This window comes from Zeus faber (genome assembly GCF_960531495.2).
Source record: "Zeus faber genome assembly, chromosome: 14".
In the NCBI taxonomy this organism is placed as follows: domain Eukaryota; kingdom Metazoa; phylum Chordata; class Actinopteri; order Zeiformes; family Zeidae; genus Zeus; species Zeus faber.
Genome location: NC_137200.1, coordinates 29,008,443 through 29,080,286, shown reverse-complemented (window position 1 = coordinate 29,080,286; position 71,844 = coordinate 29,008,443). Strand labels below are relative to the sequence as shown.

Below are 71,844 nucleotides of genomic sequence, written 5' to 3'. Positions count from 1 at the left end.
ACTTTGACACAAATCTGGACTAACTGAAATGGCCTTTCTCGGTCTTGGCTGACAGAGTCTCAGACTTGCCGTCATCTTGATTTGAAAAATCTGATTTCAAGAAGGAAGATTAGAGCTAATCTAGGTCCAAGCGAAGGCTTAAATTAAACCTGGCCAGAGGCAGGTTTACCTTTGGACTCATGGATGTGGCCTCCAGCAGCATTGCCAGGTGTATGACACCTGTCGTACAGTATTTGTACGATAATCTGGCCTTTCGTAGGATGTACGGTCAATAATTCTGATTCCTCAGCAGATTCATATGTCGCAAATGTCTGGTGATATGGACCTGTAATTAATATTTCCAGTTTAGTTTGGGCGCCAACTCGGCTTTAATAACTTGTTAATTCATTATTAGTTGATGGCTCCACGGGCTGCCTCAAAGGTCCATAGCGCTCAGGTGAGTGAGTTATTTTACATTCAGAAATTCTCACACGGTCTATCAGATAAATACTCGGCTACTTCTTCATCAAACAATGAATGCTTGTTTTTAATAACAGAGTTTAATGATATAAGAAAAAGGTTGAGGGGTGGATACAGCACGTTAACACGGAAACACACACCTGAGAAATGAAATGGTAGCTGCTATGGCAAGAAGAAGATATCGAGTGAGAGGGGTTGTATTTTATTGTTCTTTACTGTGCAACCAAACTATGCACAAATCTAGGCACAAATCGAATGCGCACCTGAGGGTCTCTTCGACTTGACTTAGTGGCAGTGCTAAAACGTGGAAAGGTGCCTTCAGGTAAAAGTCATGGTCACAAGAGAGAGTTTTACCTTGATTTTGATGCAATTTGATTTAAACTTTTACCCCAAATCTGGTTTTCAATCCGCCTTTCAAAACTTTAATACCGGAATCATATTCGTATTCATAGAGGAATCTTGTCAGATATATCAAGGTAAAAGACGCAGGTAACTAGATCATTGAAATGCAAGAAGAAAACATTGCACATGTAGGTAAATCTTTGAAATGCAGGAAGATGAACCCACACACCTGAACATTCAGTCTTGAAATAAGGAAGATAAACCCACACACCTGAACAATAAGTCTTGAAATAAGGAAGATAAACCCACACACCTGAACAATAAGTCTTGAAATAAGGAAGATAAACCCACACACCTGAACAATAAGTCTTGAAATAAGGAAGATAAACCCACACACCTGAACAATAAGTCTTGATATAAGGAAGATAAACCCACACACCTGAACAATAAGTCTTGAAATAAGGAAGATAAACCCACACACCTGAACAATAAGTCTTGAAATAAGGAAGATAAACCCACACACCTGAACAATAAGTCTTGAAATAAGGAAGATAAACCCACACACCTGAACAATAAGTCTTGAAATAAGGAAGATAAACCCACACACCTGAACAATAAGTCTTGATATAAGGAAGATAAACCCACACACCTGAACAATAAGTCTTGAAATAAGGAAGATAAACCCACACTCTAACATAGATCTTGAAAAAAGTGAGAGGAACAGTTATTGTATTCGGGATCAATGTTCACGGCAACCCCATCGGTGGCCACAAGGGGACGTCCAAGTTCAGAAAATGGAACATAACTTTGTTATGATACCAATATTAGGATTTGAATTTAAATAATTTCACATCCTGTCCACTATTAAAAAATAATGATAATAATAAATGTCCTATGTTTTAATTCCTTGTGACAGTTTCAGTTGAAACTCAATGTTTTTGCAGCTTCTTTCTCATTTGATCCGAATCTGCTTGCATTTTAAAGTCACTTTACATGTACATTTACATTTAGTCATTTATCAGACGCTTTTATCCAAAGCGACTTACAAGGGAGAATAACATTCAGCTACATTGCGACAGAGATTAGTGTAATAACAACATTGGTATAACAATAAATACTGCAAGGTGGTGCTAAGTAATTGTAGATTAGGACAGGAGGTACTCACTGAAGAGCTGGGTCTTCAGGTGCTTCTTAAAGACAGAGAGGGAGGTCCCCGCTCTGGTCATTTTTGGCAGCTCGTTCCACCAACGTGGAACTACAAATGAGAATAGCCTGGATTGCCGTGGCTGTATGGCCGGCAGAGCCAGGCGACGCTCATTTGACGAGCGCAGCATCCGGGGGGCAACATGTGCTCTTACAAGAGCACTTAAGTAGGTGGGAGCATTCCCAGCAATCACTCTGTAGGCCAGCATAAGAGACTTGAACTTGATGCGGGCGGCTACAGGTAACCAGTGGAGCTCGATGAGCAGCGGAGTGACATGTGCCCTCTTTGGCTGGTTGAACACCAGTCGCGCCGCCGCATTCTGTATCATCTGAAGTGGCTTCACCGCACAGGCCTCAAGCCTGTTAAGAGGGCGTTGCAGTAGTCGAGACGGGACATCACCAAGGTTTGTACCAGCAGTTGAGTGGCATATTGGGTCAGGTACGGCCTGACTTTTCGGATGTTGAGTAGTGCGAAGCGGCAGGACCGGGAGACGGCGGCAACATGGTCCGAGAATGTCAGTTGGTCATCAATAATGACACCAAGATTCCTTGCAGCCTTGGTAGGAACAAGAGATAGAGAGTCGATTTTAATATCAATGTTGTGATAAATACCTTGTTTGGCCGGGAAGACCAGCAGTTCCGTTTTCGCCAGATTTAGTTGAAGATGATAATCCTTCATCCATGTGGATATGTCAGCGAGACAATCCGAGATCCGCGTCGAGACAGTAGGGTCGTCGGGCGGAAGGACAGATAGAGTTGAGTATCATCCGCATAGCAGTGATATGAAAAGCCATGTGAGCGGATGATCGGGCCCAGTGAGGTGGTGTATATGGCAAAGAGGAGGGGTCCTAGCACCGAGCCTTGGGGCACCCCTGTGGTGAGGTTGTGAGGCACAGACAGCTGGCCTCGCCATGTCACACTGAACGAGCGCCCAGTGAGGTAAGATTCGAACCAGGAAAGTGCACTGCCCGTTATGCCCATGCTTGAGAGTATGGACAGGAGTATGCAATGATTGACAGTCTCAAAAGCAGCTGATAAGTCTAGCAGAATGAGAACCGAGGATTTGGCAGCAGCTCTAGCAGTTTTTAAGGCCTCTGTCACAGACAACAGGGCTGTTTCGGTGGAGTGACCACTTTTGAAGCCAGATTGAAGTGTATCAAGAAGGTTGTTTCTTGACAGGTACTCTGTAACCTGTCTAGAGACCGCCCTCTCTAAGGTTTTGGAAAGGAATGGGAGGAGAGAGACCGGCCGATAGTTTCCTACTTGATTGGGATCGAGTGAGGGTTTTTTGAGCAGGGGTGCGACCCGAGCCGCTTTGAAAGCGGAAGGGAAAGTGCCGGAAGTTAGGGAAGAATTAATCACATGTGTGATTGCCGGGGTGATAGTCGGTGATATGGCTTGAAGGAGGTTGGATGGGATCGGATCTAGCGGACAGGTAGTAGGACGGCTATGTAGGACATGTAGTCATGTCCAAGTGGTTAAGGCGATGGCCTAGGAATACATTGCAGTGTCTTAATGCAGGTTAACATCCTGCTGACTCTGGTTGGCAATGATGTATCTGGTTCCAGGATGTTTGAAGTAATTATGCAAGGATCTACAAAATTCAAGTGTGTCTGTACGGCTTCTTACTCGTTTGATTGGAATTTGCTTTCATTTGAAATTAGCAACATAAGTGGCTGTAGCTGAGGGGTTAAGGCGATGGTCTGGAAATCCAATGGTGTTTCTCCAAGCAGGTTCATATTCTGCCGACTATGATCGGTGAAGATGCCCCTGCTTTTGTGATGTTGGAGCTTCTTGCGCTTGTATCTCCTCAAAATATCTCCAAAAGGCAATTGAGTCTTTGCAGTGTCTCCCGCCACTGATAGGAATTTCCTTGCATTTTCAAATCACAAAATATGTAGTTGTGGCCGAGGGGTTGAGGGGACGGACTAGAAATCCATTGTGATTTCCCTGTTCAGGTTCAAATCCTGCCAACTACAATGCTCAGCGATGTCCCTGCTTTCATTGTGTTTGAATTTCTGGCGCTAGTGTCTCCTGGAAATATCTCCAATTCAAGTACTTGTTTACAGCTTCTTCCTCATCTGAACGGAGTTTCTTGTTATTTTAAAATCACTACGTAGTTGTGGCTGTGTAAATGTCTTTATATTCTGTGCGTCAGCTTCCGCTGAAAATATCCCTGAAAGTCAAGTATGTTTTTGCAGCTCCTGCTGTTTTTGATGGTGTTTGAATTTTGAATGTAGTCCTGCCAACTACAATTGGCAAATAAGTCCCTTATTACGGGATCTTTCAAGCCATTGTGCCGGGGTCTCTAAAATTCAATGGTGTCTTTGAAGCCTCTTCATCATTTGGTCAGAATTTCTATCCTTGTAAAGTAGCAGCACATGCAGTGTGTCACTAGCGGTTTCCAGCGGTGATTGCTGTGTCAAAACATTAACAAACATAAACTTCTGTCTCTACATTTCTGGGAGAGACAAGTTTGAGACGTTAACTCTGCCCGAGGTCTACGCCTCTTCGGGCGAGGCAAAGTATCCCAGGCAACCGGCCCCAAAGTAGGTTGGTGCCGTTTGGATCCACCTACGTCTGCGAGCAAACCTCCTCAGGCGCGAAAATCAAAAAGTCCAAGCAGAGATCCAGGCTGAAGGACCAACATTTGCACGTCATACTGAGGATTTGTACAGCAAAAGTTCTACCAGACGTGAATCCGCTGACAAAGCAGGGAGAACAGCTACAGCATACTGGTACCACTCATATGCAGCATATACTGGTGACGAGCTCTGAACATGTATGAAATTGCAATAAATCAATGTTCTGTTAAGAAGAGGAGTATGAAAGGAAAAAGCATTGTGAATTTGTTTGAATGAAATGTACTTGTATAAAGACTTGACTGTGGAGAGAAAAACACTTGATAAAGGAAATAACGACGATACGCAGCGATAAGAAAGGGAATTCAGCCGAGCTGAATGAAGAAATATGGAAATGGCGCCGTTGATAAAACTAATCGGCTGCTTATGCATTACTGCAAAAAGAGGTCTGAGAAAATATATGTACATCATAAGGAATACTTGTTTTGCGGTTGCTTATTGAGCATGGAGGAACATAATCAATTGTAAACTTGAATGCGGCCCCTCGCATGGTCTTGGAAACTATCTGGCCCAGGAACCAAAAGTTCCTTCTGCTTTGCCGCAAAAAGCTACTTTTTGACTCTGCTCTGTGAATGAGCCGCTCGGGCGTCCTCGTTAGTAGCGTGGCCGCCGTCCCCGCCTGTCACGCAAGAGTCGGTGGTTCGATTGGAGAGGGTTCAATTCCCCCCGATGGGGAGGTAAAAACGCTGCCTTCGTGTGCTGGAATCACATTCTGCTGAACGGAGGCTTTTCAGGAAAAGGCGGAGCCGGCGCCAGCGGTAGACAAAAAAACAAAAACATCTCTGTGCGACGCCCTTTGAAGGGTCAGACTGGGTGTCGCTGATCAGAGGGGGGAGTGGAACGCCAGTAAAGCTGTGACCCGTCCTTTGCTCCGCAGCGAGCCAAAAAACGCTGCTTACTTTTACTCAAGCCTTCCACGAAGAGGAACGGCTTTTTTCGGCATAAAAAAAACAAAACGGAAGCAGGCTGGAGTTTCACAGTCGGTCGCACCGGGTCGGGCCGAGGGCGACGATCCGACACCTGGCGGGAAATGGCCCCGGATACATCCAGTGGACAGCAGCTGCTTCTGGTCGGGCAGGCGCCGGTTTGGGGTCCTCTCGGACGGGATGCAGCGGGGGGGGGGGGGGGCTGCCTCCTCTCCTCACGGCAGCCCCCTTTCAGCCGCAGGTGCCGCGGCCGCGGGCGATGATCAGCGATATCAATCAGGAAACAAGCAAAATAATACCTGATCATCCAAAAGCTTCTCAAGTCATTGTGCATGTGAGATTCTATGATATTCACAGAACTGCTAGAGAAGGATTTCACTACACTTTTAAACACACTGGACAAATTTAAAAATTGAGTCATTGGTCAGTGGATGGAACAGCTGGTGGGGGGGTTAGTCGCTTCAGCCGGCTACTTGGACTGAATATCAGGCTTTTCCAGAACTTGCCGCGTCACAGGACTGAACCTCATTGGCGGCTTCAGTCTGCTCTGGGGGCGCAAACACCTTTTCGGAGCAGATGGCCTCCACCCACACAGGTCCGGGGTTCATAAACGGCTTTCTCTTCGCCCCTCCACCAACCATCTGCCCCCCCCCCCCCCAGGTCAGACCGCAGGTGAGAGGCCCTGGAGGCTCTTGGGGAGGCTGTGATCCATCGCCTTCCCCCAGGCCTGCGTCCCCCCTCCGTGTCACTACGTCCGGGCCATCCGGATCCAGGTCACCCCCCCCCACCGTATTTCCAGATTGTCCTCCACCCTATCCCTCTCCTCCACCGCCGCCCCTCTTGAGTTTAACCGATAAAAATGAAGCAACTGGTAAATGCAGACACTAAACTCACCCTCCCATCTGTCCCAGCCCATGACCGTCACCACACCCAAGGCCCCCCTCTTCATCCACCCAGACCCATATATGCTGGCTCGCTATCCCAAGTAAAAAAGCCTACGTCAGTGCCTGGCACCTTCTCCATGCCTGTTGTGACTAGTGGGAGAGTCAACAAAGAGAAAATCACTCACACTGCTAACTTGTCAAGTTTGATAACTATTTCCTGTGCACCACAATCGGCCTTGGGGCCAGTCACTAGCACTGACGCCACTAACACCATCACGCTGCGTAAGCTCGTGTTGGATCTCTGGCTAACAAATAATTTTTAGTTAATAATCATATTGTTACTTCTAAAGTTGATGTTATGTTTTTAACTAAAACGTGATTAAAAAAAAGTAACAGTACAACCGTTCTTATTGAGACAGATCCTCCTAACTTCAACTTCAACCTAATGGCTGTTGGCTGATCTGGATGAGGAGGTGGAGGAGTCGCTGTTTTATTCAGTAATGTATTTCAGGGCAAACAGATTTAATTTGGTGATTTTCCATTATTTTAATACCCTTCTGCTGAATTGAAATGTTCCCATCGAGGTCTGCTATTAATTATTTACCGGCCGCCAAAATGTTCTCCCAACTTCTTTGATGACTTTACAGAACTATTGTCTAGTATTTGCACTGACTTTGAGGGTCTAGTACTAACTGGTGACTTTAATATTCATATTGATGATTCTCATGAAAATAGTGCTAAAGAAATCTTTGCTATTTTGGACACATTTCCACTGTCTCAGCATGTGGAGGGACCCACCCACAGTCGGGGGTGCACACCTTGGACTGGATTATCACAAAGGGTCCCAATATTTCTAATGTTTCTGTGATTGATCCTTCCCTATCCGCCCATTACTGTGTTTTCTTTATTATGTCCTTTATTCCTGACATCCACGTCAACTCAAATAGTGTAAAAAAATAAAAATAAACAGTATATCAATGGCATACCATGTCAAAGTATTGATGATATACCATCAATACTTCCATGTCAAACAAAAATGTTGGATCACCACCATCTTTATATAAAAGTAATGTGGCAAGGATGTGGCAGGAAGGTGTTTAACACCATAGACTACAAAACCCTTGAAGAAACGGTGAGACAGCTGAAGCCATCCGCCTGCGGCCTCGATGCTCTACCTACTGCTTTCTTTAAGAAGGTTTTGGACTGCCTCAGCTTTACCCAATCAAGCCGCTTTCCAAAGGCCTTGAAAACTGGAGTTATCAAAACTTTTTTTTTTTTTTTTTTTTTTTTTTTTTTAAAGCGGAGCCTAGATGCTTCTACCAATAACAACTACAGGCCAACATCAAATCTACCCTTCATAAGTAAAATCATCAAGAGAGTTGTCCCCCAGCAACTCTTTTTTTTATGTGAAGCACATTGAGTCTGCCTCCTGTATGAAATGTGCTATATAAATAAAGTTAGCTTGCCTTGCAAAAGGAGGGTGACTATTAAACACACACTAACATAACAAACCAAGAACAGGAACATACACATAGAATTAAGAGAGCACATCCACAGCCGGCAATGTTACCCGAATAAGAATAACAGTCATACAATGAGTACCGGGTGACTATCAGTGGATAGTAGGAGTAGAAGAGAGAAACAGACAGATGGCTGTACGTAAAGATACGGCGACCGGCAGAGAACAAAAATGTTGACAAATAATAATGAGTGTAACCTCACCTTGACAGAGGTTGCAAGACAGTGGAATAGGACCAATAGGCAAATGTCACGACTGACTCCAACCCCCTTAGTGAGAACCACCTGCAAAACACCTTGGACTGGAGCTTCAGTCATTTTAGCAGAACAGGTGACCACCCCCAAAATGGATGCAGACTTAAACATAGACATGGAGTCAATAACTAATAGAGAATGTTATCTGCTCAGCGTTCATACCATAGTCCCCTCCAGACTGGCTGCAAAGATGATGGATGTGGGACTGAACTCCTCCCTGTGTGCCTGGATCCTGGACTTTCTGACGACCAGGCCCCAGGAGGTTTGGGAGGGTGGACACACCCTCCAACTCGCTCACCCTGAGCACAGGATCCCCCCAGAGCTGCATCCTCAGCCCACTACTCTACTCTCTGTACACACATCACAGTGTGGGCAGGTCCAGCTCCAACTCCATCATTTAGTTTGCGGACGACACCGTCTTGGTGGGCCTGATCACTGACGACGATGAGAAAGCCTATCTGGACGAGGCGGCCGATCTGACACTCTGTCGTCGGGAGAACTGCCTCGTCACGAACCTCTCAAAGACTAAGGAGTTGGTTGTGGACTTTAGGAGGTGTGAGAGAAAAATGCATATCATCAACTATTTAAATGATGTTTTACATATTTTATAGAGGACAACAGCCTCTTGCATGTCACGTAGCTTTTAAAACACATTGCCTCAGGGTTTTAATGAGTCTCCCAGTGTTCATATGAATGGGCTGTTCTTTCTAAAAAATGTCAATTGTAGCATTGGAAAAACCAGACGGCATTCCATCCTCACTAAAGCTTGTGTGGAGATAAGGATAACCCCAGGGGGGGCTTAAAAGAGTATTGTGTGTTTGTTTTATAGCATAGTAGCATTGTGTCTGTGAGCAGAGTTTGACTGTTAAATCACTGTTTGAGGGCAACATCCGGGGAGATGGTTGAGGGGCACAGTGTTGTAAATGACACCTGAACAATGGCACACAACCTCTCTTTGGTACAAAGCCCTCTTCGTAAGTAGTTGGGGTAGACTGATCAGAACACTGCTCTGAAGCATGACCGTATCTTTTTCTTAATTCTGCAGAATAAGTATCTTTAATTCTCTCAGTTTTGTTTTCCTGTAGCGGGCAGATTAGCCTCACCGACCACGCAGGAGAATTTCTCCAACAGAGGGCACCACAACCGAGGACATATACACCACCATGGATAAATGGGATTAATGTGGACAGGGTGAGCAGTTTCAAATACCTGGGAGTTCACATTACGGAAGATCTGACATGGACTACTCACATTGACACTCTGGTGAGGAAGGCAAGACAGCGCCTTTATCATCTAAGGCATCTGAAGAAATTCAAAGTCTCCCTGAGGATACGTCGATCCTTCTACTCTGGAGCTGTAGAGAGCATCCTGACAGGCAACATCACCGCCTGGTTCAGAAGCATCACCGCTCAGGGCAAGAGAGCTCTGCAGAGGGTGGTGCGTCTGGCTGAACAGACCATCAGAGCCACTTCACCCCCCCTGCAGGACTTGTGTACCAGGAGGTGCAGAACCAGAGCCTGCAGCATCATGAAGGATCCTCACCACCCCGACAATGGACCGTGCCAGCTGCTGCGGTCGGGCAAACGCCTTCGCTGTCACGCGGCAAAAACGGAAAGACTGGGAAGCAATTTCTTTCCACAAGCCATCAAGACTGTGAATGCTGATCTCACCAGTGCCAAGACACTCACACACACACTGACGCTGTCATTATAATGGGCATACACATACAACACACTACGCAGTTTCTTTAGATGTACTGACTGGATTTTTGACTTGATTTTACCTATTTTTGCATGGAATATTTTATTTTTTGTTTGTACAGGCCACATATACAGTATATATACATACATACAATATATTTATATTTTTGTACTATTTACTTTATACATTATTGTATTGGGAATTTTTAATGCTGCTAAAAATGTGCGCAATGTCTGCGGGCACTGCCACTTGCATTACACTGCATTCCTGTATGCATGTGACAAATAGAAATGTTGAATCTTGATCTCACTCTGACTGAAGTTGAAGGACATTGGGATGTGATAATAGTAATAGGACAGAAACGGAAACAGGACACCTACGTAGAAACAAACAGGGTAGGGTTTCCAACAGGGTCCTTAAAAACTTTGATAAACTGGAGCTTTGTAATAAAAAAAAACACAGGTGACACACCAAACCCCAGTAGCAACAACTGCCAAAATAGATAGGAAAAATATCACCAATCCCTCAAAAACAGAAGAAAAAGGATGGTGGCGTCTACATGGGAATGGGTGAAGGGTCAGTCCCGACCCGCACCAAACAAGGCTCAACACAATGAAGGCCAGAACGAGGTTGACCTACTATATGGAAAGACGTTAAGGAATGAGTGGTATAAATGGTTCACGTACACAGAGCACCAACATATTGACAAATCTTGTTGGCCGTGTTCACAGGAGAACCAAAACTGAATATAGGTGGTCATTATTAAGAATAGTTGGAGCAAGTGCCAAAAGGGTCATGTAGCATGGTGCCAGAAGCTATAGGATCCAGATTTTATAGCCAATTTTACCTCCCCCGGATACACCCGAAGGCAGGGCAGGGCCTGTCTGAGTCATTCTGGGCCGAGGGCGGGTTGGGATTTCAAAACATATTTCTATAATTCTATGTATTTCTGCAGACCAGACCAGACGACAAGTTCTCAATTAAAAGTACATCAGTGTGTGCACACAGGAGAAACCTTACCCCTGTGAACATTGCGGAAAGCGATCACCCAATCTCAAAATCCATCAATGTACGGACACAGGAGAGAAACCTGACTCATGTGAATATTGTGGGAAAATATTTAGTCGCCTCAATGATCTCAGAACACATCAGCGATTTCACATTGGAATTGGGTCCATAAGATTGAAAAGTGTAGGACCTTTAGGAAAAGTCAGGGCAGTGATGAAGCAGGGTCCACTTCCTCATGTAAATGTTGTGTGAAAATGGTAAAGCTAAATGTTCAATCCACAGAACTTCTTTTACACACGACATTCAAATGTAAACACTGACAGGATTGGAAAAAGGAGCAACATCAGCTTACCCAGCAGTGTTATCAACTCTGAAGCCTGCGTCTGAAGCACACACACTAGTCTTCTGGACTCTAGATTGTTTTCCAAGCTTGTCATTTGGCCCCAAAAATTCACAGTGAAAACCAGTGCATCAAAAAAACAACCAAAAACAACAGCAAGCAAAGTGTATGGTATTTTACAATGTTTTGCATTTCATCATAAATAAATACACCGATATGCATTTGTTAATGTTTACTTGTTTGATTTGTATTTAATTTTGGCGTCGATCGGCTTCCATAGCAATCATCTATGCTTGAGAAAAAGTAATCACACAAAAAATAATAATAAAGAGGAACACTTTATTATTTATTTTAAGCTGGTTCGCTCTTAGAAACAATGTCCTCTAGCTCTGAGTCCAAATGTGAAGAATTGGAGTTCTGCTTCATGAAGGCTCGCTGGGGGTTGTGAGCTGGGATGGAAAGTTCAAGTCACAATGAGACAAAGTGTTGAGACACTTGAGCAGGATACATCATGGCACAATAATATCTTTTCACTTAGTGCTCATGATGGAATTGATTTCCATGGTGATGAGACTTCATCAGTGGGAGAGAAACCATACCACTGTGAACAGTGCTCAGAGCTTTTGTTCTTAAAGTCGTCTCAATACACATCATCTTAGTCACAAATGAGAGAGACTGCACCACAACAATGAAGGCGCTGCACGAGCGCCTTTTCACAAAATGGACCCATTAGAATCTGAGGTTCGACAATCGGCCAGAGCCTCTTTTCCAACTCCACGCTGGAGTAAACTTTCCCGGGGAGGCTGTCGTAAGGAGGGAGCTGAGCCGGAAGACAAAGCTCTCAATTTACCAGTCCATCTACCTCCCAACCCTCACCTATGGTCATGAGCTCTGGGTAGCGACCGGAAGAATGAGATCGCGAATACAAGCGGCCGAAATGAGTTTCCTCCGTAGGGTGGCTGGGCTCAGCCTTAGAGAGAGGGTGACCAGCTCGGACGTCCAGAGGGAGCTCGGAGTAGAGCAGCTGCTCCTTCGCGTCGAAAGGAGACAGTTGAGGTGGTTCGGGCATCTGATCAGGATGCCTCCTGGGCGCCTGCCCTTGGAGGGTTTCCGGGCAAGTCCAACTGGTAGGAGACCACAGGGGAGACCCAGAACGCACTGGAGGGATTACGTATCCCAGCTGGCCTGGGAACGCCTCGTGGTCCCCCATGAGAAATTGAAAAATGTTGCCAGGGAGAAGGGAGCCTGGAGCTCCTTGCTCAGCCTGCTGCCACCGTGACCCGGCCCCGGGTCACGGTGGAGGAAAATGGATGCAAGGATGGATGGATGGACCCATTAGAGAAACTTCCCAAAGAGTGTATGGAATGTTAAAATTGGATAACAGGATGGCATGACATCAGTTCTTCATCTCATTATAAAGGAAGGAATCTCTGTATACATGTGACTTGATTATCTCGACAACCGTTCATCCGATCTACTTCACACTTGGCAGGTGTATTGCTGGGGACCCAAGGATGTGCTGCGTCCAATGTGGTGCAAGCTGAACACGCGACATGTGTAATATTAATAAACTTTCAATAAACAGCGAGCCAGCATTTCCTGTGAAAGTATTGGCCCGTTCAGAACAGGCGTGTTTGGTGCGGACACGCGACATGAACAGTGGGGGAAATAATTATTTGATCCCTCACTGATTATGTAAGTTTGTACACTGACAAAGAAATGGTCTATATTTTAAGTGGTAATTTTTGGTAGGTTTATTATAACAGTGAGAGACAGAATATCAAAAAGAAAATCCTGAAAATCACATTTAAAAAAAAAAGATAGAAATTATTTTGCATTTCATTGAGTGAAATAAGTATTTGATCCCATACCAACCATAAAGAACTCTGGCTCCCACAGATAAGTCCTCTCACTTTAAGAAAGTACTCCTAATCTCAATTTGTTACCTGTATAAAAGACACCTGTCCACAGAATCAATCAATCAGACTCCAACCTCTCCATCATGGGCAAGACCAAAGAGCTGTCTAAGGACATCAGGGATAAGATTGTCGACCTGCACAAGGCCGGAATGGGCTACAAGACCATTGGCAAGAAGCTGGGTGAGAAGGAGACAACTGTTGGTACGATTATTCGAAAATGGAAGAAACACCAAATGACCGTCAATCTCCCTCGGTCTGGGGCTCCACGCAAGATCTCACCTCGTAGGGTATCAATGATCATGAGAAAGGTGAGGGATCAGCCCAGAACTACACAGGGGGAGCTTGTTAATGATCTCAAGGTAGCCTGGACCACAGTCACCAAGAAAACCGTTGGAAACGCACTACGCTGCAATGGATTAAAATCCTGCAGCGCCCGTGAGGTCCCCCTGCTCCAGAAGGGACATGTACAGGCCCGTCTGAAGTTTGCCAATGAACACCTGAATGATTCAGAGAATGCTTGGGAGAGGTGATGTGGTCAGATGAGACCAAAATCGAGCTCTTTGGTATCAATGCGACACGCCGTGTTTGGAGGAAGACGTATTCTGACTACGACCCCAAAAACACCATCCCCACCGTCAAGCATGGAGGTGGAAGCATTATGCTTTGGGGGTGTTTCTCTGCTAAGAGGACAAGTCGACTTTTCCGCATCGAGGGAAAGATGAATGGGGCCATCTACCTCCTTCTCTCAGCCAGGACACCAAAAATGGGTGGTGGATGGGTCTTCCAGCACGACAATGACCCAAAACATACAGCCAAGGCAACAAAGGAGTGGCTCAAGAAGAAGCACATTAAGGTCATGGAGTGGCCTGGCCACTCGCAAACTAGTTGTATTGTTTCCTGTGAGAAAAATGTATTTCCCTGGTGTTTTCCACGGCAAGTCCCTGTGACATTCACAAACAGGCCTGTTTTGAACGGGCACTGCACTAGTTTTTCGAAATGGAGTTGCATGATTTGCAGCACTCCAACCACTTTGCTTCAAAAAGACTGAACAAATCAAGACAGACACTTTTGTCTTTACTCTTGCATTGAAGTTCTTTTACAATGTAATCCTTCCCTAGAAGATAAACGCTGTTGTGTGTTGATATGATTGTGTCACAGAGAGCGGTCTGCAGAGAGGGTTCCATGTACATGGAAAAACATAGAACAAAACAACATGTACATGAAAAAACAAACATAGAAACAAACAACATGTATATGGAAAAACATAGAACAAAACAACGTGTACATGGAAAAACAAACATAGAAACAAACATGTAGATGGAAAAACATAAGCATAGAAACAACAGGTAAATGGAAAAAAATAAACAGAAACAAACAACATATAGATGGAAAAACAAATCACTTAAATCACTTCATTTAGATGCACATGTATAACATTAACGAGGACTATTCCAATAATGCATGTCTTGCAAGGAACATCTAACCATGAACTTCTCGGACTCAACATAATGGTTCAATACTGGCCAATAATTACTTTGTACGTTGGTAATTTTTAATTTATAGGTTGGTCCATTTCGTTCTCTTGGGAAAGCTTTATTTGAACTGGGAAGCAGTTAATGGTATCAGTCGCACATTTCTCTTGTCCATGGGAGGTTTATGTAGTATCCCATAATATAAACACTGCTGCATGTATCAAATTGGTTTGGGAAATATAGATTAGAGAATAAGAGATTAGATGTATAGAAGTCATGTATCAAATAATATTAAATAAACTTAAACTTTGATTACCCCTGCAAAAGTGACAATGGCAGGATGTGTCAATTTTTTTCCATTTGTCTGTATTCAATGAATAAATGTGAACTGCACCACTATTTACTGCATGTACCAATAACATATGCATTAAACACTACTTCCTTGGATATGTCTCATTACATTTTATTTAGTAAGGCAGCCCTCTATTGAGACAAGGCTTCCAAAGGCTTCACCTGACATGACAGGAACAAAATCTGTGAAAAAAATACAACAAGACTCCCCTTAAGCAGAACATGTATTCAACACATATTAGCAAAAATCAATGTTGAGAAATTGAGATTATAAATACAAATTCTGCCACATTTGTATAATTTACACTTAAAAAACATGTTGACAGTGACCAATTACACATTGAGCTAAGAAGTAACTTAAAAATGACGGTTAAAACAATTTCTGCAATGCACGTTATGTCTCCCCAGAAAGCAAAGACAAGGACAATTAACTTTCCAGGGCCATGGTCATTTCACTTTTTTTGGAATGAATGATATAAAGCTAAACATTTCAAGGAAATCGCAGGACAGGGGTGCTTAACTGGGGGGGGTCACGGGTCCATGTCGAATAGAGTACACATCCACCTTTTCTAAAAAAATGAAAAGCATAGCAGATTTTCAATGCTCTGCTTTAAATTATGAAACACGGTTGTTCTGTGAAATAAATGAGTGGTTGGAATATTGACCAAGGACAAAAGAGGATCCTGAGGTTAGAGCGGTTGAGAACCACTGCCGTAGGACATTTTTTCAAATCCTCACTGTTGGAGGCAAACGGAAGAAAAATCAACAAAAGACCCAATTTCTGAAGACTTTCTATCTACTGGACACAAGTCTTTTATGAATTACACCAAGTGTTCCAAACACTCGAGAATTAGATTCAGTATGTCTAATAGGGCTTGTACTGTTATAAGACATTCTATACTGGTCAACTTCAAGAAAATAATTTCTGTAACATTTTCTAGAATCTAGAAATTCAATAGCAGCCCCAGCTAGTGTGGGGGTGTAATATGTTTATTTTATGGATATATGTGATATCTTGTCAGGAAAAATATTTGAGAAAGACTACAGGTTTGAGCTTTTCTGGCGATATTTATTGATTACAGGGATTGTGTCTTGTAATTGAGAGAGTATCACGAAGCCCTGCAAAATTGATCTTAAACCCTATTGTCATGAAACGGTAAGAGGCCAGAAAAGACGGTTCTGAGCACAAAGACGGACAATATCCAAACGCTACAAGAGCCAGGGTGTGGCTGTGCGTAAGCAGCAAAAACTAACACTTATTGGCACTTACAGCTTTAAGCACAACAGCGGTAAATAGGCAATATTGTCACAGAAAGCAAGCTGTAGCCTTGCCCTGTTTTGACTGTGCAATGGAAGCCAGGCTAAAAAATGCCCATAATAAACAAATTACAAAAAATAAATGTGCAGCACTGCCATAACCATCTGGATATTTAGGCTACATGTGTGAATAAAACGCATACAATCGATTCTCTTAAGTTTCTCCCTTTTTTATACTCCCTGCTCATGTAGTACATAGGTGGGTTTGATTCCCGCAGCGGTCCATCCTTTCTTCATACTGAACACTCAGCTCCATACTCTCAACAGCAGTTCAGTGCATTCATGGGGGACAAATCCACAATACTCCCCATTGCAGGCAAAGCTAACATGATCATGAAACATTAAAGTCTGACTTAACAAATTTGACAACTTATTTTTTTTTTGTGCTTTTTTTCAGTGTTACCGCTATGCGTTACAGAAATATAGAAATGTAAACATTAGCCAAAGGAACATTAAATGTCAGACCGTTAACTCAAGGGAAAATTTACATTATCCGACAAGAAATGCATAGATGAACCAGAATACACGGGGTGTGTTTTTGTACTGAACGCAGACTGTGGATTTGTCGCCCATGACTTGCGTTGAACTCCTGATGCCGCCCATGAAGCTGCATCCAGCATGGAGGACAGGCCGGGCTGCTGTGAGAACTCAACCTTCCTCTGCACGACATGAGCGGGGAGTAGGACAAAGGGATGAACTCAAAAAAATTACAGCATTTCAATGATAAAAATCCAATTAGCGTAATACTTTCAACTAAACTACACGTGATCTTCATGAAGCAAAACAACCGTAACAAAATCCCTTTTGACGTTCAACTACGACGGCATTCATTCAGTCCAGAAAATTCTATTAAGCCTCGCTCAGTATTACGTAACAGAGGCAGAATTTTACAATTACAGAGAAACTTTCCTCATCACGTAGGAACCTTTCGAATAAAAGAAATAGATGCAATTTCCAAACACAGTAACAATCATTTAATCCGATAAAATGTACTTTAAAAGTTCCTTTTCATTGAGCTGGCGCCTCAGGGAGTTTGTGCATCCACGGGCTTTCATGCTTCACTGAAGAAGTCCTCCCCCTGAGCAGCATCTGCACCGAGGAGGAGGAATTTCCTCGAGTGACAGCCGCTCGTCTATGTTTACCAGAGGGACTACATCACTCCAAGTTCAAGGCAATTGTATATATATATATATATATATATATATATATATATTTATATATATAAAAAATGTATCCTCCTTTCCATCACTTGTTTGTTGAAATAGTTCTCACTATTAAATCTTCTCCCAACATTTCAGAAAAAACAAATGCACTATGAGGTAAACCGGAATTGGACTGCAAAGGAAGATGCAATTGTCTACTGCAAAGATCTGCATTCGGTGAAAAGAAATCATAAGGCTGCACTTCTAAATCACTCGAAGGGAGCGGTTGAGAAGTGCCGTTATAACAGTCAATGCTGGAGGAACGCGAACACAGCGTTTGTTTCACCTGAACGTCACAGAGGGCGGACACGTTTTCATTTTCGCCGTCCGTCGGAGAAGGGCTTAGAGCCGTGTCGCTCTTTGTTTGCCACGGTGAAGACATGAAGCCGCAGCTGTCAGAAACATCTGACGTGGAGATGCGTGCGTTCTGTTCAACGTGCAGAGAACAGTCTCTTCTGTAGTCCTGTTGCGTTTGAGGACACGAAAAGACAGCGGCTCCGCTTCTCCTGTGTTTGTTGGAGATGGTTAATTCCAGGCTCGCCGTGTCGAGTGATCGACTCCTTCTGTCTAAAGACAACGGACCGGACACAGATTGACTGGCTTTGGTGAGGCCAAGGTGGCGCGGGAGACTTGCAATGGCCCGTGCGTTACTGAAGAGATTGTGTTCATACACGTCGAGCAGGTGGTAGTCACACTCGGCAAAGGCGTCTTTCTGCAGGTAGCTCTCCTCAAACTGTTGAAAGGAGGATGAAATGTCCTCCATCTCAGCGTGGGTGTGGTCGTCGTACTCACCCTCGTTATGCATGTCGACGACATCGAATGTGACAATTGTCGGTAGAGCCTCCATATTTGTGGCAAAGGAAGAGCCGCTCTCCATGCCATCTGTGTTGTTGTGCGAGTTTCTTAAAAACTGAGAGTGCTTGGTGTAGTCCTCAAGCGCTTGGGAGAAGCAAACAGTTTGGCAGTCGTCTAAATCATTAGACATTGTTGGACATGCATCGTTGGCTCCGTATGATGGAGTCGGTATCTTCTCCTCGAGGTCTTCTTTTGGTTCACTACATGTTGCTGAGAGATATATGTCAAAATCTGGGTCGGACATGTCTTCAAATGATATGGTGCGTTGCATTTTCTCACTGCGAGCATTTGTGAATTTTGTTGTTGCTTCCTTTGGGTCAAGCTTGTTTCCATTTTCGTAAGAGGCCTCAAAATTGATTTCATTATTATTAACAAATGCCCGGGGCTTTGAATTCAAGTCGTCGTTTTTATTTGAGGTTTTCCTGGGAAAACCTTTTGTAAACTGTGCAGCCTCCTTGGATTTGCTGCACAAGCCCGTCAATCCTGATTGAAACATAGCTGGAAAATTGTCATACAGCTGGGCACCCATTGGCATTCGATTAATTTGGGCAGAATCTGTTACATCCACCTGCTCCCCTACAAACTCGCACGGTTCAGAACTCGGCAGCTTCGGTTGGTCTTCGTAACGCGGGCTAACAAGACTCTCATCTGGTGCAAACAGCTCATAGAGGGCATCACCACTGTAACTGTCTCTTGGTAACCTGTCCCTTCTCATTCTCTCAACCTTTTCCTGTCCTTCATCTGGCCCCGGGGTGGTTGAGTCATAGTAGCCCTCATCACTATTGGGAACAGATTCTTGGTGCTCACTTTGAGGAGTCATAACATCAGGGTTCAAGGGAGAAGCGTCGGTGGCTGCGGCCTGTTCCCCACGTTGACTGTTTACAAAGTCTGCGTGATGAGCGCTTGTCAGGTCAACGGTCAGATTTACCGTATGATCTTTGCTGCAGGGACAGAACAGTTCCTCTTCGGCCTTATCTCCCCAGAGGTGATGGAGATCATCCACTTCCAATTCGTCGGGGGAAGCCATCTCTTCACCCCCGCCTTGGTAAGTAAGGTAGCAAGAATTTCTTTTTCCCGAATTCCTGCTCCTTTCTCCTGAAACTGTGCTCTCCGCAATACTGTCATCATCTTGATCTGCAATGATGTCCCCACAGCCGGTGAGAGAGTCAAAACTTTTTAAAGATGCCACATCTCCAAAGACCATATTGAGCTGATCTGATGAGCTAGCGGGTAGCAAGCTTTTTATTTCGGGCTCAGGGGTCATCTGAAGTTGCGGACAAGACCCACCGTGTACTCTGGAATTCTCATTATCTTCACTAGAAACTACTGCAGTCAATTTCATCTCCCCTTTTTTATCGGGCGTCTGATCATCAAACAATGACTTCAGACTTTCTTGTTTCAGCAAGTGGCTCTCTAATGCCATCACATCACTGTTGATACATTCAGGGGGAATAGTGATGTCACTGATGATATAATCACAATCAGGCACATCCGGTTCGGACAAATCGCCTAGGCACTCTTTGACATTTTTGTCGCCATCATCCTGAACCACAGGTATGTCTTTCAGTGAAAGAGGCGAGGCTAATGCGATCATTTCATTTTTTTCCAACTCTGAATTCCTCTGGCTTCTATTCAGTCTAATGCTGTGAAATAGACTCCTGAACCCTCTTCTTTGCCACGGAAGGGACATTGATTTCTGATCAGCAGCATGGTAGTTGAAGTCACTGCGAGAGCTACTTCTGGATTCTTTCTGGCCAAGATACGCAAAGTTCCCAGCAGAAGCATAACTGCTCCCTTGAATGTCATCGCAACTTGCCTTGCTAAGCCCATCATGTGTGTTGCTTTTACCAATTCCTTTTTTTGAGGACGACTTGTTCTGATTCTTACTCCTTCCTCCAAATAATGTGGGTAAAAGGCAAATATTTTTACGTACTCCAAAAAATCTTAGGGCAGTCCTCCGAAATTTCCCTGGCGTCGGGGGCTTAGGGGTAGTGTTCGTGCCTGACTGAGGTTCCTCCACAATGTCATCTTGGCCACTTATGAACAGCTGTTCACAGACAGAAGCCAAAAGCTTCACCTCACTCGCCGGCTCTTCTACCTTGTAAAAAGCCATGGCTACAGCATCTAGATCAGGAGGATTGTGTCAGCAGAAGGGACGGCTGTGGTCAAGTTGTCCTTCACACCCATCTGTTACAAGACCTACAATTCAGAAGGTAGAGATCAACATGTTAGAAACTTAGATACACCAATGAAAGAATATATATCCACCTACCAACTAAGAAAATACAGTCAAGCAAGCATTTGTCTCATTAAAAATCAAGTATTAAAGTATTAAGGGATCATTTTTGCCTTAGTAAATACAAATCAATATTTTCTGTATGCACTATGAACTCCTGTAAGAGAAAAATAGTTTGAATATTATTACAAAAACGATATCATTCTATTAATATGTCAACAACAGTTTGTACTTGCAGACAAAAAAAAAAATCGGTATTAATTTACATCATTGGGTTAACTTTTAGCAATAGTCACCACTGACAAACTCAATTACAAAAGAGTGGCAGAGTGCAAGAGAAGACCAAAGACTATGTTCTCTCTCACAGGATTAGATGTTTGTTCAAAACCAACATGCTTATCCTGGCTGATGGGACCGAGGATGATTCGATGAGTAAAGACAGGGTTCTTTCCAACATTTGAAAACTGTTTTGCTGTTTTTAGGATTTAAAGATCTTTATCAATGTGGAGCCAATCTAAATGAAAAAGAGGTTGTGGTCCAACAGGACCACCCCATGGCAGTGGGGCTCACCAACAGGCCCCCTGCCTCCCACCGACTGTCTCTCCCACTCACATACACACAACTTGTGCAATAATACTGCACATTCTATAATAAGCTCGTGAGTACGTAGTAATAATTCAGATTTATACGCTATATAACAATAAACTACACTGTGTATACTATGGCATTTTGTATATTGTGTATATTTTTAGATATGACTATTTTCTGTTTGTATATAAATATACATGCGTCCTTTTTTTTTTTAATTTCATTTTAACTTCACTTTTTATTGTGTGTTATTTGTTATTTTTAGTCCTCATTTTTCTTCACAGAGTTAAGGCTGGCGGACGGAAAATAAAACGGAATCTGATTCGGACCACGACAAGACAGCGGGCCAATAAACTGGCTAAATATCAGGAATAACAATAATAATGTGACCCAGTAAAGTAGCATCAACAACCATGCGAACGCTCCGGCCTCGTTTGGAGCAGCATCTCCGCTTAACGTCGAGCACTTACAGCCAAACATCAGGTTAATGACGCCATTACTACTGCTCACCTGGAACTCGGGGGAGCAGCGGCGGAGATGCTTCTAGTGTCTTTCTTCTTTTTCTGAGCTGAAGAGCATCTGACCAGGCTGCGTGGCGTGGGGCGCCTGGCTTCCCACGACACCGTAGAACGCGTTAAAGCTCCGCGCCCGTCGAGCAGGACGCGTCCGGGATCCTGGAGCAATGTCCGTCCAACGCCTTCCTGCGGGGAACCGCTGGGGGCGCGTGGTGATGACGTCAGGCCCGGCCCCGCCCCTCGCCGGGGCCGCATGGCGATGACGTCGCGCCCCGCCTCCAGTTTGTTGACTTGAATTTACCTTTTTCGTTTTTCCTCTTGTTTCCAAGCGTCTCCATTGATCGTCCAATAAACCAACTCCCATGTTTACAGACACTATTCAAACATTCCATTCGAGGCAGCAGCGCAGCGCTTTACATGGCTTCTCGTCGTCATCCTACTTCTACCGAGAGTATTTTCAAACCAGTTTCCATTTTGTTGCGCTACGTGGTTGTAGCGGCACCTGGTCTGTGTTGGGCTGCGCTGTTTCGTGCGCGGCGTGAACTCTACTTTCATTTCCAGTGAAAGGAAAGATTAAGAAACTATCGTTTGAAAAGGAAAAAACAACAACAACAACAACAACAAAACAACAACAGCAACAACAAAAAACATGCGGCCAAAGCTCTGGCCCCACGCCGAGGGACCCGGCGGGGTCCGCGGCGCCCAGGTTGAGCACCCTGCGCTTGCAGTAACCGGGCGCCGCCGCGGGGGGCGGAGTCGGCGCGGGGCGGGTTGGGTGTGGTTTCACCAGGACCGTTAGCAGGAAATAAAGCGAGCGGACAAAGAAGTAACTGAACTTTCTCTGTTTATTCTCCTCGGTCCGGGAGACAGGAAGACGCGGCTCGGCGCCATATTGTTCTGATGGGACAGAGCTTCCTCGGCTCGGACACTACTGCACAGACCCACCCGTCGGTTTAACTGCACTTCCCAGCGGAAAGGAGCGGACAGAGGACAAAGATGCCGAAGACGGTGAGTTCAGACCGTTATTAACGCTCCCATCCTCCTGTTCGCCTTAGCCGCAAAGATCCAACTGCGAAAGTATCACTTCATACGCACTAATGCCGTTAATGAGATCATATCCCCCAGTCCCAGCCGGGACAAGGGTTAAAATCACTTTCTTTCTTTCTTTCTTTCTTTCTGTCTGTTTTCTTTCTTTCTTTCTTTCTTTCTTTCTTTCTTTCTTTCTTTCTTTCTTTCTTTCTTTCTTTCTTTCGATTCCCTAAACAACTAAACGGAAGCCCACATGCCCCCCTGAAAAGGAGGCTCTGATTTGTTATTTGAGTTTTTATCTCTATCACTAGGATGAACAAATCCTAAATCCGGAATATAATGCTCGAAAACAATTTATGATGCAATCAACAATAATCATGGTGGATTCGGACCTTTTCCTTTAAGTAAAAGTACAAATACCCTCACACAAAATGACCAAATGTGAAAGCAGCACATTGACATTTCTACTTAAGTAAAAGTATATGTGTGTGTGTGTGTGTGTGTGTGTGTGTGTGTGTGTGTGTGTGTGTATATATATATATATATATATATAATGTTTGTGTGTGTGTGTATGTATATATATTATTATTATTATTATTATTATTATTATTATTATTATTATTATTAATAAGTAATTGCTCTTAAATGTGCTTAATTCCCTGATATACAGTACAGGGCCTATAATATGGCATTAAGTACTACTGTAGATTTTCTCCTGCAAATTCTAATTATTATTTACAATAAAAAATAGCATCATAAAGTAAGTGCAATAAAAATCTCTGAAACTGAAGTGCAGATACTTGGAGTTACAAAGTACTGGTACTTTACTTTCCACAACTGAAAGAACAAAAAGCCTAAAAGTGCCTTTGACTGTAACGCTCTGGTCTTATTTGGAGGCTCCAGCTGTGTGGCTGTTCTGGTGGCTGTTAGAAGGCTTTACTTCTCTCTAGCTCTCGTTCTTCTCTTTGGCCTCTTGTCCGTTTCCCAAGGAAGTGGAGTTGTGACTCAAGGTTTCTGTTGTGACATCACTTCCTCTCTGGTCGTTTCCAGCACAGCAGCCTTATATGGAGATCTAGCCTCTGCTTCCCCAGCCTGGTCCGTTCTGCTCCAGCCTGGTCAAGCCTGGTCCAGTGTGGTCCAGCCTGGTCCAGTCCTGGTCCAGTGTTGTCCAGCCTGGTCCAGTGTGGTCCATTCTGCTCTAGCCTGGTCCAGTGTGGTCCAACCTGGTCCAGTGTGGTCCATTCTGCTCCAGCCTGGTCCAGTGTGGTCCAACCTGGAGCACGATGGACCAGGACTGGAAACCAACAGCCTGGTCCAGTGTGGTCCAATCTGGAGCACGATGGACCAGGACTGGAAACCAACAGCCTGGTCCAGTGTGGTCCATTCTGCTCCAGCCTGGTCCATTGGTCCTCAGCTCGAGATGCTGATCGGCCTCCAGAGATAAAACAAAAAGTCGCTCCAACACAGATATACCGATACTCTGTATATTGTATATTATATATTGTGTATTATAGATTGTATATTATTTATTGTATATCATGTATCTGAGACACTGCTTATGAGTTTGGAGGCATTCATTTTCCTTGGATGCTTTTTCATTTTTGAATGAGCTGTTTTTCATTTTGTCATATATTTATTAGCCTTTCCCCACACTTTGCCTTTTTCAAAAAGAACATTCCTTTGCCTAAACTCCCCCCATTTGAGAGTCATGGAAAATGACCTTGTTGTTAACAGGCCTATACTTACAGCAAATCAGCAGTTTTATTATCGCAAGGTTTTGCTGTTTAAACTGTGAGAGCAGAGCCACTTTTACGAAATTGAAACCGTTTCCATGTTCTCACAGTTCCTAATGAATAATCAGAGTTTGTTGTGTCACAGTTTGAGACTAAAACAAACTCTCTGAGAGCAAACTTTATTCTACAAAAAAGAAGAATGCCGGGACTTACCTTCGCACGGCGTTTTGGGGATGATGCGTCTGGTGGTTTTCTGGGGAGCAGCACTAACCTCTAACAAAGTGCGGTGCAGTATAATCCCAGTGGTATGCAGGGATTAGTTTAGTGCACATAGCACAGTAGATTAGGAGTTAGGAGTGCAGACAAACTACACACTACCCGGAGCGTCACACGTAAATATAGAAGTTTTAGTTTGAAAGGACTGCGAAATAACCAGAGGAAACTGAAGAGTAAGTGCTGTACTTTACTACTTTTTCACCCAATATCGTGAGTATTTTATGATGCAATGCCTGTGATGTAAAGGAAACAAAATCAGTTTTTAAAGGATTTTCAGCTGGTGGTCATTTTAAGCCTTTGTATACGATATAATATACCACTAAGTAATCAATTAGAATGAATAATGTTGCTTTCTACCAAACAAGATAAAACTGCAGCAGAGCACGCGTTGGTGTTTCTCACTTTCTCATTGGACAGAGAGGCTTCTTCCTTTTTCACTCTTTTAAATTTTCCTCCTTCTTTGTAATGCATTCGTTTAGCACAGAACAATTTTGTATTGGCAATTCTTAAATAACCGAATTGATTTATGATTTTTAGATGTCTCAAAATTTTTAACTCATGTAATCTTCTTATTTTAAGTTGCAGCATGGAGGGAGCAGTTGCTTTGTTCAGCCGATAGTTTCGGAATGGGAAGATAAATCTAATATTATTGAATGTTGATCTTCTACGTGGGAGGAAAAGCAGGCTGGGGAGGTGGGTGGTGCGTGGTGGTGCTGTCACAGTCACCAAATGTGCAAGTTCACTGGAAATTGTCATGCGCTCATCATGAGCCATTGAATTGTTGTTTGTTCATATCATGCCACCATCAGAGTCCAAGCTTATAACAGTGTAATGTACATCTATCGACTTTGAACGTTGGAACATCAGAATTCCTGTACAAGGAAAGTTGTTTTTATTTCCAACGTCAGGCTAAAGTTCCCTGTACATTTCTCTAGAATGGAACGACCTGACGGTCAGGTGGAGGTCGGATCAGACGACATTGTGCTGGCGGTGACTGAGCTCTGAGTTTGGGTCCTGACGCCGCGGCTTTCACCACGTTTCTCCTCCAACGACGTCACGTACAGCTGACTGTGTACTCAGTGACTCGTAAAACATGTTTCCAACCTTTTTCTTCTCCTTCTTCTTCTTCCTTTTAGCCTGTTGACACAACGACCATTTTTCTGATGATAGCTCACATTTTAAGTGTTTTAATATTGTCTCTTACTTTCGGAAAAGTCCAAACAACATGATTCTCAAAGTGACTTAATATCGCCGTATTTTGTAGTCGTGGTTTTCAGAGATACCAGGAGGTCATATTCAAGAATAGGTTTCTCGTCGTACAGTGTTTACGAAAACCTGAAAATAGAGACAATATTATAAATCAATCATCAGAAACGCTCTGGGGTCATGAAAAGGAGACGAGAAAATGAGCTGGAATTCCGTGATGTGCGTCTATAGGTCTGTCTAGATCCAGGTTTGGAAGTGTCTGAAGTCCCACTCAAATGAATGAACGTGCATGCAAGACTCCCACAGCTCAAAGGAGCCATCCCATAACTGTTACACAGATTCCCATCAAACCGCATTGCACTGCCAGAAAAAACGTCACCGACTGTGAGACTGCAGCGCAGAGCTCTATCTGAGGTGTTCTGTGCTAATAATAGTGTGTTAGTGTTCCGGAGTGTTGGCCGTGGGGACACACCCTCACCAACCAGAACGTTCAGGGGCCAGCTTCCCTTTTCATGCGAGGGGGGGGGGGGAAGCCACTTCACCTCCGGAAAGAAGCCGCTTTATGACCGCCGCCTGGCGCCGAGAACTCCGCTTGGGTAGTTGCTCGAAAGAGCAGGAAACGAGAAATGTCGGCAGAGCGCCGAGAGATGACCCCGTGACCTCCCGCTCTCTCTCCCTTTGTGAGGCACGATGACAGCAGGCGGCAAGGTGGCAAGTGTCCTGAGCGCTAAATGGGATCCTGCTGACACACATGGGAAAGAACGCAGCTCTAATCGGGCCCGTCGCTGGGAAATAATGCAAAGCATTGTGGGGCAGGGCGGCGTGGGCCTCAGCCCGCTCAGTTATTTCCCTGCTCACGGCAGGCGGCTGTTCTGCGAGGACGTATCGCAGGAAGTCTTCTGTGATTCTTTTTCTTTTTCTTTCTGCCGAGGGTCCGGCATCATTGCATTTGACTATCGGTTCAAGACACACAGCCACCATCATGACATTTTACCTGACGATTCTTCTTCACACAAGTAATTGCGATTAACAGTTCAAATGTATATCATATCCCTAATTTTCATTCTACTCATTAAGATTCAGTGTGTGTGTGTGTGTGTGTGTGTGTGTGTGTGTGTGTGTGTGTGTGTGTGTGTGTGTGTGCGTGTGTGTGTGTGTGTGTGTGTGTGTGTGTGTGTGTGTGTGTGTGTGTGTGTGTGTGTGTGTGCACGCATGCGCGGGTGAAAAGGAAAAACCAACAGAAAGTGAAGGTTTTGCCAGAACAGCTTCATTAATCCTTGGCATAAAAGTGTCTGGAACACTGACACAGTAGAACGTATCTACTGAGACATTTTTCCATCACCCCTGAGATGCGCCGACAACCCCGCAAAACATAAAAACCATGAGTAAATAAGAAAAAAGAGGTCAGAGCGAGCGCCGGATGCAAGCTCCTCCGAGGTGAGAAGGGCGGCAGCGGCGTGGCCAGAGGATGTGGTCACTTCCTGCCGGCGGCGTCTGCGCACTGAGAGTTTGCTGCCGATAGAAAGACCCCCACACGCACGGAGGAACAACCACGTCGCGTATCAGAGGAGCCGTTATTCCTCTCATTCAGGCGCCGCAGTTCACGGGGCGATGGCGCCGTCACGTCAAGTACGGTTTCAGTTGCACGGTTGAAGGAAGGTTGGATTCCAGGAATTTCAACATCTGGTGGCCTTTAACAGTCTTATGTGTATTTGTTTTTCTCTCGCTGCAGATTAGTGTGAGAGTAACTACGATGGATGCGGAGCTGGAGTTCGCCATCCAGCCCAGTACGACAGGGAAGCAGCTCTTCGACCAGGTAAAGAGCAGCTTTCATCCATCGACCACGGCTCAAGTCCTAACCTGTGGGGAAAAAAAAGACCGTGTACGCCACTGTGTGGAGTCTGAAGTCAGAAAAAAGTTGCACGGCGGAAGGTTTTCAAAAATAATTCTAGTTCTCTGCATTGGTTTTGGACCCTTTGCTTCCCCTTTTTGTTATGTAGTTCCATATTTAAAAACAAGTTTATTAAAAAAAAAAAAGAGAGATATAAGATATGAGCGTCAAGTGCCATTTCGGACGCACCATTCACATCTCTTGTGAATAGAGACTTTAAGTAAAGAGTTAGCGTCTAGTTTTCAGTCTCGTTCCAGCACAGTTGAAAGTTCCAACACAGCAAGTTCTAATGGACGGTCCCGTAGAACAGTTCTCAAGCTAAGGACGTATATTTTATCACATTAGAACAAATGGGTTGAATAAATAAACCTTAGTGTGTATTTGATTGACAGTGACAGGATGTTGTTTAAATAGCCAGTGTTGGTGGTGCTCTGCTCATGGACGTGTGTGAACCCTGTGTTGAGGTTGTGAAGACCATCGGGCTGCGGGAGGTCTGGTACTTTGGACTCCAGTACCAGGACACAAAGGGCTTCTCCACCTGGCTCAAGCTCAATAAAAAGGTGAATATTTTGATGTTTAGCATCACAAAATCTTCATGGCCCTCAAGTAGGGCTGGGCGATGCATCAATTTAATATCGATATTGTGAAGACTATACATGGTCTGGGTTATTGTAATATCCTGATATGGTTAAATGTTGTCGTGAAGGCTGCGTTACAGTGAAGTCAAGCAGTTTTCTGAACTTCATAGACATTTTATTTGGTTCTGCTGTCTACTGCTCCCTTGAACGAGGTTCTAAATCTCACGGGGATTTTGTTCTCCCTGTCCGACCTGCGCCGCTCGCCGCAGGTGACTGCCCAGGACGTCAGGAAGGAGAGCCCGCTGCTGTTCAAATTCCGCGCCAAGTTCTTCCCGGAGGATGTTTCGGAGGAGCTGATCCAGGAGGCCACGCAGCGGCTCTTCTTCCTCCAGGTCAAGGAGGGGATCCTCAATGACGACATCTACTGCCCCCCGGAGACCGCCGTGCTCCTGGCCTCCTATGCCGTGCAGGCCAAGTACGCCGACTACAACAAAGACGCCCACACGCCAGGATACCTGTCCAGCGACAAGCTGCTGCCACAGAGGTACGGCCACCATGCTGCCGCTGTGAACTTGTTTAATACCCGCTTTATACTCTGTTTAACACCTGGTTTATACTGTCTGTATGTGGAGAATGTATTGATGTTTAGCAGATCCGCCTGCTACACACCACCTGAGTGGAGTTTTTTAGGGCCCTCCAACAGAGACACAGGCAGAGATGTTGCAAACACAACAGTTAATTGTAGAGAGTGGGCGAGATGGAACAAGCCTGGAGCAGATGGAACGTTGTCATGATGGAGGCTGTGTGTGTGTGTGTGTGTGTGTGTGTGTGTGTGTGTGTGTGTGTGTGTGTGTGTGTGTGTGTGTGTGTGTGTGTGTGTGTGTGTGTGTGGGGGGATGGGGGTTTTTACCTGTTGCTCGTCGATTGCTCTAATGAGCAACGGGCGTTCACTAGGCTTGGGCCAATTTACAATTAAATCGTCTCCGTCATCGGCGATCGACTCCATCGATCGGGATTGACATGTATGACAGACCTTTTTCTTTAAATTATTATTTTTTTGCCAGAAAATCAGAGAATTGAAGCGGTGTAAGTGCAGTTTACCGTGTTGTGAAACTGGAGCGAAGCGGGGAAGGGAGAGAGGAAGAGGGGGAGGGAGGCGCTCCCCCTCTTTGCTCAGAGCTGTAAAGTAACCACTGGTGATCGGGTCTCACATCCCCTCTACAGTTTTGCAGCTCTGGGCAAACGGAGCAGCACAGTGGAGCCGCAGTGCGCACATCGCAGGTGCCCTGAGGAAAAGAAAATTGCGCGCCTGATTAGAAGGGTGGCCTGTGTTTTTATTTTAGATGTATTTATTTTTCGGGTTGTTTCCTACATGTATGAAACCAAGTTTTTAGACACAACTGAGTTAAGGGACTGTCCAAGTCCTTACTCCGTACTGTTGCAAAAAAAACCAGTGCGTCCCCTCCGTCGGGACAAAGGTCTTTGGGTCCAGTATCACAGTATGGTCAGAGTTGCGCCGTTTCCTTGGACTCAAGGAGCGTGGGCTTGAAGGTCAGGATCTCTGTGAAATTGTGACGTTTCCACTGGTCCAGGAGGAGGTCATCGTTGTCCAGCGAGTGGTCGTACGGCTGCGCCTCCGTCTCCTCGCCTGTGTGCGTGTGCGTGTGCGTGTGCGTGTGCGTGTGTGTGTGTGTGTGTGTGTGTGTGTGTGTGTGTTTATGTATGTGTATATGTGTGTGTGTGCGTGTGTATATACTGTATTTTGTATGTAAGTGCTGTTCCTTATGTGTCAGAGTGCTGGAGCAGCACAAGCTCAACAAGGAGCAGTGGGAGGAGAGGATCCAGGTGTGGCACGAGGAGCACAAGGGCATGCTGAGGTACGCGCACACACACACACACACACACACACACACACACACACACACACACACACACACACACACACACACATTCCACATTTCTCAATCAGATCTTTTGGAAAATCAGCAAGTCTGTGCCCCAGCATGCAGTTCCGCTCTGTATGATAGATAGAAACCTGTAATTCCTGTAGAGAAAAAAATCATCAGCGATATTATTCCACCATTTTGGTTTCACTCCCAGAAGAGGGTTGAGCTCAACAGTCACACATATGAACTAAAGTAAAACAATTATTATCACTCCCAGGGAGTTTACTGGAAAATGGAAATTCTGAAACAGAACCTATACATTTATAGTAAATAGGATGATACTATGTCATAAAGCGTCTTACTCTTAATCTCATCTGGTTCATTTCGTTCACGAACATTGACATGTCAGTCAAGCAGGACCAGCTGAATATTTGGGATCAAATTTGGTCGTTTTTTCACTCATTTCCGCTCCGTATGTGGATCGATTTGGATGAAACTTAAAGCACAAGAGGCTTGTGGCATAGCAGTTTAAACAACCTCAACCGTGTTTGTAGCTTGTGTCATTGTTGTGTTCCAGGTTCTTTTAGCCGGGTTGGACATATTTTGGTGTTGAATGCATTAGACCGTGTCTGTGATTTCAGTCAAATTTTTGTCGGTTTTTCACAAATTTCTGCTCCGTATGTGGATCGATTTGGATGAAACAGGTGTTGGTGACACACCGCTTCAAAGGAGATGCAAACCCTGTTCGCAGCTTCTGCTGTTCTTCTATTTCAGAGAATCTTCCAATCAATCAATATCAATAGGGGATAATAATATAAATATAATAATAATAATAATAATATTAATAATAATTAAAAGAAATCATGCACACTTTTCAATGCTGCCATCTGCCAGTATCACTAACAGCAGGTTCAATTTCATCGGTGCACAGAGAGGAATCCATGATGGAATACCTGAAGATCGCTCAGGACCTGGAGATGTACGGAGTCAACTACTTCAACATCAAGAACAAGAAGGGCTCGGAGCTGTGGCTGGGCGTGGATGCGCTGGGACTCAACATCTACGAGCACAACGACAAGTGAGTCACAGCCTCAGAGGAACCGCAGCAAATCCACTTCTTCTATGCACGCTGACACTCTGTTTCACTTCCTCCAGGATGACGCCCAAAATCGGATTTCCCTGGAGCGAAATCAGAAATATTTCCTTCAACGACAAGAAGTTTGTCATCAAACCCATTGACAAGAAGGCGCCGGTAACGATCTGCGTTCTGTGGACAAATTCCCCTACACATTTCCAAAGCCGATGTTTTTTATGAAATATGTAAAAATAAAAAACAACCTTCTGGCTCCTACCTGGATTTGTTTCAGGACTTTGTATTCTACGCTCCGAGGCTGCGCTTCAACAAGCGCATCCTGGCGCTGTGCATGGGGAACCACGAGCTGTACATGCGCCGTCGCAAACCCGACACCATCGAGGTGCAGCAGATGAAGGCTCAGGCTCGGGAGGAGAAGAACCACAAGAAGATGGAGAGGTGACGCCCCTCCCCTTTTGACGTAGATCTCATCTTCGGAGCATTGGGAGTCAATCCCGGGCCCCGGAACCTGGTCACTTGGGCTGCCATACTAAGCACAACGGGGCCACCGCCACAATCGCCCCGTTGTGCTTTGTATCGCAGTCCAGCAGCTGTTAAATACCACATCAATACCGGATCAATACCAGATCAATGAAAATGTGATAGAAAATTAGGGTTAGGGTAAAAAATACTAAATGTGTTGACGCTCGCATAACAAACATACATTGACATAAATTAAAAAATATTATGTATAAAAATGCATTTGAATATATGGAAGGACTCACATACAGAATTGTGCAAAGATTTGGGGCACTGTTCTCTGTTTATCTATTTGAAATTATAAGATAATATACTTTACTTAAGATAATATACTTTTTGCAAAATATATGGTTATACATTTTATCTGTGTATTATTTTATGTATTATAAATATATTATTATGTTATCTCTCCACATGGGTGAAGGTTAGCGTGAAAGTCCATAGACATTTTTGGTTGCAGGAGGGAAACACCCTTTTCCCATCGCTGGGTGACACATTGAACCACTTCCTGTTCTTGCTCCATTCAAGCTGTAGAGTTATTACTAAATCATATAAATATTTATAAAATATATTATAAAAAATACGAAAACACCATCATTCATAATGATTCATGCCGTGATTTAACGTGACTGCGAACATCCTGTCATGAGACAGTTTTAATGAAAGCAAGAAAAGCATTTAAACCGGTGGCTAAATGTTGCTCCCCCAGGGCCTTGCTGGAGAACGAGAAGAGGAAGAGAGAAGTCGCGGAAAAAGAGAAGGAAAAAATAGAAAAGGAAAAGGAGGAGTTGATGGAGCGGTTGAAGCAGATTGAAGAGCAGACCCGACGAGCCCAGCAAGGTAGACTCAGGTGTAATGAAACCCTCCCCCGGGGGAAGTGCGTGGTTCTAACATGTGTTTGTGCAGAGCTGGAGGAGCAGACGTCGCGGGCCCTGGAGCTGGAGCTGGAGAGGAAGCGAGCGGCCGAGGAAGCAGAGCGTCTGGAGAGCGACCTGCAGATCGCTGAAGATGCCAAGGCAGCGCTGCTGCAGCAGTCTGAGAACCAGATGAAGAACCAGGAGCACCTGGTCAGTCCCTCAGCAGGACCACAAGCATCTCTACAAGAACTATTAGACACAATTAGATAAACCGTGTGTGTGTGTGTGTGTGTGATGTATATATTATGTATATTATATATGCACTATGTATTTACAGTATGCATATATGATATATGCTGTGTATATATGCACTATATATGTGTATATACAGTAGGCATATATTATACAGTATATACTTTGTGTGTGTGTGTATATATATATGCACTATATATGTATATACAGTATGCATATATTATACTGTGCACTATATATGTATATACAGTATGCATATATTATATATACTGTGTGTGTGTGTCTGTATGTATGTATGTATGTATATATATATATATATATATATACACACACACACACACTATATATGTATATACAGTATGCATATATTATATATACTGTATATATGCACTATTTATGTATATATTATATGCATATATTTTATATACTGTGTGTATATATATATATGCAGTATATATGTATATGCAGTATGCATATATTATCTATAGGCTGTATATTATATATACTGTATTATATATACTGTATATATGACTGATGGCGGGTCCTCTTTGCTCCCTCAGGCCACGGAGCTGGCAGACCTGACCTCTAAGATCTCCCTCCTGGAGGACGCCAAGAAGAAGAAGGAGGACGAGGCCGTGCAGTGGCAGCAGAAGGTGCCGTCCGTCCCCTGATCTGACCCTAACCCTCTCTGCTGGAGACGGGGAGCTACGGTGGCCCTGAAGTGCAAAAACACATCCCAGCGTTTGGAGACGACACAGAAAATTTAAAAGAAACAATTTAAAAAACGGGGAGGAATGAGGTTTGCACTTCAGAGCCACGGCAGCAGCAGAGAGGAGCAGAGAGGAGCTCCCACGTCCACCTGGTCGTCCATCTGATCTGCGCTGCAGTGACTGATGCAGAGTTTATTTTGGGAAATGTATTTATTTTAACTGGAAAACATCGTCAGGATGATCTGGGAAAGAGCTTCAAAAAGAACTTGAGGGTTGTGAAACGTTCTAAGCTTTACTAGTTCTACTTCCATTGAATTTCGTAGAAAGTAGCTTTTTTATTATTATTATTATTATTATTATTCCATGATGGACGTCAGCTGAAAGGAACCTTTTTATACGGATGTGATGTCACAACAGCTTCCTTTTATAATAAACCTTGAAGTTGCGACCTCGACTCAAGATCTAACCGCACCACATCTTTTACCAGGCGGCCCTGGTGCAGGAGGATCTGGAGAAGACCAAAGACCAGCTGAAGACCAAAATGGCCGCCCAGGTGCAGGAGCCCGTCGACGCCGAGAACGAACACGACGAGAATGACGAGAGCAGCGCCGAGGCGAGCGCCGAGCTGGCGGCCGCCGGCACCTACCTGGACCGCAGCGAGGAGGAGCGCATGACGGAGGCCGAGAAGAACGAGCGCGTCCAGAAGCACCTGCTGGTGAGTCCAGGGAGCGGCCTCGACCCCCGCTGGCTTCTCCTTTCACTGTTGTTATTGTCTTGGAGCCGGCGGCGCTCATCTTACGCGTGACAACTGACATCAGCGACAGATTTAGGCTGAATAACATTCCTCCTCTGTGTACTTTTTAAACTGACAGTACAGTACAGTACTACATGACATCACAGAGGCTCCGCGCGGGTTATGATTTATGACATACAATATTTCATTCATCTATTTGACTTAATAAACGTATCAAACATGTACTCCACGTTGCTTTACTGCAAATTCATTTTTCAATTAAAGGGAGAAACGTGGAGACAGCATTTAAAATCCCCTTCCCTGGCTGCATACCTTCACAGTGTTGAGTTGAAATTCCATCAAAGTTGCAGGATTCTCCTTGTTGGGTTTGTTTCCTCAACTTGCTTCAGTCGCCCTAAGAGGGAAACATATCGCGTATATACTGTACAAGTATACATGTATACAGTATGTATACATGTATATACTGTATGTACTACATATCATTTATATTGTATATACAGTATGTATACATGTATATACTGTGTGTACTACATATCATTTATATCGTATATACACTGTATACATGTATGCACTGTATGTACTACATATCATATATATAGTATATACAGTATGTATACATGTATGTACTACATATCATTTATATAGTGTATATACAGTATGTATACATGTATATACTGTATGTACTACATATCATGTGTATATAGTATATACAGTATGTATACGTATGAATCTGAGCCCTCCGTGCTCCTCAGGCTCTGAGCTCGGAGCTCGCCAACGCTCGGGACGAGACCAAGAAGACGGTGAACGACGTGCTCCACGCAGAGAACGTGCGCGCGGGACGGGACAAGTACAAGACGCTGCGGCAGATCCGCTCTGGAAACACCAAGCAGCGCATCGACGAGTTTGAGTGCATGTGATGTGGCGGGGAGGCCGTGTGCCGGTTGAAAAGGGATGTATTTTGGTGGGACTCCTGTAGCATATCAGCACCTGGCTGCTGGCGTTGAAACAGCATTTCACATTTCTTTGCGTATTTATGTCACATTTATGTAACATAACTTCTTTTCTTTTCGTTCTTTTTTTTGCCCTTGGGCAAATACAATTTGAAGGTCAAACTGCAGTATTTCTTCCATGATTTAATATATTATCTCACCAAATTGAATATGAAATGAATTTGGGATTAGGACATTTGGTCAATCAACTTTCTGATTTTATTTTTATTTTTATTTTTTTGCGGTCATGCATATCAATTTTATTCAGTACATTTTCAATGATTCTCCCGTTAAACCTGCCAGCAAACTGCATTCACGCCAACACTTTTATCAGGTCAAAAAAATTAGAATGTTACATCATGGGGTGTTTACAGTTGTATAGAGATACACTTGGAATCGATCATAATAATTATTAATATGTATGACATATTATTAATTAATATGCATCATAGATTTATGCTTTTCAGTAGGAGAAGATTTTTTTGCGGCCTTTACTTTGAAACATCAACTGTGCTGTTATATAAATGTGACATTGGAATCATCACACACGGGGACAGATCAATCTACTGTCGCCCTGAAAATGCTTTCAACCGCTTTCATTCCTGACCTTTTAGCAACAAGTCGAGATAAATGAACATGAACATATCCTCCTCATGATTCTTTAATTTATATTTGTGTACTCGTAGAAAACGTACCTTTCTCAAGTTTTCATGACCAAACAAAGTGAGTTATTCTAGATTCTATTGAGACGCCTTCCTTATCAAATCTGATCAGATGAATATTTTCACTTCAATTTGAATTGTCTTGTAATTTTTTTCATTGTTTTTTTTTATATAATTCATGAGCACGTGCTTCCTCGCTTCAAAGGTCTCCAGGGGGAAAAAAACAGGAAGGAAATGTTCTGAAGGGTCAAAGAAATGACTGTAAAGTTGTAACTTGTTTTCTAATGTTAATTTTCCAGATGTAATTTGAAGATGTTTTGTGTTTTTTACAGTTTTGTTTTTTGTAGAACTGATTACACAAGTTTTAGGTTCTGTTTAGTGTTGCCATGGCACCCAGGCTGCGTGGCCAGGTCCGACAGTATTTTGAGAAGCTCTTGGAACATGCACATCATCACGGAGGAAGTCATGTGCTCAATATTTGGTCCAAAAGTTGCATACTGTATGCATGAAATAAAATCATTTGTATTTTTTCCAATGTCTAATAAAAAATAAATACACGTTTGAGTTGAACTGACGTTAAGTTGACGAAATTGCTCGGACTGATTTCTCGTCCTCCCCATTCCAAATGCCAACAGGAATGTAGGGACGCTAGTGGAATCACTGTTAGATGTTATCTTAGTGTGTAGTTGCTTTCAAAATGAACGCCACCGTTCAATATATTTATTTATATCCCAAAGAACCATATGTGTAACAGGAAGGATGTGTATAAAGTGTTTCTATCAAGTTTGCAGTTAGGTGTTAAACAAGTTTCGACATGTAAATCATCATGCTGTCATTTTAAAGGACAGTTCTCATAGCACGGGCAGATGCATCTTCAATCTCACCACAACCATAACCTTCAGGTCCCACTCAGCTCATGAGCCCTGTCAGGCTGTAGATTCTAAGATGGCTGTCTGAGACTTTCTTGAAACCAGTGGAACCAACATGTTTCACATATTCCAGTTGCAGACTGTGCATTTCCCACCTCTGCCTCCAGGGGGCTTCCACAAAACCATCTCTGAATCACGTCACCAACCACAATAACACACACCTACATATCACCATGACACACACCACCAAGTTCAAGTTCAAGAGATTATTTGTCACATACATATACATACCATATCACCATAACACACACCTACATATCACCCTAACACACACCACCATATCACCATATCAAACCACCATATCACCATAACAAACCACCATATCACCATAACACACACCACCATATCACCATAACAAACCACCATATCACCATAACACACACCTACATATCACCCTAACACACACCACCATATCACCATAACAAACCACCATATCACCATAACAAACCACCATTTCACCATAACACACACCACCATATCACCATAACAAACCACCATATCACCATAACACACACCTACATATCACCCTAACACACACCACCATATCACCATAACAAACCACCATATCACCATAACAAACCACCATTTCACCATAACACACACCACCATATCACCATAACAAACCACCATATCACCATAACAAACCACCATATCACCATAACAAACCACCATTTCACCATAACACACACCACCATATCACCATAACAAACCACCATATCACCAAAACAAACCACCATATCACCATAACAAATCACCATAACAAACCACCATATCACCATAACACACCACCATATCACCATAACACACCACCATATCACCATAACACACATATTAGACAGATTCATATTACAGTCATTAGCCCATCTTTCATCCTACAGAGCAACCCCCCAAACCACAGACAACAAATACAACCTTCAGCAACAATGGAAAAAGTAGTCCAATTCGGTGGGAAAGCCGCAGACATGGCAACCCTGCTGGCAGCGGCGAAGGCACCGCGGCCATGAAAGGACACACCCACTGCTGCAGCTCTCAATCTGATTGGTTGACGAGTGTGTCAGTCCAAGGCCAGGCCCTCTCCAGGCAGCAGTGTGGCAGCTCCGTCCGCCCAACTTCACGTTGTCCGTTTAATGTCGTCCTCTTGTCCCGGTGCGGTTCACTCCCTCCAGCCTCTCCTTACCTGCTTCTCTTCACCTGTGTGTTGCTGGATCACCTGAGCTCCTGCCGCCGTCCCCTCACCGCTTCCCCCGGTCGGCCGCTCGCTGCCAGATTGTCCGGTGCTGTCCCGGGTCCGGCTCTTGAGTTCCTTCCTGGTTCCGAACGCGTTACCACCTGCCGCTCCTTGGATCCCCTTGCCCTTGCCCCGCCCTGCCCTGCTCTGCCCCGCCCTGCCCCGCCTGAGCCTCTCCCTGCTCTGCCCCGCCCTGCCCTGCTTTGCCCCGCCCTGCTCTGCCCGCCCTGCCCTGCCCCGCCCTGCCCTGCTCTGCCCCGCCCTGCTCTGCCCCGCCCTGCTCTGCCCGCCCTGCCCTGCTTTGCCCCGCCCTGCCCTGCTCTGCCCCGCCCTGCTCTGCCCCGCCTGAGCCTCTCCCTGCTCTGCCCCGCCCTGCTCTGCCCCGCCCTGCTCTGCCCCGCCCTGCTCTGCCCGCCCTGCCCTGCTTTGCCCCGCCCTGCTCTGCCCGCCCTGCCCTGCCCCGCCCTGCTTTGCCCCGCCCTGCCTCGCCCCAGCCCCGACCCGCTGGGGTTGTTTGCCTCCCGGACCGGACGCCTGGTCCCGCACCTCACACGCCCGAACCTTTAGTAAAGAACTGTCAGCGCAGCTTGAACATCCTCGTGGCAACATTTGACCATATCAACCCTTGAGACACATTTCGTAGTTGCTGTGGACGTAAAAGGTTTTATTTTCTGTTGGGGTCACTGTAGCTCACTGAAGTGGACGGAGACGCAGAACTTTATCTGCAGGTAAATACAGTCTCAACTTTGAATGACGTCACAACTCTTCTCCTCCGTTTGATATGTGATCAAATCAGCCAGTTAGAAAACAAAGGAAGCGTGTTCTATCAGTTATCTTTGGAGTTTTATATTGCTATGTTATGGATATTATAGACCGTTCTATGTCAATAATTACCTCTACATTTTTATTTCATAACTGACTTGAATGTAGAAACTCATTTCCCTCCTTGAATGCGGAGCTGCTGGTGCTGCGCCGCCCCGACCGGCCGCCAGGCGTCGCGCTCGCACAGGAGACTCCCGCCGGGGCGCGTCATAAAAGGTTCGATTCCTTTTTGAGATTCGCTTCCCGACGAGCGACTCAGTGAAAAGATTCGTCCAATTTTTCGGTTCGTCGTTCGTTTGATTCGGTCGCAGCTAAAAAACAAAAACAACAACAACAACAACAACAACAACAACAACAACAACAACAACAACAACAACAACAACAACAACAAACATTTAATTCAGTCAAAGTTCTCCATTGAAGAGCGGCTTCCCTCAGGGTTTATTGTCCCGGAAGAGAGACCATGAACTTGCGTGATGAAAAGATGGACGTCGTTGCAGTTCATCGGTCACGCCCCCGGCCTCGTTCGCCCGGGCGCGGGGCGGAGGCTCCGCGGGGCGGGCCCGGGGCGGAGGCTCCGCGGGGCGGGCCCGGGGCGGAGGCTCCGCCGGGTCGTGGGCCCGGGGCGGAGGCTCCGCGGGGCGGGCCCGGGGCGGAGGCTCCGCGGGGCGGGCCCGGGGCGGAGGCTCCGCGGGGCGGGCCCGGGGCGGAGGCTCCGCCGGGTGGTGGGCCCGGGGCGGAGGCTCCGCGGGGGGGCGGGCCCGGGGCGGAGGCTCCGCCGGGTCGTGGGCCCGGGGCGGAGGCTCCGCGGGGGGGCGGGCCCGGGGCGGAGGCTCCGCCGGGTCGTGGGCCCGGGGCGGAGGCTCCGCGGGGGGGCGGGCCCGGGGCGGAGGCTCCGCCGGGTCGTGGCCCCGGGGCGGAGGCTCCGCGGGGGGGCGGGCCCGGGGCGGAGGCTCCGCGGGGCGGGCCCGGGGCGGAGGCTCCGCCGGGTCGTGGCCCCGGGGCGGAGGCTCCGCGGGGCGGGCCCGGGGCGGAGGCTCCGCGGGGGGGCGGGCCCGGGGCGGAGGCTCCGCCGGGTCGTGGGCGCGGATCCCGCGCGGCGCCTCCCCCGCGTCACGGCGCCGCGCGGCTGCGACTCTCGCCGACGGAAGCTGCGCGTGGGGACGGAAAGTGCGCGGAGGAAAAAGGCGAAAGTGACGTGAGAGCAGCCGCTGGAGGTGAGAGACGAACATTATGACATGAAATGATGACGTTGTAATATATAATAGACTTTAACATAATAAACTGGATAGAACATAAGACCATTTACCGTTATAATAGAATGTACGATAACGTTATACTTTAACATTATACTATAAGATAACATTATAATATTTTACAATAATATAACACAACATTATAATATCATTTTATATGAAATAATTTCATAAATAACGTCTTATAGACTTTTACATAGTTTAACTTGAAGCATCCACACCGAGCTGTTGTTGTTGTTGTTGTTGTTGTTGTTGTTGTTGTTGTTGTTGACTTTACTTCCTTTGATTCTCTTTTTAATTTCTCTCCCTCTCCCCCCCTATCTCGCCCCCCCCCCCCCCCCCTCAGACATGGGGTGTGTGTGGCTGTGGTGTGTGTGTGTGTTCACTGTGTGTAGTTGGCTTGTGTCAGGGGCGGAGGGAGTGGACCACGCCCAAGCGGAGTGCCACCTGGTGTCCGATGGCAACAGTGTCTCAGGTGAGCCAGGAGCGGGTGGGGGCTTCTACACCTTCATCGTACCGTTCTTACACTCACATGATTTTGACAACCCGGGTTCAGCTGCTCAAAGCGGCGCTTGACTGCGTTGCCGTCGCCGGGAGGAAGAGGAGGCGGCGACGGAAACAAACTGTAAAACTTGGAGAAAACAAATTGCTAGTTTTTTGTGCATAGTGTAGGAGTACCTGCTGTATATGAGTCCTAATATATACACTATACATACTATATACACTATATCCACCTTATACACTATATACACGATATACACTATATATACTATATATACTATATACACTGTTTACACGATATATTCAATATACACCATATACACTGTATATACTATATACACTATATATACTATATACTGTATACTAAAGACACTGTATGCTCTAAATACACTATATACACTATATACACTATATATACTATATATACTATATACACTGTATACACGATATATTCTATATACACTATATACATTCTATATACTATATACACTATATATACTATATACTGTATACTATATACACTGTATGCTCTATATACACTATATACACCATATACACTATATATACTATATATACTATATACACTGTATACACGATATATTCTATATACACTATATACACTCTATATACTATATACACGATATATACTATATCTACTGTATACACTTTATATACTATATATACTATATACATTATATATACTATACACTATATATTCTATATTTACTGTATACACTTTATACACTGTATGCACTATATATTATATATGCGTGTGGTGTGTAGAGTAGGAGTAGTGCACGTAGTGTAGGAGTAGTACGTGTAGTGCGAGGTGTAGGACTAGTGCACAGTGTAGTGTAGAAGTAGTAGTGCATGTACTATAGGAGTAGTGTATGTAGTGCAGGAGTAGTGCACGTGGAGCGTAGTGTTGGAGTAGTGCACGTAGTGTGGAGTGTAGGAGTAGTGCACGTAGTGAAGGAGTAGTGCACGTAGTGTGTATTGAAGGAGTAGTGCACGTAGTGTGGAATGAAGGAGTAGTGTGTAGTGAAGGAGTAGTGCACATAGTGTGGAGTGTAGGAGTAGTGCATGTAGTGTAGGAGTAGTACATGTAGTGTAGGAGTAGTGCACGTAGTGTGTCGTGAAGGAGTAGTGCACGTAGTGTAGGAGTAGTGCACATAGTGTGTAGTTAAGGAGTAGTGCACGTAGTGTATAGTGAAGGAGTAGTGCAAGTAGTGTAAGAGTAATGCATGTAGTGTGTAGTATAGGAGTAGTGCACGTAGTGTCTAGTGAAGGAGTAGTGCACTTAGTGTAAGAGTAGTGTACGTAGTGTGTAGTGAAGGACTAGTGCACATAGTGCAGGAGTAGTGCACGTGGTGCAAAAACCCTGCTCTGTAAAATCAGCTGGTTATACTGTGTGTATGTGTGTGTGTGTGTGTGTTATAAATTCCAGCTAAGTTTACACACGCTGCACATGATGCAACAAGTCTCAGAGCGTTCAGCTTCAGTGAAAAAACGACTTCATAAGACAGAAAGGGTGAGGGGTGTGTGTGCATGCGTGTTTGAGTGTGTGTGTGTGTGTGTGTGTGTGTGTGATATAAAAACACAGCCAGTTATACATGTTGTAGTGGTTGCTGCAACAACCAGTCACACACCCCGGAAATAAGTCCAGTGCTTTTGTGTTTCACAACACGACTCTGAACCTCTGAGATCATCACACTTTAACTACACACACACACACACACACACACACACACACACACACACACACACACACACACACACACACACACACACACACACACACACACACACACACACACACACACACTGTGTATGCTTTGCAGAAGTTTACTGTTGTTCGCTCACCACAGGTTCCTGGATGTGACGGAAACACAAGTACAGAAATAGAAGTGTGTGTGTGTGTGTGTGTGCGTGCGTGCATGTGTGTGTGTGTGTGTGTATGCTCCAATAAAGAAGTCTCTCTCTCTTTCTATGTCCCTCACTGTCCCTCGGCCGTTGTCTTGCGTTCGTCCTCCACCCTCTCTCCTCTTTCTCGCATCTTTGTTTCTATCGCTCCATGTTTTTGAAGCAGGAGGTGGAGCTGTATGGATGGATGCATGTTGAGGAATAATGTTCCAGTAAACATTCTTATCACTTTTGAACTTTTCTTTTGTCATTAGTCAACTCTTATGGGAGCGGCTGAATGTGTCAGGTCCCTGTTTCGAGTTCCTCCATCTTTGACCTTGCAGGGTTTTCTTGCGCTTGGGGCTTCATCAGATGACTCCCTGCACCGCCCACGGAGCCTCCCCCTGATGAAGGCTTTTACACTCGAAGTGTAACTGAGCTGCACTTCTGTCACTTGATGTGGGATCTCAAACATCAGTGTGTATTAGAAGCAAACCCTTGAAACCCTTGAAACAGAGTTATGCTTTGTTTAGGATGAGGTAGGATGGGGTAGGATGAAGTAGAATGAGGTAGGATGGGGTAGGATGAAGCAGGATGAGGTAGGATGGGGTAGGATGAAGCAGGATGAGGTAGGATGGGATAGGATGAAGTAGAATGAGGTAGGATGGGGTAGGATGAAGCAGGATGAGGTAGGATGGGGTAGGATGAAGCAGGATGAGGTAGGATGGGATAGGATGAAGTAGAATGAGGTAGGATGGGGTAGGATGAAGCAGGATGAGGTAGGATGGGGTAGGATGAGGAAGGATGGGATTGGATGAAGAGCGATGGGGTAGGATGAGGTAGGATGGGGTAGCATGAAGCAGGATGAGGTAGGATGGGGTAGGATGAAGTAGAATGAGGTAGGGTGGGGTAGGATGAAGCAGGATGAGGTAGGATGGGGTAGGATGAAGCAGGATGAGGTAGGATGGGGTAGGATGAGGAAGGATGGGATTGGATGAAGAGCGATGGGGTAGGATGAGGTAGAATGGGGTAGGACGAGGTAGGATGGGGTAGGATGAAGTAGGATGGGGTAGGATGACGTAAGTTGGGGTAGGATGATGTAGGATGGGGCAGGGTGGAGCAGGATGAGGCTGTATTCATATGAGGACAGCCGCCCGGGCAGTTTGGTTCGTCCGATGTCGCTCGACTTCACCCGATGCAGCGTCTTCCTTCCACTGGACACCACCTGCATCCAGCGCCTCAGAGCGTTGACCTTGTAAGTTCCAGTGAAGTTTGGACGAACGGCCTCTGTAAGCACAGCCCTGCGAGCACCAGGAAGCCACAGACTTGTCATGCGATGCTTCTGATGTTGCCCACGCAGGAAGGGGGGCTTCCTCCCTCTGGGACCCCTTCTCAAGGCTTCTCCCATTTCCCCCCCCAAGGGGGATTCTGGGAGTTTTTCCGTGCTGGGATGGGGCTTCGCACTCTGGGACGCTGTTGATTGCTCTGTGAAACGTGGGCCTGTGAAGCCCTTGGAGTCTGCACTGTGATTATGGCCTGTTTGGTTAAGCGCGGCTTGATATTTGCCTTTCAAAGTCTCTTGCTCACGGTAGAGTCACATGGCAAATGAAATACTCCACGGGAAAGAGGATCACACAAGTCGTTCCAGACAGTTGTGAGTTTGTGAATCACAAACGCTGCGTCTTTTCCTCTTCACTGTCTGAGCAACACGTATCGACTAAACTGGTGCAAGACGCTCCGGCGAATGGGAGCTAAGATGTGAGCGGCCTTGTTTGCCGACGAGTCCAGGTCATATGATGTGCCGGGTGACACCGGCACCGTAGCCGTCGGGCAGCGGGGGATTGTTTTTTCTGGTGTCACATGTTTCCCAGGGGCTTCGTTGACCCTTCAAGGAATTCATGAATTTGCTTCCGTGCTGAACTCCCCGGAGGGCTGCGGGCCAAAGCCTTTCACGGCCTTGAGACAGAACTCACGAGGCAGGTTCACCGACAAATGATGTAACTCGCACGGTCTGTAATTCCGAGAAGGACGTTTGGGGGGAAAAACATAACGGCCCCTGTGTCTGGTGGAAACACTTATTACCTCGTGAGAAAAACCCCCGAGCAACCACCGCCCACGACTGGTGCACAGAGAAGCTGAGCCCTCTGCCGGTGTCGGAGAGAACACCCCTCCCCGGCAACACATCACATCTCAGCGGCGCAATATTCACATCTTGTGTCGCTCGCGCTCCTGGTTGTAATCGTCCCCCCGAATCGGCGGCATTTCAGAAAAGCAAAGAAGTTGACGAGTCCGCATCTGTGCGCACGAGCACACAGATATCCGTAACCGAAAACAATCACAATCAAATTCCTATTCTCCGTCCAGGAAGAGGGTGGAGCAGGTCTCGGCGTGAGAAGCCTGAAGGCTGAGCAGAGCGACACGCCGCTCTCGTCATCCGGTAAGGAGCCAATTTGGGCAGTGGACGTGCTTGATCCCTGCGTCGTCCTCCCATTTATTTCATCAAGTGCAATCATTTTGAATACGGCAGAAGATGGACTTCAACAAACGAGCTGATTGAATTGAATGTAGAATATATTCAAGCTAAGCTCTCACCGGGGCCCGACTAAAGACACTGGAGCACCGTCCCTGCTCGGTCACACACTTTGTTCAGTGTCATGGCTGCTCTTATACCAAGGGCGCAACCACTTATCGATAAAAAAACAAAAACCTGATGCATCAAGACCGTTTGACCTCCAGGGTTTTGCCGTCCTCTAGGGAATGTCAGAAGTTGGAGTTTGTCAATTTCACCCGAATTTGGCTTCATGCGGCTTGGATGTGATCCCTCTCGGTCACTGGTCGCGTGTGAGAGCAACGTGGCGCCTGAGAAGAAGCAGCTCACGGCAAGTCCGAGCACCTTCGAGACCACCCGCTGTCCGTCACACCGAGAACGAGCAGAGACACGCTCAGCCGACTGCCCCGGGACAAATGAACCCGACAACAGAGTAATGTTTGAGGTGGAGCCAGCCGTGCCGACGGAGGAAGAGGGAAGTGCTTTTCTCGATCAGCGTCCTGGGCTCCAACGACCCTGGAAACCGTGGAACCATGTTGATTGTTGCGGGGTTGTGTGGGGATCAGGGGACATGTTGGAGTGTAGCTGCGGTGATAAGGCCATGGCCGTCCATTATTGTAGGAGTCTTACTCCGTCACACCTCAGTAGTAGCGGTGGAGGTTTCTTACCACAAAATGCCCAAATCTAGGCATGGTGTATTTTAAGCAGCACTTTGGACCGTGTGATGTTTGGTTTCAGCTTGGCACTAAATCTTACCCGCGACTGCTGGTTTTTCTTATGTAAAATGATGATGATGAGGATGATGGGATGTAATTCAACTCTGAAAGCAACATATTTAATAAAATGTACTAAAGAGCTGAAATAATGGCTGTTTGGAAAGAACAGAATATCTCCAAGACGACCGTGATCATGTTTCTGTGGAGTTTGTTCTCAAGCTGCTTTGAGCGGCTGCATGAGAGGAAAAGAGGAAATGAACACAAACAATGAACTGTATGTGCATTTGTTTTTTTTACTTTATATAATCAACACTTTTTTATTTTCTTTTTTTTTCGAAGTACCCCCTGCAGTACCCCTGCAGTACCCCTGCAGTACCCCTGCAGTACCCCTGCAGTACCCCTGTAGTACCCCTATAGTACCCCTTGCAGTACCCCGTGCAGTACCCCTGTAGTACCCCCTGCAGTACCCCTGTAGTACCCCCTGCAGTACCCCCTGCAGTACCCCTACAGTACCCCTGCAATACCCCTGCAGTACGCCTGTAGTACCCCCTGCAGTACCCCCTGCAGTACCCCTACAGTACCCCTGCAATACCCCTGCAGTACCCCTGTAGTACCCCCTGCAGTACCCCCTGCAGTACCCCTGTAGTACCCCCTGCAGTACCCGATTTGAGAAACACTGGTCTTGATGAATGTGATGGTGCTTTCTTGGTTTCTCAGTTTAACTTTTGGTCCTCCCTACTCCATCCTCTCCTTCCTACTCCATCCTCTCCTTCCTACTCCATCCTCTCCTTCCTACTCCATCCTCTGCTCCCTACTCCTTCCTCTGCTCCCTACTCCATCTTCTCCACCCTTCTCCCTCCCCTCTTCCCTACTCCATCCTCTGCTCCCTACTACATCCTCTCTTCCCTACTCCATCTTCTCCTCCCTTCTCCATCCCCTCCTTCCTACTCCTCAGTATTTCTTCATCAAGTATGAGAGATGGATACAATATGTTAGAAGAAGAAGAAGTAGGATTTGATCATTTCAACTTTTTTAGCGTTTCCAAAACCAAAGTATGCATCAAGTAGTATGCAGCGTGCAGTACATGTGTGTAGATGTGAATCTTCATACAGATACACCTTCGCTTTTGTTGTTAAGAAAATCACATTTTCAAGAAGAACTCTGTCTATACATTATTTCCAGCCCCTTATTAGGAAATTAAAATGGAGTCTGACCTTTAGTCTCCTGCTCTCCATCAGTAAACAGTGCCGCAAAAGCACATTGTACAGAAAGAAAAGAAAAGTAATAATAATAATAATAATAATAATAATAATAATAATAATAATAATAATACAAGTGAAGGTGAACAGTTGGATGGGATAATAATGTGTAACCGTTAGAACTATGAACTTATAAATGACACTTTGTTTCAAAGTACAATTAAAAGCAACACAGTAACACACGGCATCTAACATTATTATTATTATTATTATTATTATTATTATTATTATTATTATTATTATAATGATTATTATTATTGTTATTGTTTTTTTTCTTTATTTTAATGAATTAAATTTTTTTTGTTTCCTTTTATCTGTATATATATGTGTGTGTGTGTGTGTGTGTATGTGTATTTATTGATCTTATTTGTATTAAAAAAAAATATATATATATCTAACATTATTAAGTTCACTGTCCTTCTAAACACACACACACACACACACACACACACACACACACACACACACATACACACACACTTCCCCTCCCAGCTGTCCACATTAAGGTGTAATCCTCTGTCAAAGCTGGAAAAGCTTTGTTTGATGGGGTGAGGCAAGCGAGGCAGCGCTGAGTCTCACCTCTGCTCTGTGTCCACATTGGGGAGAGACATGTGGCCAATGCAGGCCTCTGTCTGTCTGTCTGTCTGCCTGCCTGCTTGTCTGTTTATCTGCCAGTCTGTCACCTGTTAGGTATCTCCAGGCACATGGAGACAGCCATGTGTATGAAAGTGCCACGTGATGCAGGGGAACACGCAGGGAACGTCAGTGATCATCCCTCTGGCATCGGCATGAGCACAGCTCGCTGCAAAGCTTTGCACTTTAATTGGGTGCTGCAGGGGTCAACCAGAGGTCAGCCAAGTCCCAGTGACATATAACTACCAACCCTGGAATAATATATAGTATACAGTATATACATACAGTATAGTATATGGTACTATACATTATATATATACAGAATACTAATAGATATAATAGTATAGACCAAAGAGGCAGTGTTGGGTATATTGTTTATTTGATAGCGGTGGGTAATAATAATTTCACGTCTTTCACGTCTTTCCCTGCCTCAGTGTGGAATATCCTATTTTCGAATACTGTCATGATAAAGGGTACAAACACATAATTGTTGAAAAAAAAAAAGGGAAACTGTACCGCTGCAGTTAATAGCGACATGCAGCAGGTGCAGGACAGGGACATCAGCTTTTAACTTCCCAAAAGAGAAATACCTTTTCTGCTTCACCGAACACCGACCGCTCACCACTTCCTCATGATGAAAGGTTCAGCTCTTTTTTTAAGATTCGGCTCCTGACGAGTGACTCAGTAAAAAGACTCAGACTCCTGGTTCGTTGATTGAGCTGGTGTAATGCGAATGCAAATTTCTTGCCAAAAAAGGCAACACTCAAATTCTGCCAAAATGATTGACTGAGGCGGGAGGATGCGTCTCACTTATGCAGATCAAAGTTAAAGGAGTTGTTTCAGTTTTTCCCCGACAGTGCTTCAGTCCTCCGTCATTAGTTTCAGGCTGCGACTCCGTTCGCTCCCTCGTCCACTGAACAGAAAGTCAAGGAGCTCGTTTGGAGACGTTGGAGTCCGGTCAGCCCGAGCGTCTGGCTGCTGCACCGCTCCAAACAAACAAACAAACAAACAAACAAACAAACAAACAAACAAACAAACAGCTCTCGCCCAAGTGGCTCCAGACTCCTGAGTCATTTCAGATTTGCTCATACGAACACGACATGTTGACCTTCGATGAACGATGTGTGGCTGAACGACGCGGGCTGGAGGAGTGGCTCCCCATCCCTCGCTACGACCGTTTCAACTGCAAAGTTCTTTCCCCTGCACCACCCAGCTGCAGAGCCCTTCATATTCCAGCTGCGACGTTCAGCAACGCCACGAATGATATTCCTGCATAAATCCCCTGCTCTCGCTGCCTCTTTTCCTTTTCCTTTTTTAGTAACATGCTTTTTTTCCACCCTTCACCGCCAGCACCAGTTCCATGGTGCTACGGTCCAGCCTCACTTGACTGGTCTGTGATTTATTTTCTTAATTTTTTCATTTAAAATTTTTTTTTTTCTCAGCCGTCCATGAAATCAATTTCCAGGACTTTCCGCCGCACAGCCACTTCTGTGGAATGTAATGTCCTCGGAATGTCCTCGTTTCAGATCGACTCTGGTGGTTATTTTAACGCACATGACACTCGCTTGATGTGCATGTCAACCTGTGTGTCTCTCTCTCGCTCTCTCCCTCATTCTCTCTCTCTTTTAATGGAAACAATTCCCTGGGATTCGACCCCCGTTTGACCTTGGCGCCGGTTTGACACGTTGCTGACGATAGACCGTGTCTTGATGTGGTAGTCCTGTTTCTAGCGTGACAGACCGCATCTCCCCGCTCCAGATCTGTGTGTGATCGACCCGCAGCTGTGTGGGGATGAGAACGCGGAGCTGAGTTTCGAGGCGATTCGCAGCATCCACATGCTGATGGACGATGACGCGGATGGAACGGTGGACACGAAAGAGACCGATGGGGTGAGACACACGCACACGCACACACACGCACACGGATGCATTCCCATTCACATGCATGTGTAAACAGATGTGCAAGGATATGTGCAGATACACTCATACACGCAGATCATCATCATCATCATCATCATCATCATCAGTCCCTTGTAGCGAGGAGGATCTCCTTTCACAAAACACTGGGTTATTGGAGGTTGTGTGTCCTGCGATGGCTGTGCAGGCTGATCCCAGTGTGACCGACCCGTCCACAGGTTTGGTGGCAGGTCAGCGGTTCTCTGGCCGAGCCGCTGCCTCCCCTCCCTTCTCCGCTGGTCCTCAAAGGCGGAGGCGGCACGTCGCCCGGGTGCCTCTGCCCTGCGCCGCGTTCTCCCAGGCCTGTGGGGCGACCTTGGCCTTTTTCAGGGTGGCCCTCAGAGCGTCTCTGAATTGTTTCTCCTGGCCTCCGCGCATCCTTTTATTTTTCTTCCCTTTCCGTCCGCCGGCGGTGAAGAAGATGCTTGGGCAGCATGGGAGCCGGGCGTGCGGGCGTGGCGTCCCGTCGACAAAGGCCGGCGCCGTGGGGTCTGGGCCTCTTCGGGTGTTGGTCTCAGCCGGTACGCCGGTGTTTGTTTTTCTGTCTCGCGTGTGATTCCCGGTTCGGCGGCCCTTCCAAGTGCTCCTTCCGGCGTTCATTTGCGGAGGCTCTGGCCGTCTGCAGGGCTCTACAGATGTGTGGCGCCGCAAAGAAAGCTCGGCAGGTCGCGGTGGTCTGAGCAGCGTTCGATTTCCTTACAACCGCCTCACCAACACACGCATGCACACACATGTCGGATTTAATCTGGAATCTTAATCTAACATATCGATCTAAAACACAGGCACACATCAATAAATTAATAGTAATATTCAGTAGTAGAACCTCAGCCTGTTGGAAGTGATATGTGAGATATATTCCAGAGATAAATTAGTTAAATTCACTGCTTGGATAAGAACATGTAATGTATTGTGGAGCTTTGTTGCGACTGATTGATAGATTAATACAAATGAAGAAAGATAGATAGATAGATAGATAGATAGATAGATAGATAGATAGATAGATAGATAGATAGATAGATAGATAGATAGATAGCAGAAAACTTCATCAAGTGACATGTTTCCGTGTTGTGCCTGAAGTCCGAGGTCTCAAGGGTGGGGAGGGACGGAGACAGAACTGTCCCCTGGGAGGCGCCAGTGCTGCTCACCACCCAGTCCGACACACATCCCCGCAGCCGCACAAACTGCGGCCGCTCGGGTCGGATCGTCTGTGATGCAGGAAACGATGGGGTGGTCCACCTGCATCTTCAGCTGCTTATCCACAAGCAGCAGAGGCTGCGTGGTGTTAAAGGCGCTTCATAAATCAAAGAACGTGAGCCTCACAGTGCCGCCAGCCTCGTCTGGATGGGAGTGGGCTCTGTGGAGCAGGTCGCTGTTTTCCTGGTAGGCAAACTACAGGGGGTCCAGGGGAGTCCCCACCAGGAGCCGCAGGTGTGCCAGCGCCAGGGTTTTTAATGATGTGGGATGTTAATGCCGCTAGTCTGCAGATTCCTTTTCTTGGGAACTGGGACCAGACTTGATGTTACCCGCAGCGATGGAACCCCGTCGACGCTGAGGGCGTGGACCAGGCCGACACGGTTGCTCAGTGGTTGAACTGTTGCCTCACAGCATGAAGGTCCGGGGTTCAAACCCCGGCTGTCCCATGTCCTTTCTGTGTGGAATTTGCATGTTCTCCCCGTGTTTGTGTGGGTTTCCTCCCACCATCAAAGTTATGTATGTTAGGGGTTAGTACTAAAACTTCTTCAGTGCCCCTGGCAAAGGAACTGGAGCTGGTCCCTGGGTGCTGCCCTCCTCCTAGGGGTGTAAAGGATCAGGATGCATCAAATGCAGAGGACAAAGTTCATTCTCAATGTATGCTGAGATATGACAATAAAGAATCTGAACTAAGACATCGACCACAAAATTAAGTTTAAATGTGTTGCAGTTCGAAAGGAAAACTGTGTGTGTGTCCTCTGAGGCAGCCATCGGGCTGCAATTTGCACACATTGTGTTTTTATTGTACTTTACTAAATGTCCTTATCGAGCGAAACAAAAAAAGCACCGTGCCCCTGTCTGGATTCAAAGAGTTCATCCACCAGCTAGAGCCCAGGCGCACGCTCCCACGCCGCCCGACAACCACCGTGCATTCGCTTCTGTATGGCAGCGTGCTGCGCGTGACGTCTTCTGTGCATGCGGGTCAGTTCAGGACTGTGACTCGTTCACGCTGGAATCTGATATTGGCAACTTTTAAAAAAATAATGTGAGCAGCCAAACGAAAAATCGGATCTGAGCAATTAATCTGAATTGAGCACTAAGGCTTGAAGTGTGAATGTAGCCAAAGAAACAAGAAGGTGGGAAAAAGGACTCCATACCCTTAAGGCAGAGATGTGTACTATGAGACAGGACAGACAGAGATACTGGTACTATGATTGCATGTGTATTACTGTTATTGCACATGTTATTACTATTATTAAATATCATATTACTATTATTGCACATCCTATTACTGTTATTGCACATTGTTACTATGATTGTGCATCATATTACTGCCATTGTATATCGTATTACTATTACTGCAAATTTTATTACTATTATCACACATCTTTTTACTCTTATTGTACATCATATTACTATTATTGCTATTATTGCACATCTTATTACCATTATTGCACATTGTATTACTGTTATTGATTCAAGAGATTCAAGAGGTTTATTTGTCACATACATATACATACGTTCATACATATATGCAGTGAGATGTCTTACACCTCCAAACCTTATTACTAATATCACACATCGTATCATTATTATTGCAAATTGTATTACTTGCACACATCTTTTTACTGTTATTGTACATCTTGTTACTATTATTGCAAATTCTATTACTATATCACACATCTATTAACTGTTATTGTACATCGTATTACAATTATCACACATCTATTAACTGTTATTTCACATCTTATTACTGTTATTGCTCATCTTATTGTTTTAACCAAATTTTGCTGCTCTACTCGTCCCAGTTTTCGAGTCACACGCACACGCAAAATACTTACACAACTTTTTAAATCTAATAACGGAGCGGCTCGATCCCGCCAGATGTGCTATAATTAATGTTCTATAATGTCCAACCCAATGTTCCGCGGTATTTCCTTCCGCGAGTTCTCAATCATTGTTTTTTTCATGGTAATGTTGGTGTCATTTAAAAAAAAAAGTTTAACGTCGGTATCAAAGCTGTCAAATATACTGGAGACATTTACAATTACAAATCGCTGTCAAATGATATCTCTTGATCCCTCATCTCAGTTTCTGCGTGAGGACCTGAAGTATCAGGATCCCAAGGCCAAACACAGCAGCTTCCACAGAGCCGACCTGCTTATCAGCCTGGAGGACATGTGGACGTCCTGGAAGAGCTCCCCAGGTAAAGGCCTCACAGCAGCCAGATCACCACAAACCTCTCATTCTGGCACAAGTGGAAAACAAAGTATAAATCAGTCATATTCAATGTGAATTACACGGACTCAGGACTCGTTGCCTCTGCACGCGTGACTCGCAGCTCTTGGCTTCTGTCGTTTGCCGGGATGCAGTTGTCCGTTCGCAAAGCAAACCAACAAACGACTCTTCACCCGGAGTGACTCCAGAGTCCTGAGTCGTTCAAAGGATTTGTTCTCGACGAACGAGTCGTTTGCGGGTCTTACATCAGCCCAGGTCAGGGTGAGGGGTTGGCATCAAACTCCCCTCCCCTTTGAGATCGTGACTGTGACTCACTTAACCTGTGTGTGTGTATGTGTGTGTGTGTGTGTGTGTAGTGTATAACTGGACGCTGGTGGAGATGGAGGAATGGCTGGTGAACTACGTGGAGTTGCCTCAGTACATAGACATCTTCACTCAACACAACATGGATGGCAAGGCACTACCCAGGTGAAGGAACCCACACACACATTCATACGTGCACACGCGCGCTCACACACACTCACACACACTAAGCAGTATGTAAACCTGGGTGATAGGATGATGCAATCTGACATTGATTTCCTTTTATTTTTTTATTTTTTTATTATGATGCCTATATCATTATTATAAATATGTATTTCTTGATTTACTGCTTGATTCATTGAATTGTCTTCCGGTTTGTTGTTTTGTTCAATAAAAGTGTTTTTAAAAACTCAAACTCTCTCCCTCTGTTTGCCAGACTAGCGGTGAAGAACATCACCCTCCTCTTCTCAGTTTTGAAGATTATGGACCGAAGTCACGGCCAGAAGCTGCAGCTGAAAGCTCTGGACACAGTTCTGTTTGGACCCCCACTCGGTATGCTTCGTGTGTGTGTGTGTGTGTGTGTGTGTGTGTGTGTGTATGTGTGTCTGTGTGTGTCTGTGTCTTACAGCAGACAGAAATTGGTAAAGATGCTTTTAATTTACCGTGGCGACACAAAAACATTTGAAAAGTGTGTCCACACAACATTTCTTGTCCGAAATTTGCACGGATTAATAGATAGATGGACAGGCAGAGAGACAGACAGACAGAGGTTCAAATAGATCATTTCAAGCTTATGTTTACAGTGTTACCATGGTTTCTTTATTGGCGCTTTTGGCTGCGGCTGATACATGTAAGTCACACTCTCCCTCCTCTGTCGCTCTCCCCCTCCCAGCGTCCAGGCACAGCCAGTGGAAGGACTGGCTTCTGGGCCTCTCTGTTCTGATGGCGCTGGCCGGCTGCTGGTTCTCCTGCGTGCAGAGGTGGCGCTGCAGGGGCCAGCTGGACAAACTGATGAAGGACCTGAACGGTCTGCAGCGAGCCGAGCAGAGCCTGCTGGACCTGCAGGACCAGTCAGTACTCAGTGCAGAGTATACAGAGCATTCTGGACCTATGTACTGTGTGTGTGTGTGTATGTGTGTGTGTATATGTGTGTGTGTCTATATGTGTGTATATATAGGCGGTCTTGGGGGACAAGTAGGTTCTGTCGTGAGTGAATTTAGAGCAGTTACATATGAGTTTGGCTTTAATGCTCGTCTTGGTGTGTGTGTGTGTGTGTGTGTGTGTGTGTGTGTGTGTGTGTGTGTGTGCGTGTGCGTGTTTGTGTTTGTGTGTGTGTGTTGAGGAATTGAGCCAGGGAGACAGATCTGGCTCTACTGTCTTGAACTCCTTATATAGTCAGAGAACAGCTGGCCTCACTCACACACACACACACACACACAGGCACACACAGATGCACGCACACGTGCACACACGCATGCATGCACACATACACACACACACACACACACACACAGTGCTGTGATCAATTGAATTACCAGTCTATTTCCTCCTCTTGATCCCTGAACAGTGAAAGGTAGCTTGGTATGCCTCCAGAAATAGCTCCCTGCTTTCTCTTTCTAGCCTCACTCCCTCTCTCCCTCCATCTCTTCCTCCCTCTCTCTTGGACAACAGACTGCCATTTCTCACATACTCTCACAGCACCTCCCGCTGGTGGGAATGAGGCAAGAACGTCGCTCCCTTGCTTCACGTGAATCAAGGGGCTTGGACCCTCCTGTCAAACCTCCATGTTGCTTCTTTTTGAGAGAGGAGTTTCAAAGTCCTGAGCGTCTGTGAATCGAATGGGTTTGAACTGGAGTGACCGGGTCGCGTCGGTGACGTTCAAGGGTTTTTTTTTTTTTTTTTGTGTTTGTCTCTCTGATGCCAAACAGTCAAGAGAGCCCTGACCCTCTGTTTTCGCTCTTTTTGGGTCCTCCAGGCTGCACAGGGCTCAGGAGGAGCACCACAACGTGGAGGTGGAGAAGGTCACCATGGAGGAGAAGCTCCGGGACGAGATCAGCGCGGCCAAGCAGGAAGCGCAGCGTCTGAAGGAGCTACGTGAGGGAACGGAGAACAAGAGGAGCAGGCAGAAGTACGCCGAGCAGGAGCTGGAGCAGGTATTCACTTTGGTTTTTTTTGCAGACGGGTGGGAGGGAACGAGTAGTATATTTGTCAGTTCAGCGGCCTCAAGTCGCGGGGAAGAAGCTGACGTACCAGTGTGGAGTCAGCGTGTTCTGAACGTGTCCGATTTTGATAAAGTCGTATCGGCCTTGGATAGCATGTCAGTGTGTTCGGTCAGTGTACTCATTTTCCGAGTGAAGATGAAGTGCTGAAAACACAAAACAGCTCCCGGAGTTAAAGTTATCTTATTCTTTAAAACCTTCGCCCGTGTATGTGATGTCAGCCGTTGAAATCTTCTTGAAACTAAATGGAACGTGAGCGACTCAAACACCTGGATAAGTGAGGAGCCGGTGGCGGGGCCCTGCAGCCGTGCGGCAGTAAGACATTAAAACTGAAAATTTGACGGCAAGCAGCTCAGAAAACAACTGACCACAGGTTTCTATTTATTCCCGGGGTGATGGCTTCCTCCATGTAACCCGCTTCTGTCCTCTTTGGTGAAGGTGCGAATGGCCCTGAAGAAGGCTGAGAGAGAGCTGGAGGGCCGGGTCCGCTGGGCCCCTCCGGAGGCCCTGCAGAAGTGGCTCCAGCTCACACACGAGGTGGAGGTCCAGTCCTACAACATCAAGAAGCAGAACGCAGAGAGACAGCTGCTGCAGGCCAAGGAGGGGGTGATGACAACACACACGCACGCATGCACACTTTGATGTGCATCACACACTGACTGAATATCATTCACTCACTCATTGGTGGAAACGTGATGATAATCATGTCTAAAAGACACAATAATAAAAAGGCTTCTAGTTTAGTTCAATCTGATGGTGATGATGATGGTGAGGATGTGATGATGATGATGTTGTGATAATGGTGATGATAATGAGATGGTGATGATAATGGTGATGGTGGTGATGATGCTGCTGATGATGATGATGATGATGGTGATGATAATGAGATGGTGATGATAATGGTGATGGTGGTGATGATGCTGATGATGATGATGATGATGATGATGTTGGGATGATGATGGTGGTGATGATGATGATGGTGATGATGATGAAGATGATGATGTTGTGATGATGATGGTGGTGGTGATGATGATGATGATGATGATGATGATGGTGGTGGTGGTGATGACGATGATAATGATGGTGGTGATGATGGTGATGAAGGTGATGATGATGGTGGTGATGATGATGGTGGTGATGATGTTGTGATGATGATGATGATGTTGATGGTGATGATGATGATGTTGTGATGATGATGGTGGTGATGATGATGTTGTGATGATGATGATGGTGATGATGATGATGTTGTGATGATGATGATGATGTTGTGATGATGATGATGTTGTGATGATGATGTTGTGATGATGATGATGTTGATGGTGATGATGATGATGTTGTGATGTTGATGGTGATGATGATGATGTGATGATGATGATGGTGGTGATGATGTTATGATGATGATGATGGTAATGATGATGATAATGATGGTGGTGATGATGATGATGATGTGATGATGATGATGAAGGTGGTGATGATGATGAAGGTGATGACGATGGTGGTGATGATGATGATGTGATGATGATGATGATGGTGGTGATGATGATGAAGGTGATGACGATGGTGGTGATGATGATGATGATGTGATGTTATGATGATGATGATGGTAATGACGATGATGATGATGGTGGTGGTGGTGATGATGATGATGATGTGATGATGATAATGTTATGATGATGATGATGGTAATGATGATGATGATGTGGTGGTGATGATGTTGTTATGATGATGATGGTGATAATGATGATGATGTGATGATGATGATGGTGGTGATGATGATGTTATGATGATGATGGTGGTAATGATGATGATGATGATGATGTGGTGGTGATGATGTTGTTATGATGATGGTGGTGATGGTGATGATGATGATGATGGTGGTGATGGTGATGTTTGATTTTAGGCAGAGAAGATCAAGAAAAAGAGGAGTTCTTTGTTGGGAACCTTCCATGTGGCCCACAGCTCCTCGCTGGACGCCGTCGACCACAAGATCCTCTCGGCCAAGTGAGTGACCCCCAGGCAGTCCGAGTGGTGGAACCATCTCCTGGAACCAGGTCACCTGCTACAGAAAGGAAATGAAGAAATCGATGGATTTGACTTTTGGAAATCGGAGTTTAATCAGTGACTTTTATTTATCAATCCATTGTTTGTTGGAAATTCTGTCACAATAACAACAGATTCACCTCCACCTTCAGATTCACCTTCACCTCCACCCTCTCCTTACTTCTCATCTCATCCTCCTCCTCCTCCTCCACCTTCCTACTTCTCCTCCTCCTCCACCTACCTACTGCTCATCCTCCTCCTCCTCCTCCTCCACCTCCTCCCTCCAGACAGGCCCTGGGGGAGGTGACGGCGGCTCTGAGGGAGAAGCTCCATCGCTGGCAGCAGATGGAGCTTCTGACGAACTTCTCTCTGGTCAGCAACCCGGGGCTGGCGGCGCTGGCCTCGGCCCTCGACCTGGAGCCGTCCTTCCCGGGCCTGAGAGCTGCCACGCCCCAGCACCTGCTGCTGTCCGACGACCTGGACGACATGGACGAGGACATCCTGTCGCCCGGCACGCTGCAGTGTGAGGACACTGCAGACAAACAGACAGATAGACGGAGGGAGGGAGGGAGTTTGTGTTTTCACCATAATTCAAGATTTTTTTTTTCATAAATCAGAAACAAATGTATCTACCAGGCCCGTTTATAGATACGAGGAACTTATATGAGTGCAGTATGGTTAGAATAATCATATAACATTTTTTAATATAAGTAAAAGTCATATATATTTATGATCAGAAATGTAAGACTGACTGACATTCAGTTTTATAATTTATTTTTCTACAAAGATCCGGCAAATTCTAATTTAACTCAAACACGTGTTTTAGAATTCAAAACCATCAATTTTCTCCTGATGGGCTTTTCTTTATTACATTTTAACCAATTAATCAATTAATCAGTTTCCTTTGATTGGTTCAAGTGATGATGATGATGATGATGATGATAATAATAATAATAATATGAAGAAGAAGAGTTAATTAATGAGGGCAGGTTTTCCTCCGTCTCTCCAGACGCCGCCTGGCAGATGGACCGGCGGGTGAGTGACCTCTGGCCGTTCAGCGGCATCGCAGACAGCCCGTCTCCATGGAAACGCTCGGGTTAGACCCTCACCTCTCCTCCTCCCTCAGACTCACCTCCGCATGTTGTGTCACTCTTCTTTATGTGGATGATGGTGGACGGGTTATTCCACGAACATCTTTTCAAAAATATCTAATTTCCATCTTCCCGTTTGAGCTCACCATAGTTTGGTAAATGCATTGTTCCTCCCCTGGTGCTGTGGAAACCAGGTCAGAACTCCAAACTCTACCTTCCTTTTTAGCTGCTCCCTTCACTCCCTCCCTAACCTCCACCCTTAAAGAGTTCTGTACGAGGAGTTAAACGAGCTGAAAAGTTTGATTCCATCCTTGTCGTGTTTGGGTTTTCTCCGTCAGGAAGTCCTCTTACTGTGTCCTGTCCACTCCCCTGCAGCTCCAAGTCTGACACCCCTGCGACAGAGGATGGGGGACCCTGCGCATCCCCAGGGCTCTCTGAGGTTGGTGGACTGTCGGCGCTCGCCTGGTCCCGAGGGGTCGGGGTCGGGACCCCCGTGCCCCTGCGGGCGGCAGGCCAGAAGCCTTTCCATCGGCCAGCTGGAGTTCCGGCCCTTTCTGTCTCCCATCTCCGCCTCCTCCCTGTCCCACCCCTCCCTTGGCCCCAGCTCTGCTCAACTGCCCTTCCTCTCCCTTTCTCCCCCTCCGCCCTCCTCTTCCGCCGGTGCTTCTCCTCCCAGCCCCGCTGAGGGCGCTGTCGGCTTCTCTGCTCTCCTCTTGCGCTCGTCTTATTTCCAGGCTGTGGAGGGTGTGTCCGGCCTCCAGCCAGTGGGGGCAGCGCTGTGGGCCAGCAGCTCTGGGTATTTCTCTCTCTGCATGGAGCGTCGGGGCTTTCCATTTCTGTACATCAATCATTTCTGGATTTCTTCCTCTGGTGCTGGGCCATGAATCCACGTTATGATTCAGTTGAATCACATCGGCATGAAATTCAATTATCACCATTATGACACACAACTGTGTAGTCTAATGATGAGAAGACATGCCGTTTAACGTATCAGGATGAGAGGTTTTAAACTGCTTTAAATGAACCATATGATGAAATGAATACATTGATAATGTGGCATTCCCTGTGATTATTGTGAGAATGTTTTTCAAATATTTTTCGTCTGCCTATGTCTACTGTGTCTATAGTGGACAGTAAACCAGCAGGTAGAGGGTCACTACTACTGTGTACTGTGCATTACACTCGTCTGTTTTCCCCTTTTTGTCTTTCTGGTTAACGACGAACAGTTTCCCAGATGTTACTTGTATTATACATTTTTCTTATGTTTTGTATTTCCAAGCACCCGCTAACCATCCTTGCATGCTTCATCGTCGTCTTTCCCTTCTTTCTCTTTTCTCTCGGCGTCGTTTTTATATTCTCTGTCCCCCCTTTTGCACTCCACTGACTGTCCTCTTTCCTTCTCCGACCCAGGGACATTATGAACCGATCTGACTCCGACTCCTCCCTCCCTCTGTCCCACGGTGAATCCCAGCGCTTGGACGGCTCCAAGGCCGCCCTGTGGACCCCCGACAAGGCCCCCTGCAGGCCCCGCGTCTCCGGGGCCGACGGGATGTTCACGGTGTCCTGCGGCGTCTTGGAGAAGAAGAGCTCCAGCCTCGGAGAGCTGAGGGGGAGTCCCGCCTCCCTGGCCTCCTGCTACTCCTCTCACTCCCTCTTTTACCCCCCCGCGGACACACGGGACACCCCCCCCCGGATGGGGAGCAACCACGGGACCCCCTCGTCCCAGCTCTACGCCAAAGGGGGCCCTCTGGAGGAGGACAGCGGCTCAACCGGCGAGGAGACGGAAGCGGCCTGCGGGCGCAAGAGGAAGGCCTTCAACAAGATCTTCAAGAGGAAGTAAACACCACCACGGCCCAAAGACTAGTAACAAAACACAGGGAATGGACAGAATAATGGAAGAGTTCAATTTGAAGGTAACTAAATGACTATTTCAAATTCAGCTGCAAATGAGATGTCAGCTTGGTTGCTAACTAGAAGGGTGTCAGCAAGAAAAGAGGCCGGGGCCTGTATTCACTAAACATCTTAAGGAATAAAGTAGCTCCCAACTTTCTGATTAAGGAGAAACTCTAGAAAATAATGGGCCTGTCAGTGCTAATTTGAGGACTCCCAAAGGGTTATGTGTGAAAAGTTCGGGTTAGTCGTGAGGACTCTGAGACACAAACAAACAATTAGAAAAAACAGCCCTCCTTGTGACGCGCGTCAATGTTTCGGAAACATTTAATGATGCTGAGCTTTTAAAAAGGTACAAGCTTCATCACGAGGGTGTCATGATGGTAGTGGAGCTGGACAGGGGTGGGCTCACTTCGCCAACAGGTTCTGATCGACTCCGTGCTGCTTGACCAAAGGGGACATGCAGCGATGCAGCACTGAGACACACAGACATGGACGAGGCTGCTGACCATGTACTGGACTGGTCACTATATTATTCTTGGTTTCATGTTTAATCAATCAGTGACAGCCTCCATTTTAATTTTCAAATCTTTATGTGAATATGGCAACATGAAACCTCCTCCTACGGTGTTCCTATGATGGGACCCATCCCCTATCAACCAATCACTGTGGGTGTAGCAGGTCAGCTTGTTCATCAAGCATGACATCATCCATAGCAACGAGGTCAGCCCCGCCCTTTCTCTGACCTTCAGAATTCTCGCCGTTCCTGGGAAAAAGTTGGTCTCTGCAGCTTTGTGAATGTTTTAAGAGGAAACTCTGAGCTAGAAACTTTTACTGCTATTTGGGAGACGTCTTGGTGGTATAAAGAGGCCAAATCAACACCCGAATCGCATGTGCATCGGTCTGAAAAAGCTGCAGAATTATTTCATGTGTTGAGGGGAACGGCCTCAAAAACCGTGACAGCGTACGCCAAATATGCACAAACAGTATCAGCAGAGGGGCTCCGTGGTTGCAGAGCGGCCTGCACGGATCTCTTACTTTGTGAGCTGCACAAAGCTGGAATTCATGGCGGAGCTGGAAACCGCTTGTATCCAAGGCAACGCATAACCTTATCTATGGAGGCCAAAACGTAGACCCCTGAACAATGGGGAAGAAGGGTTGGGATTATTTATGGTTTGGTAGCTTTACCCTTTATAACGTGATGTGTTTTTTTTTTTACTGGGCATTCATGATTAGCCTTTATTACACTCAATTAGCAGAAGCACAACTTAAAACATACTGGGTACTACTACCGTTAATTATAACGAAGCAAATAAAATATTAAGAGAGCAAAGTGCAGAAAGAACCCTGAACCCTGTTAAAGAAATGAGCGACCCAAAATGAGAAAACTAAATGATATCAGTTCCCAGATATTGATACCAACCGTTTGAAAAGCAGTTCATTTCTGTTGATGCTTTCAGCAGCATCATAAAGTACCGTATTGCAGTGTCAGTCGATTTGACTTGGATTTTCAAATGAAATTGCAGAATATCTTCCCTATTCTTTTAAACTTCTATTTCTATCCACAGTAAATCTTTAATAAATCTTTAAACCACATCAGGCCCTTGTTGGCCTAAATGTTAATATCGGTGAAAACGCGCTATCTTCTTTTTACTGAGAAAAAAATGTAATAGCCTTAAACCTGAATAAAATACATATTTGTAAAATGCATTAATCACATCTATAAAACACACATTTGATTTATCAAATATTTATTAGAAATGTTTGCTAAAATATACAATATCAGCAATAAATGCTGAAAATGCGACTTTATTCAGAAACATGTCGTCACAAATATGGGTTGATAGATGAGGCCTGTTGTTTATTGGGTCACAATGGTTGTCATCTAAGTGGTGAATACCGCTGCCTTAGTGTGACACCACACTGGGCGGTTAGCCTGCCGTCGACTGGAGTGTGAACTCATACAGGTCACATATGTCAAAGGAGACATTTACTTGGTGAATTTGTACATTTTTTGGGTGGAGTTTATAAGTATTAATCTTAACTTTTGTAGAAAACATGTCCAGTTATGTCAACTTTTTTTTGTGTGCTGTGCCAAATATTTCCATAACTCATTGACATCACCTTCATTTTTAACTTGTTGATTCAATTGAACTTTTGCAATACAAAATACTTTTCATGAAGGACACATTTTGGATTCACCAAACCAAAGCTTGCGCACACACCGCGACTCACAGAACATCCAACACAACCTCATCATTTAATTTTAAATAGTTTATATTTAAGTGTGATAACTGCTGCACATGTGCCCTTGAGCAAGGCACAGACACTGTTCCCCAAAAGTCTCTGATGCTGTGATGACCGGGCATCTGGCGGTCCTTCAACATCTGTGGTTCAACGGCTCCAAAGCATTCCGCTGCGGTTCGTCTCCGCATCCTCGACAGCGATCCCGACGGAGCAGACGTCCTTGATGCAGAAGATGCGAGTTGAGCTGCAGCTCGATGGAGCGCCGCGTCGCTGGGAGTGACCTCGTCATTAAACGCACTCAAAACGTGTTTGCTGCAGTCACAAATCCCCCAGAGGTTTCTGTAACGCTGTGGAGTCATAACTGAGAATGATGTCAACGAGTAGGAACTTCTATGCAATTGAAAATTTCCACGTCTAGAATTTCCGTCCTCGTCGCCTCACAAAAACAAGCACAAAGACCCCAAAAGCACATATTTGTTGACTGCAACGCAGGAAGCGCCACTTGGCGAGCTCCGCCCTCTCAGAAACGCTTGTCCTCAGGAGGAGTGGCCACCATCACATCCTTGTTCCCAAAGTCCCAGAAGGCCGTCATGTGGAAGGCCATGTTGGAGAGGACAACCAGATATTCACACAGAGCAAACAGGGTGTAGACTGGAAGAGAAACGGACAGGAAAGGAGAAAGAAAACACAAGAGGGTGAACTGCATCGCAAACGGAGGCTGACCCGTCCGCAGGGTCAACGCCCAAAAGTGTGCCAAGAGAATTTCAACATTCCGTCTGCTTCCTGATGACACTCCAACTTCCTCTCATTGAGGGGCCCCGTCACTGTGGCCCCGTCTGATCGAAAAGGCAAAAACGAACCAACAATCCCAAACGTACTAAAAGAAAGAAATGTAAGCAGTGACCTGGTCGTGACGAAGCGATAACATCCCTCATTGAAGTGTTTGTCAGAGGAGCAGACTGAAGCCTCAAGTCGCTGTTCTGCAGTGGATCGTTGACCGTGGACATTGTTCAAACTCATCTACATTTCACGTCTAAAGCCTGCGTTACGCCTGCACACGGTGCCTCGGCGCTTTGGAGCTGCGGCGTGTCGCAGCGTGAGGTTGCGCGGCCCCCGGATTTTGGGGCTTGGCGCGAGGAGCGTTCCACAAGAGTGCACTGGAAGCGAAGGGAGAGCAGCCTTTTTACTCCCGAGGCGTCGGGACAAAACTGCTCCGCAGCACAAGTCAGGTGTGAAACTCAAAGTCTACCAATGACTTTTGATGCAGAGACAAAATAGTATACGCACACCGCTCACTCAGGTTTGGTGGTTTTATTGTGAATTAACAAGGTCGTTGTAAAGTTCAGTTTACAAATTAAAGGAAAATCTTTTTTATTGGTATTTAAGTGCAGTTTCTTTTTAGAGAATCTTGCAATGAGGGAGAATAATGACACATTGTGACTCCATAGTTCAGTAAGTTCCCCTGTGATAAAATTCTGAGCAGGACATACAGTAGGTTCGATCCCCCTCTCCTGTCTCTTCATGGAATGGGCCCATAGCGCTGTCCGCAAAGGGAAAAGTATAACCAGCCCTCAACCATAGAATCTGAAGCCCCAAGTCCCACCCAAAAAAACAAAACAAAACAAAAAAAAAAAAACACTCGTCACAGATTGAAAACCCAAACAGTAGATTTTCTACACTACGCTGCGATGATTTGGGGTTGTTTACACACTGCTCTGGTCGGAGGGGTGTGGGCGGTGTGGCACTTACTTCCTGGTTCACAGTATTTGTTGTGCCGTCTGAAGAAGTACGCAGCAGCCACGCAACAGCTGACGTTGAACAAAAAGAGACGCACCTTCCATTGGTATGACATCACCTCCTGGGAGAGAGAGAGAGAGTGAGAGATGACAGGTCACTACCCCAGGGGTGTTATATCAATACTGAGGTCAATTTACATATTGAATTACTGCCGAGATAAGGTTTGATAGGGAGTATTCGGCAAATATCTAGAGGTACAGAAACAAACACAGTGTACGGATACTGCCTTGCCTATTGAACTTAAAAATCTTCCCAAGATTGTGAGTCAGAGAACAACTGTTTCCTTTGAGACCTTTAGAATAAGTTTATGATGCAATAAAGCACAGCACACCCCTCCCTACATGAGACAGATAAGCATGTCACTGCAACAGGCCGCAAGGCTACGGTTGATATTCTACACGGCTACGCTGTGGTTTCACCCTGCACACGACTTCATAGAAATATACATACATATTAACTACCACACAAAGTGCATACCTTGCTGACCATTTACATATAATGGATTATACGTGGCTTTCGTGATGATCAACATGACTTTTGTATGCGTTTGTGTTTATGCACATAAATAAACAGACGTACACACGCACACCACCAGCTTGCTGCTGCTAAAACTCTGGGGGTTAAGTTGGAAGCATTGCTGAAAAACAGTTGAGACGTCACCTCTGTGGACCTGAGGCTAACGCACTTTGACACAAAGGAAGGCGTACTCGTACTCGTTCACTGTCAACAGCATCAATCACCTATTTTAAGCAGGTTTACCTGTGTTTTTAAACCCTGTGTATACATGTGGTAACACTATATACAGTGTACACATTTTTATAGTAATACTATATACAGATTCATGTAGTAATACAGTATACAAATTCACATCATTAGGATATACCCCTTGAAATGCATCATCTGGTAAAGTTACTGAACATGTTCACCAACCAGAGATGCACCCTTTGCAATTTTCTTGCAGATTCCCATTTCCGTTCTGCTGTACGTCTATGACAAATACATCATGTGATCTGATCATGCTCACGTGATTGAACAGCTCCACATACGGACTACACTGCAATTTCCAGTTATTACAATAGTGAGATGGTTGATTTGGACGCTGTTTATTATTACTCATTATTCACTATGGAACAATAATAAAACATCAAACTGTCCCCGAGTTCCAATAAAATTTTATGTGACAGTCACCATGTTTGAATATAATTCAACCTGTAACTTGACACAACTAACATGGAAATGTCCAGTTCAAACTTCAAATTGTTTTGAATTGATTGATTTCAGTCGCGCACACACACACACACACACACACACACACACACACACACACACACACACACACACACACACACACACACACACACACACACACACACACACACACACACACACACACACACACACACACACACACACACCTCAACTCTTGGTGTATGTTTCACAATCACAAGGTTGCACAGGACGGCACCGGCTTCTGTGTTCTACACTGTAGATATGTATTGAAATGAGAGATAAGGTCATTCAAAGAATATGTAAAAAAAAATAAAACTAAATAAATAAAACATGCCATCGTTGAGGCTTTTGATTCTGTCCTTGGTCTGTCGCTGGGGTGTCAAACTGTGAGACAGTATATTTTTGAACACAGCCACTAGATAGTGACAGTTGTCACATCCCTCGGTGTCGTCCGGGCCAGACTGAGACTATGAGACTACTAGACTCAGCATACATTTGACCGGGTTTCTTCTGAGATCATTTTTCCATTGAAGTGTCTAGGGCTTGCTTTGAGTTGCGGTGCTTTTAACTGGGCTCCTTGATTATTTATACTCTACCACTTATAAACTGAGGTGTACTCACTCATTCCTTCAAACATCAGTTTAACTGTGACTTCCAGTAGCTTTTGACTAGATTAAATCAAGCAGGAAAATAACACAGGCATGCATCTCCCTCCGTCCGTCCGTCCCTCCCTCCACCCACATATTGACATAGGTAGATAGAGGGACACAAAGCTAAGCGAGGGGGAAAGGTTTCACTCTACCTCTGGGTTGACATAGTATCTCTTGATCACTTGCCAGAGTCTGCAAGTTATGAGCATGTAGAGCAGGGAGCTGGCGATGAAAACAATGAACCCATTTTTATGGACACCTGTGAATAAAGGAAGTGTAAAAAGACGAAACACGTCATCAGATACTTCTTTGACAGCCCTTACAGGGAGGACTAGAAAGACTGATATCTGTTGGAAGTGTTCCATAAATTGAACACAACAGCAATATTATTTTTAGCATTCATATTATCATCCTCATCAGGTAAGCTATGTGGTTTTTCCTGTGCTGCCACTGACTGTAGGTCTCGGTGGAGGCCACATAGGTGAGCAGCAGCAGGCCCGTGTTCTCCGTCAGGCTGCAGACCAACGCCAGGCCGCTGAGAACCAGGTCAGGCAGCCGCCTGGCAAAGCGCCCGCGGTAGAAGCTGAAGTAGGTCGCAGCCATCAGGTAGCGAGGCGCCGAGTGGATTCCAATACAGCAGCGCCAGATGTAGCACTCTGGCACCAGGCTGATGGAGGCGCTGATGGACGGGAGGTAGTTTGCTACCTGGTTGAGACAGAGATGCAACACTTCTTTTCAGGGAATTCCAAAGTACACAGAGTCCACCCCTTCTACACTTCCTTAATCCGAGCAAACCACTCCACACGTTCTTGTGCTCCTATATTTTACGTTCCTGGTGTGGTAACACCCAGTCAGTGACACCGCAACTGAGCAATGTAATAATTGTGAGGAGCTTGGGATAAAACACACCCTTCTTTGCTCAATAAGGGTAACCAATGGATATTTCCAAAACAGGCCAAACAGACTACTCTGGGAGGTTTAACTGAGGCCGAAAAGCAGTCCTTAACAGTTTAGCCCAGGTCAAAATATGAAGTCTGAGAGGCTCAGACGTGTGGACTGGACTGTCATTCTCACCTCATTCGTTCTGGGCAAAGCAAGTTGTTTACACAAACTTAACATTTGAAGAAACTGCTTGAATTAAGACGCAAATATTTACAATAATTTCACAAATATATATAGATATTTTTTACAAGCCTTGAGAGCATTGAAACACTGTATAATAATCGAGTAGTCTTCTGGAACAGTATTGAATGTGTGTCACTGTGTAACTTATCATTGATGTAAGTTATGCACCGTGCAGTGCTGTGATCGGCTAATGGGAAAAATCTGTGTCAAGGTAATTATTAACATGGACTACGACATGTTTGCTCTACAACTGTGTTTATTTTAAACTTATGTTCTCAATATTATGGGGGGGGGGCTTAGCCCTGGTAGCCGCCCTGCCCCTGGCTGTATTTATAGTATCACTTGGGATGGTAATAATTCACCGTTTAACCGTTAAACAACAATAAGAATTTTGACCGATTAATACTTTCAGTTAAAAAGTAAAAATAGATAATATTAAAAAAATAATTAAAAATAAAATGGGCTTTACGATCTATTTCTTAAACACAACCCATGGCTGCGACATGCGGTTTTTCGTTGTTTTTTTTTTGCTGGTGAAAGTTCCTGGAGTGATGAATTTGAAGACAATAATCATTGTAGGGTTATTATCATTGGCTGTCTCCCATCCTATGTTCAAGAGCTGCTGAAGAATTCAAAACGTTTCAGTTGCTCGGCTCGTCCCCGGGAGGGACAGTTAATCATACATTTCTTGTGTGTGTCTCATTATTAATCATTATTTCTCGGGCTGCACGTTGCCAGTCGAACGGGATTCGGCTGTTCAACGCGAATATGCCCTCCTCCAAATACGGGATGGCTGCACGTCTCTCCACGATCGCACGTTGATATGATTCCCTTTATTTATAATTTGTTTAGTCCAACAAATAATGCCGTAATTTATTTGTTTGGGGAGGCAGTGCCCGAATCATTTAACCCCGTTGGACAACGGTTAAGGATCGGCTATAAAGATAAATCTCCATTAGCGTGCCTGAGTATCCCAGTTTTGTCATATATTGAGACACGGGTCCTGTATCATGCCCCACTATGGTACAAAACTGTTAATACATGGCCCCGCTGTACACACAAACACTCACTTGTGTTTCTATTTGAATGGAGAACTAACGAAGGGCAGTCTTTAAAAACAATGCACTTGCATATCCATCGTGAGGGTCGGCACAGCGGTTAGCAGCGTTCGTACTCATTAGTCAAATACCATTAAACATACAACATGATGAACCTCAAAAGGGAGGAAAGGGCAGCGCACAACTCACATGGCAGTGTGTATAGGTGGAATCCTCAAAGTGGTACAGCAGAGAGATTGCCAGGCAGGCTACCAGGCCGCTGAGCGCCAGCAGGACGGTCCCGACGGTGAAGTCCGCGTACGGGAGCCGGATGAGCGGCTTGTCTCTGTCCGGGCTCCCGTAGGGTCCCTGGAGCATCCTGGAGAGGGACAGTGCGTGGCACGTTCATTCAATTTCGACCCCGGATGTTGGCTTTTGCTGATAAGCACAATGGCCACATGTCATTTTTGTGCGCTCCAGATTAGAACAAACACAAAGACATGTCTGACTTCTATTCTGGCGGAGGGTGGATATCATCACACGGTCTCCCTTCGATCAGTGATTCACAACGAAGCCCCTCGGTTGAACAAGCATTAGGCCCCTGACCCCATCGGACCCCGGGCAGAGACGACGTGTACAGTTAGACGGGAGCCCCCCCAAACCTCCACGCCCGTCTAGCAGCGACGCGGTAACAGTGAAGCTGGTGCCTCGACATCCTCTGCGCGATGAACGAGCTCTGCGCGCCCAGCAGTACGAGCGAAACACAGCGTGCGTCCTTACATGGAGCCCCGGGCTGCATCCACCGAGCTGGAACGACGAACATCCGCTTATCGGGAATATCTAATTCCAAAAAAACAAAAACCCTCGCATGGCCGCTCCCTCCGTGGCTTCTGACTCGGTCTGGTGCCGCGCGTCCGTTGCCTCTTCGTGGTTTGTGCTGCGTTCCATCGGGAGGGGAAGGCGGAATCTCCGAGTCCCCAGTCGGACCTTTCAACCGGAACGCCCCCTCGGGCCGGGGAGTCGGACGACCCTCACCCCGCCCCCCCCCAAGTCCAAGATGGCTGCTCCGCGTAAGCAGCGAGTGGAAGTTGTAGTAACGGTTTTCTCCGTATTACATCTATCTGGACGTGAGCGTGTGCGTGTTCCCCGCGGACCCCGCGGGGAGCGCTCCATTCCCCCGTCCAATATTTGTTCTGCGTGACGAAAGAGCGCGCCATTGGGGTTTTCCGACGGAACACGGTCAACTCGGGTTTGACGTCATGACCATGGCGGCCGCGACTGTGCCAAGACTCGTCACGTTTAGACCCAGACATTGCGTTCAGTCAAATCGCTTTGCGCAGATGTGTTGTGCACGTTTTCAGATGTGTTGTGCACGTTTTCAGATGTGTTGTGCACGTTTTCAGATGTGTTGTGCACGTTTTCAGCTGTGTTGTGCACGTTTTCAGATGTGGTGAAGACAGAGGAACAGCGCGGACGGAACAAAGTTTCATGTTTGACGACGAGCGGCCGACAGCGTCCGTGACGTCATTAACCGGAAGTACGTGACGCTTGTGCTTCCGCTGTACGGCCGGCGCGTTCCACCAGAGGGCAGCGTCGAGCCATTCTCTTTTTCTTTGTTGATCCTCTATGACTCACCCAAACCCTTATAGATAGATGGAGGGATGGATAGATGGAGGGATGGATAGATGGAGGGATGGATAGATGGAGGGATGGATAGATGGAGGGATGGATAGATGGAGGGATGGATAGATGGAGGGATGGATAGATGGAGGCCGATCAGCCACAGCATTAAACCAGTGACAGGTGAAGTGAATTCAGTGGTACCTGTCAAGGGCTGGGATGTATGAGGCAGCAAGTGAAGAGTCAGTTGTTGAAGTTGATGTGTTGAAGCAGCGTAAGGATCTGAGCCACTTTGACAAGGAGCACATTGTGATGCTGGACGACTGGGTCAGAGCATCTCCACAAGCACAGGTCTTGTGGCTGTTCCCGCTCTGCAGTGTTTTCTACCAAAAGTGTCCAAGGAAGGACGACCGGTGAACCGGTGACAGGGTCATGGAGCCCAAGGCTCATTGATGCACGTGGGGAGTGAAGTCTAGACTGTCTGGTTCCATCACACATAAGAACTACTGTAGCACAAAGTGGTGAAACAGTGAATGTTGCTATGATAGAAAGGTGTAGAACACACAGTGCATGGCAGCTTGCTGCGTATGGGAGCTCACAGTGTCCATGCTGACCCCTGTCCACCCCTGAAAGCACCTACAATGGACATGTGAGCGTCACAACTGGACCATGGAGCAATGGAAGAAGGTGGAGGTCTGATGAATCACCTTTTCTTCTACACCATGTGGATGGGTGGGGTTAAGGTCTGATCCGATGGAGCATCTGTGCGATGTGCTGGAACAACAAGCCTGATCCATGGGGGCCCCACCTCCAACATCCAGGACTTAAAGGATCTGCTGCTAACGTCTTGTTTCCACCTCACAGCTGGTTTGGCAGCACAAGGGGGAGCTACACAATATTAGTGTTATTAGTGGTGCTTTTAATGTTTTGGCTGGTGTGTGTGTGTGTGTGTGTGTGTGTGTGTGTGTATGTGTATTATATATACATGTATACAGTACATCATATATACACTGCCACAATAGGCATGGGGTATTTGCAAATTTACAACCGTTGTTATTTGTGTCCCACAAAGGATGGTTGATAAAACTTAAAATTGAGTTAATATAATTGTTGGATTCTGTCAAATCCCTTTGTCTGGGTATTACTGACTTTGCCATTTTATCAGAATCAAAATGACTATTTCTCCAGGTACATTTATATGTACTCGGAATTTGTTGCGGTGATTATTGCTGCATGTCTACAGACTAAT

The 71,844-nt window shown here is 45.7% G+C and overlaps 4 protein-coding genes across 6 annotated transcripts; 2 read left to right on the top strand and 2 right to left on the bottom strand.

The window, feature by feature from the left end:
- Window positions 1-17,388: 17,388 nt before the first annotated feature.
- Window positions 17,389-21,900, bottom strand: LOC307240024 (APC membrane recruitment protein 1-like; the record flags this gene model as incomplete). The annotated part of the gene is made up of 3 exons (XM_080013599.1): window positions 21,729-21,900; window positions 17,786-20,593; window positions 17,389-17,426 (listed from the first exon to the last, which is right to left on the bottom strand). Exons 2-3 carry the CDS (start codon window positions 20,505-20,507, stop codon window positions 17,389-17,391), a joined length of 2,760 nt encoding a protein of 919 aa, XP_079869725.1. The 5' UTR covers window positions 20,508-20,593; window positions 21,729-21,900.
- A 639-nt stretch (window positions 21,901-22,539) lies between these two features.
- LOC307240130 (moesin-like) lies at window positions 22,540-36,726 on the top strand. Its single transcript, XM_080013777.1, has 13 exons — window positions 22,540-22,741; window positions 27,710-27,793; window positions 28,333-28,428; window positions 28,716-28,990; window positions 30,240-30,323; window positions 31,264-31,410; window positions 31,488-31,584; window positions 31,700-31,863; window positions 32,654-32,784; window positions 32,851-33,011; window positions 33,614-33,706; window positions 34,251-34,478; window positions 35,270-36,726. The coding sequence occupies exons 1-13, from the start codon at window positions 22,730-22,732 to the stop codon at window positions 35,432-35,434; spliced, it is 1,737 nt and encodes a 578-aa protein (XP_079869903.1). The 5' UTR covers window positions 22,540-22,729; the 3' UTR covers window positions 35,435-36,726.
- A 3,543-nt stretch (window positions 36,727-40,269) lies between these two features.
- On the top strand, window positions 40,270-62,152 carry LOC307240166 (stromal interaction molecule 1-like). Its single transcript, XM_080013841.1, has 14 exons — window positions 40,270-40,364; window positions 40,750-40,878; window positions 49,721-49,851; window positions 53,200-53,314; window positions 53,703-53,814; window positions 54,086-54,201; window positions 54,542-54,719; window positions 55,625-55,802; window positions 56,307-56,474; window positions 57,769-57,869; window positions 58,196-58,431; window positions 58,918-59,004; window positions 59,375-59,438; window positions 60,410-62,152. The coding sequence occupies exons 2-14, from the start codon at window positions 40,752-40,754 to the stop codon at window positions 60,837-60,839; spliced, it is 2,043 nt and encodes a 680-aa protein (XP_079869967.1). The 5' UTR covers window positions 40,270-40,364; window positions 40,750-40,751; the 3' UTR covers window positions 60,840-62,152.
- Window positions 62,153-62,608: 456 nt separating this feature from the next.
- On the bottom strand, window positions 62,609-69,953 carry pgap2 (post-GPI attachment to proteins 2). Of its 3 annotated transcripts, none has more exons than XM_080013844.1 (6): window positions 69,756-69,953; window positions 69,186-69,354; window positions 67,269-67,518; window positions 66,966-67,072; window positions 64,886-64,994; window positions 62,609-63,483 (listed from the first exon to the last, which is right to left on the bottom strand). In XM_080013844.1, coding segments are annotated over exons 1-6 (666 nt in total). In that variant the 5' UTR covers window positions 69,758-69,953; the 3' UTR covers window positions 62,609-63,454. The 3 variants fall into 3 exon arrangements, with proteins under 3 accessions (XP_079869970.1, XP_079869969.1, XP_079869968.1); XM_080013842.1 differs by having other exon boundaries at window positions 62,617-63,787; XM_080013843.1 differs by having other exon boundaries at window positions 62,613-63,787; window positions 69,186-69,953.
- Between the last annotated feature and the right edge of the window lie 1,891 nt (window positions 69,954-71,844).

Excerpts from the sequence above, each read along its gene's own strand:
- pgap2 (XM_080013842.1), bottom strand. Across the intron at positions 67,073-67,268 it reads GGCCTCCACCGAGACCTACA|GTGTCCATAAAAATGGGTTC; the intron begins GTCAGTGGCAGC and ends CTTTATTCACAG. Across the intron at positions 63,788-64,885 it reads CAAATACTGTGAACCAGGAA|TCTACACCCTGTTTGCTCTG; the intron begins GTAAGTGCCACA and ends TTTCTCTTCCAG.
- LOC307240130 (XM_080013777.1), top strand. Across the intron at positions 28,429-28,715 it reads GGCTCAAGCTCAATAAAAAG|GTGACTGCCCAGGACGTCAG; the intron begins GTGAATATTTTG and ends CGCTCGCCGCAG. Across the intron at positions 32,785-32,850 it reads GACCCGACGAGCCCAGCAAG|AGCTGGAGGAGCAGACGTCG; the intron begins GTAGACTCAGGT and ends GTGTTTGTGCAG.
- LOC307240166 (XM_080013841.1), top strand. The coding sequence starts at position 40,752 with ATGGGGTGTGTGTGGCTGTGGTGTGTGTGTGTGTTCACTGTGTGTAGT. Across the intron at positions 54,202-54,541 it reads TCTGTTTGGACCCCCACTCG|CGTCCAGGCACAGCCAGTGG; the intron begins GTATGCTTCGTG and ends TCCCCCTCCCAG. Across the intron at positions 58,432-58,917 it reads GTCGCCCGGCACGCTGCAGT|ACGCCGCCTGGCAGATGGAC; the intron begins GTGAGGACACTG and ends CCGTCTCTCCAG.